Below are 72,089 nucleotides of genomic sequence, written 5' to 3' on the forward strand. Positions count from 1 at the left end.
ATATATATTTACATGTGTATATGTGTGTGTGTGTGTGTGTATCTATATTTCTATGTATATATGTATAGATCTATATGTATATATATGTATATGTATATGTATATATGTGTTGTATATATGTTTGTGTATATGTGTAGATATGTATGTATATATACATATAGAGACATGTATATATGTGTGTGCATATATACATATATATACATATGTATATATAGATATATACAAATATACATATACATACATATATATACATATAGATATATCGATATATACATATACATATATGTATATGTCTGTGTATGTAAATATATATATGTATGTATGTATATATACACACACATATATATACACATATACATATACATATATACATACATATGTATCTACATACGCACATTATTGCCTTGTTGTTGTGGAAAGTAAGGGAGACTCATTTTAACTTCATTGAAAGAGGGAGGCAGAAAAACCAAAGGAAAATGTATGCTTTTATGGGTGTCATTGTCTACAACTACTCGCTGATTTGGAACTATCTCTTCTTGGAAATGAAATTATTGCAACTTTTCCATATTGGTTGTTGTAAATATACCTCTCACACGTATGGATGCTTTGTGACGAGGTATAAGGACTGAATTGATTTCAGCTCATAAATCATGGATTAGACATTAAAAGTTTAAACCAATGGTGTTTTAAGCATGGGGTAGTACTGAGTTATTGATGAACTTGGTGAGAAGCAATTACTTTTTCAATTTTATAGGTGTACATCAACAGTGACAGAATGAAAAACAAAATAAAACTATCAAATGAGATGCATAGTGCCCATCCACAATGTATTTTGTAGTTTTCTCCATCAACAAATGAAAGAACCCAAATTTGATTTACTCATCTCTTTAAGTAAGCCTTTTTTTGTTGTTGAAAGTCTTAAAAGCCATCAAATTTTAATATAATTTTTGGTTGACAATCTGAAACTAACAAAAAAAAATTGCAAAATTATAAATGATTAATTTTGGACAGAGAGTGAGAAATAGATGGTGGATAGAAGAGGGGAGTAGGATAAGGATGAGAAAGAGAGATGGAGGGGAGAGGGAGGGAGAGATGTATCTTAGTCAAGATAGAGGAGGTGAGAAAGATGGAAATAGTGAGGGAGAAGGAGAGGGAGAGTGAGAGGGATAAATAGAGATGGAAATAAAGGATAACTAAAAGAGGGAAAGAGAGGCCATAAAATATATATGCAGAGAGCTCAAGACTTGGGAAGATCAAGAAAGAGGGGTCATGAGAGAGGGGTAAAGAAGGCAAAGGGGTAAATATATTCCCTTGAAAGTCCCATGGAACATCCCATGATTCACACTATTGAATCTCATTGGAGTACCTCATGACTTAGAATATATCATTAGAATATATCATGATTAACACTATTGAATCCCATTGCAGCTTGGTTGGAATATTTTGATTTCAAGTACTTAAATTAAATAGAACTTAAGCGAAAGCTAAAAATTTATAATAAAAAAACTCTAATAGAAATATCTTTTACTTATCAATAGATGAATTTAAGGGAATGAATAGTTCATATGACACAACACAAGGAAACTCCACAGCTAAGTGCAGTCAAGTTGGAGGAGACCTCTCAGGAAGTTCGGTGCTTCACATCTGTAAACATCACCTAGATATTCCATTCATTCTCATGAGAAATGAGTTTGTGTCAGTAAGTACTCATAAAACATAGATCAATAAATTTGACTAAAAAACTACACAAATCCTGATAACAATATCACTTAGAAATGACCAAAGCATTACATTAAGAAGTCAGCCCACATTCAAGTGTTGATATTGTGAAGGTCAACAGTCATCATTGTTCCCTCCAATAATCGAGTCTCTTGGTTTCCAAAGACTCTTCATTTGTAATATTATTGGAGCCCATTTATATGCTGCTCCTGCTCATTTTGTAAACAACTTTTTATTATTAATTCAATACTCTGCAGTTTGGACGTAGCCACTATTGTGGTGAACTAGGATAAATCTGGTGTTGTGTCTTTCTTCTTATTGCAACATTTAATTTCTTTGTTTAAATCCTTTCAATTGGTATCAGAGATCGAGGTGTACAGATTGGAAAATCAGTGTTGAATTTTTTGGAAAGATGGAGGATTTGAAAATAGAGAAATTTACAAGCAAGAATTATAGCCTGTGGAAAGTGCAGATCCGTTCCTTGTTGGTTAAGCAAGACTTGGCTCTTGCAATCAAAGGAAAGTCTAAGAAACTGTCTACAATGACTTATGAAGATTGGAAAAAGATGGATGACAAGGCGATGGCATCCATTTTTCTCTCACTAGTGAAAAATGTCTTGTTCAATGTCTCAAATGAAATGTCAACGAAAGAGGTTTGGGACAAACTTCAGAATATGTATCGAACGACATCGGCTGCAAACAAAATCTTCATTATGAAGAAACTCTACAAACTGAAAATGAAGGAAGGGATTGCAATGTCAAATCATATAAATGATTTGAACACCCTATTATGTCAAGAAAGCTCGGTTGGTATGACTCAAGATGACGAATCCAAAGCAATCATCTTGTTATGTCCTTTACCTGATAGTTGGGATCCTGTAGTTACAGCTGTAAGTACTTCAAGCTCTATGAAGTCAAAGCTGGCCTATGATGAAGTTGTTGCCACTTTATTAAGTGAAGACATGAGAAGGAGTAACAAAGACTCCTCATCCAGTGATGCTCTCGCTATGGTCAGCACTGAGAGAAGAGGAAGAAGCCATCATAGAGGAAATAATAATTACAATCAGCGAAGATCAAAGTCACCCAATCGTTCAAGGTCAAGAGGTAGGAATGGTGAATGCTGGTTTTGTGGTAAGCCTAGCCACACAAAGAGAAATTGTCTGACTTACAAGAAAGCACAAGAAAATGTGAGAAACATGGAAGAAAATACAGCCTATGAGAAAGATGAATGTGCTTTAGTTCTTTCTACAAGTGACACAAAATCAGATTCTTGGGTGATAGATTTTGGAGCTTCTTTCCATGCTATTTCATGTACGAATTGTTTCAAAAACTACCATGAAGGTCAATTTGGAGAGGTATTTCTTGGAGACAATAAATCCTGCGAAATAGTTGGCAAAGGTGACATTTTGTTACAGCTGGAAGATGGAGAGAAATGGTTGTTAAAAGATGTTCGCCATGTTCCCAAATTAAAGCAAAATCTGATTTCGGTCAGTCAGCTCTTTGCTCAATGATATTATCCATTCTTATATCCGGATACTTGGAAAGTTACCAAGGGTTCAAGAATAATTGCCAAGGGAAACAAAGTTGGCAATCTTTATCTCCTTGAGAAGCCTACTGAAATAGGGGCTGCTATGACAGTCATGGGCAGCGATGCAGCACTTTGGCATCAAGGATTAGGCCACATGAGCAAAAAGGGCCTTGAGATAATGCTCAAAAGGGATCAACTACCGGGTCTCCAATCAAAAAATTTGGAATTTTGTGAACATTTTCTTTACGGAAAACAAAAGCGTGTCAGCTTCTTGAAAGATGGATATGATCTCAAGGAGAAACCATTGGAACTTGTACACTCGGATGTCTTTGGTCTGGTTGAGGTAAGCTCTTTAACAGGTTCAAAATTTTTTGTTACATTCCTTGATGACTGTACTAGGAAAGTATGGATATACATGATGGCAAATAAATCTGAAGTTTTTTCTAAGTTTAAAGTTTTCAAAGCTCTTGTTGAAAACCAAAGGGGTCATAAGATTAAAAGTTTAAAAACGGATAATGGAGGTGAGTTTTGTTCGTTGGAGTTCGACAATTATTGTGTAGATAATGGTATTCGTAGGGTGAAAGTTGTACCCTACACCCCTCAAGAAAATGGGGCAGTGGAAAGACTCAATAGGACAATAATGGAGAAAGCTCGGTGTATGCTTTCTAATGCAGGATTGGGCAAAGAATTCTGGGCTGAGGCATGTAATACAACTGTATATCTCATTAATCGAAGTCCTTCTTCAAGGTTGAACTTCGGAATTCTAGAAGAGGAATGGCAAGGTAGAAGACTCTCTTATTCTCAGCTTAAAGTTTTTGGTTGTCAGGCTTTTGCACATGTGCCCAAAGAAAAAAGAAGCAAGCTGGATCCTAAATCCGAGCCTTGCATATTCGTTGGCTATGGAGAGAATCAGTTTGGCTTCAGGATTTGGGGCTTAACTGATAAGAAGATTATTAGAAGCAGAGACATTGTCTTCAATGAGAAAACATTTCTAGCATTAAATTCTTAGGAAATGTTTGAAAAAGAATTTGTGCCAATCGCTGCACAAAGGAATGTTGGATTGGATCCACAAACAGTTTCTAACACTATTTCATATAGTCCCACCTCTGTACTATTTCCAAATTTATCATCTTCTTCCACTCCTGGGAACACAGGACATGATGATAGTTCTACACAAGAGTTTTTTGATATCTCTTCTCATGACAGGAATTTGTCTCTCTATCACGATCAAGCTTGTGAAAGTTTTTCAAACCAAAGTACAAGGGATCCTCTTACTACAATGGGCTATCAATCAAAGGACTATAATGCTCATCCACAGATGTAGCGTGGGCAAATAGAACCATAGGACATCAATCTGGAGAATGAGAGTAATTTGCAGGCTGTGCCAATTGATATCCATGGCAATCCTGTCTATATACAAAGTACTCACAGTAAACATATGTCACTATATCCATTTGAGCACGGTGGAAACTCAAGCCACAATCTTGGCAATACATGTGGGCAATTTCAGAGTATAGGTCCAACTAATCCGCAGCCTGCACATAATCCGCAAGGGGCAAATGAAAACCAGGTTCAAATGCACCTAACAGAGGTGAATGTGTAGGGTGCAGAACTCCATCCGCAATGTGTTAGAGCTGTTTCACAGGGTTTGGTAATTGATTTGTAGGACATTAATGTGCAGGGTAATCATGGTGGGAGCACAGACCAACATCTTGGTAATTCACGGGAACAGCTTCATGCAGAGGAGACAGTTTCACGGCAATTTCATGACAGTCAAAGTCCCTTTCACCGTGTAGGTAATATGACAGGTAGAGGTAACATGTCTCCAAATCAACATAGTTTACATACCGGTTTTGAGGCACCCAATACAAATATATTACAGGGACATTTAGCATCGCAGGGAGAAGGCACACTTCAAAATAATCTTCAAGCATTTGATCAAACATACCCTCATGATATTGGAAACAAATCTCACAGTTCCAATACACAACAAAAACAATACATTGACAAAGTTGTTGAAAGATTTGGCATGGTTGAATCAAAAGTAACTCCTATTACTCTTACTGGTCACTTTCGATTAAGTTCTGAATTATGTCCTCAAACACAGGAAGAAAAAGAATTTATGGAGAAAATTTCATACAAATCAGCCATTGGTAGTATTATGTATGCTATGGTTTCTACTTGCCCCAACATTGCTCATGCGGTGGGAGTTGTGAGCAGGTTCATGAGAAATCCCGGAAAAGCTCATTGGGAAGCCGTCAAATGGATACTAAGGTATCTAAAAGGCACTTCAAATTATGTTTTATGTTTTGGCGGAAACAAAGTTCAGCTACAAGGTTACACTGATTCTGATCTTGCTGGAGACTTGGATAAACAAAGGTCTACCACTGGTTACACCTTCACATTTGTTGGAGCTGCGATCAGCTGGGCACCACAGTTGCAACATTCCATTGCTCTTTCTTTAGCTGAAGCTGAATACTTAGCTCTTTCCGAAGGTGCAAGGGAAATGATTTGGCTTTAGCGGTTACTTGGTGACTTGAAAGTTCATCAAAATGAATATAATCTATTTTGTGACAGCCGTAGTGCGATCTTCATGGCACATAATCAGTCATCCCAACATTGCTCCAAGCATGTTGATGCACATGCTCACTTTGTTCATCATGCAGTCGAAGAGGGCAAGCTGAATGTTGTCAAGATTGACACCAAGATCAATCCGGCTGATATATTCATGAAGGTTGTTGCCAAAGAGAAGTTTGAATGTGCTAGAACTTCTCTAGGACTTGTGAAGAAAAGATAGATCATTCTTTGAGCAGGGTATTGGGTGATCAGTTGCAGCATTGGTTGTCCTTCAGGTGCAAGTTTGTTGATATTGTGAAGGCCAACAGTCATCATTGTTCCCTCCAATAATCGAGTCTCTTGGTTTCCAAAGACTCTTCATTTGTAATATTATTGGAGCCCATTTATATGTTGCTCCTGCTCATTTTGTAAACAACTTTTTATTATTAATTCAATACTCTGCAGTCTGGATGTAGCCACTATTGTGGTGAACCAGGATAAATCTGGTGTTGTTTATTTCTTCTTATTGCGACATTTAATTTCTTCGTTTAAATCCTTTCATCAAGTACAAGTCCATAAAGATACTGCAACAATAGGGGTTGTTTTCCACCCAGTAATGAGGGCATCTCCATTGGCCTCAAGGCTATAGCATTCCGCATTAGGAAATTCCTTCTGCAACAATCTTGCCTGATACCAAGCTTGATAACTGAAGCTCATGTCCCTCAATCCCTTGTGCTTGAAGAAACGTCTCCACACGTCAATTTTAACATGTCTAACCCTCCTTTCCGACCCTTCACAGGCTATGATATTCCTGATCCTGATCCCACACAACATCTCTTCAAATTTGACCCTTCGAAGATCACGTCTATCGGGCATAATCACATCGAAGGAGTCAAAACAGGCGCTACAATGGAAGAGCAAATCAACGAACCGGTTGTCAAAAGAAGGAGCATTGCTCTCAGCCTCAACATCTATATTCACCATTATCTTCGGCCTCAATCTCTTTATAACATCCACAACTCTCTCCAGAAGTATCTTGTTATATAACAGCCTATGGAAAACCGTAGAAGCAACCACAGCAACAGCCTCCTCAGGTTTAACATTAAACATGGTTTCGTGAATCTCCTCCATACTTTTGCTCTGCACCATCCGGCAAGAAAACGGAATCTCCAAAGACTCAGCGATGTCATGAAGCCTTCTCCCGCTGTCTTTCAGTTCATCACCGTCCAATCCAATTGCTGTGATGCTCGGAAGCATTATTGGAAACGAACGTCGTCTGGCTGCTAGGCTTTCCATCAACCCCGACCATTTACACCCATCTCGAATATCCAAATCAATAACGTAAATCTTGCTCGAGTTTCCCACGTTGTCTATGATTGCCTGCACAGATGTCAATTGCGCTATTTGAACAGAGGGCATAACACTGTAATAAAACGCCGTCACCTGATTGAATTCGGTTTTTTCATAACCGTTGTTGAAAGTGTAGGCAAAACTGGGCGACGGCTTTAGAGGATTCCTCAAGTTCGATCGTTCCTGGCGTTGGATTCTCTCCTGCAGCGCCCCGGTGAAATAATAGCAGAGCCTCTTAATTGGGTTTCCCCACTGCGATGAGATGCTGCACAACTGCGTCAAAAGCCTCGCGGCTTGGTCGTAATTTGTGTTGCTTATGCACTCCGCAGAGAAGATGAGAAGATTAGCCAATTCTACTCCTCTCTGCTTCTCCGCTCCCAGAGCGGGACTGGCAAGCCAAGACTCCACCGTTGTGCCGTTAGGCGACCCCCGTACTTACTGCGTGGCCGCCAGTCTCACCATTTGTTCACACGACATGGAAACCTTTGTTGCTGTTTCATTCTGATTGGTCAGACTTGGACCACTAGAAACTGCAAAGCTCTGATCATCCATGGCTGCCTTTCCCTTTCAAAGATTTGCTGTATAAATCAATGAAATGTTGAACCATGTTTCCATGACGGCAGGATTCCGAGGAGGGATGTTCTCCAAATCCGTACAGATACAAAATTCCAATGCTTCGTTATAAACAACAACAATGACTAGATTGGGCCCAATTTGGAAATGGAAAGCTCTAGTTGTGATCATCCGCACAAGAAAAAATATAATAAAAAAAATTAATTTTATACTATCAAAACAGATCTTGTTTTATTTTACTTTATTTTGTAATCTTATGATGATTATTATATTATTGGATTTTATATATAGTATATTACAATAATTTAAAGTTTATTTTATTGTATATTCAATGATGACATTAGATTATTTAATGTGATTTTAATATAATATTTTCAAAATAAGACCATTAACTATTGAAAGAAATTTATATGAAAAAAGATGCATCATTATTTCTTGTACAACAAGTAAAATTGAAAATAATATATTGGTATGAAATATATATAAATGTTATTAGGAAGCAACATACTTTTTTACTTCTTTTCTTGATGGAGGGTTCAGACTTGCAAGGCAGCCTAGTGAGGCTTGAAGACTGTGAGCTACCAACCAGCGAAGGTCACCATTCACGTTTTAGGTACCCGATACGGACCCACACATCCCTAAAAACCTCTTTGGCTAAGAGCCAAGGACTGAGGAGCATCCACGCTACCGAATTCGCCCAGAGCACAATCCCGACCTCATCCCTTATGATGTCTATGGGCCTTGCACTTAGCAAGACTTGATCTCTGGTGGGCTCTTTATGAGCCATTCAACTTCACCAAAAGACCAAGGGCCCATTGACGGGAAGCAACATACTTTGACTAAATCATATAAACTTGATTTTATCCAAGGTGTCAATAGGCTCCCACTAAGGGGCTGGTATTGTAGGGTTACAATGGAGCCCAACTAAGGCACAAGGCCCATTGACCATAGAGGTATTTTCAAATCAAAACATCCAAGAAAATACTAAACATCCAAAATGATGATGTAGCATTTTGCGAAGCAAACGTCTTAGAAGTAATTTAAAAAGACAACTTCTTGGAAACTTTAAGGGTGATAACAAGAGTAGTAGGGGAAAAATCAAAAGCGAAAATGATTAAGAGAATTGACAACTAGGAATTGGGGTCCAAATATAAATGTAAGTTTTGTTCCTAAAGCTTTCTTGGTGCTACACTAGATTGTAAAGAAAGAAAAAGAGATGAAATGACCTATAAATTTTATTGTGGTTAGGGGCAAATTAATTTATGTGGAGGAATAATTTTAAAAGCTCAAGTGAAAAATAATAACTCCACTAGATTATGGGTTTTAGATTGGGTTAAATTACCTTAGTTTTGAATATAGGTGTTGCCCTCAAAGAATTCAAACACATTATGGAGAGAAAATTGAAAGAGTATATTCCACCCTCTTTGTCGATCTACAAATTGTCTCAATCAGTGTGATGCAATGCGAAAGAAGTGTGTATAAGATCTGAAAAGTATTATCCAATTAATGAGGAGAGAATTATTTTACAAATTTATAAAAATAGTTGTGTAGACTTCATTATAATAATAAAAGATAGAAATATTAAGTATACTTATCTATGATTGGTCAAACAAAATTTAAATAATACCTAGTTAAGTACTAATATATATAATAAAAAAGTCATGATTTTATAATTTTCTTACAATTCCAACAATAAAAAAGTTATTTTCTTTATCAATATCTTGTTTCTAAATCCTTATTGTTTTAATTTCTAAATCTTTTTTGTTAAATACTTTCTAAATCCTCATTGTTTTACACTTGGTCTACTTTTTTGTGAAAGCTCCTAGTCATTTATAGGATTTTAATGAGGTTCTATTAGATTTTTATTTCTTGTTTGAGTTGAGAGGCATAAATTATGTTGAGGTTCCTATAGGTAAAAACTAATTGGTGAGGCTAGACCCTAATCCCATTAATTTCTATTAATGTCCTCGGTGTTGCAGTTTTGACTTAATTCATTTTTAATGATATTCAACTTGTGCGCCTTAGGTATGGAATTGACTTCATCAACCTGAATATAAATGTCACCACAAATTTTTTCATGAGGAGGAACTTTATGAAAATGATTAGACTACATTATCTTGGTGTTAAATTATTGTTATTGTCCATCACTAGAAAAAAAGTATTTTGGATGCAGAAGAATTAAGTTTAAGCATTTTGTAATTTTCATCTCTTGGTAAAGAGTCAAGACCCTTATGGCTCAGTGTAATAGTAGAATTCTCATGGTTTCTTTCTATAGACTATTTTTTATTAAGAAAAAGAAGACTATATGTAAAAATATTAAGTTTGTTAAATCAATTTGAGTCCCTATTGCTACTTTGTATCCAAATTCTATTATTAATTTGGAAGTTTTTGATTAAGATGAAAAGGGGAAGGTCCTAAACCTAAATGATAGAATATCACATTACAACATAGAAGACATGACCAAGCTTCTGACCATTACAACTAAAAGCCACAAAAAGAGAGCACTAAGAAAAATTAGACAAAAATAATATTTTAGTATTATCCAATTTTTCTAATCATAACACTAAAATTACTATATTATCTAATACTATTTTCTTTCATCATTGAAAAAAAATAGAAAATTAACCATAAGGACAAATTTTAACTAGAGAAACCATAAACATATCACCATTAATGTCAAGTATAAAGAAAGATAAAATATCATTGAAATTAAAGCTAGTCTCCCAAACTTTTGAGAGATAATAGAGTTCTTTAAGCCAGTCTTTATTATTAGTGCCTTGTTTCTTCTTGTTAGTCTTAATTTTTGGTTGCAGATCCTTTAGACAACATAATTTCAAGAAATCAACACACAAATTTTTAACCTTAAAGAGATTATCCTCAACGCATGAGTAAGATTTTACGAAATCACCAAATGAATCATGTTCGACAAATTGAAATGGAAAATTGGGAAAATTGAACCATAAAGAGTTTGATTAGAAATGTTATAAAATGGTTCAAGAAAGGGACACTTCTCAAGAATCTTCTTTTTAGAATCAGTAGAGTCATATGTAATAGTAAAAAAATTCACTAGATCTATTACATGCATACAAATATCCACTTTCCAAGAAACTTGGATATATTTCTAAAATTTTGAAAGTTTCAGATGTTCGCCCCATATCTAAACAATACTACCTAATGCATCCAAATCCCTAGCTTTCTTATCCAGTGGTGAAGCCATAGAATCTATAAGAGGAACAAACAACCATTTTTACTATTCTTCCTTAGACACAAAAGCATCCTTAGAGTTTTACCAACCCCAACAATACAACTATTTTTCTTGCACATAGGTATAAAACAAACCTTTTTAAAAAAATCTTTTTAATTCTTATGGCTGCTAGATATGGAGTTTGACCCAAAAATATGAGTATCATCAACAAAAATAGAGGAAGGGTTGAAATGCTTATCTTATAGATTTATAAATAAAGTTGTGGATAACTTAGAATCATTAGTAGCTTTGAATTAATTTCCAAAAGATCCCTGAGTAGCTAGAGTGGTGAAGAAATGATTATAATCCAACATTACCTTTGTTTGAAGGAATTTGTGGCCCCAATGGAATTATATTGGGAATTTCTCTATCCTAAGCTATTTTTTTTTGAAAGAGACTGACCCTTCTAACTTTGTATATTAATTTTCCAAATATTCCAATGCTCAACATTTATGGAGAGAGAAGGTCAGGTAAATGGAGTAGATTTGGCCAATCTAGCCACATTTTTCTTAACGAAATCTACCCGTGTCAATTTAGGGGATGGAATAACCCCCATTTGGAATTGGTGGGCCACATTTCCATGAAATATTCTTCAGTGTGGGAAACTTGGATATGTATTCTACAAAGGTTGAATCTATACTAGACTTTATTGGGGAAGATAACAAAATTTTGAGTGATGTGGAAAGGTCATGAACCTGCTGTGGATAGGAACTTTTGGATGTTTATAACCCCTTGAGTATTGTGGAATTTGTGGAAGGAGAATAAAAATAGGGTGTTCAAGGATATTGCTTACATCATTGGCTGTAGATAAAAATCAAAGTTGTTGAGAATTTTCAAAGTAGCCTTTAGACGAAACTCATTTTTGAGGAGGGGGAATCAGAAGGAATTAGGGTTAACAAAAAAGAGCTAAACAAAGAGAAATATTATAATGCAAGATGGAACTGCCCACCTCAGGGATGACTCAAGATGAATTTTGATGGGGTAGACAAGGGGACCCAAGGGTTGTTGAATGTGGTGCAATTTTTAGAAATGAAAGTGGTAATTTAATTAAAGATATTACTATCCCTTGTGGGATCCATATGAACCATTTGGTTGAGGTGATAGGGTTACTCCAAGGGTTAATACTAGCAGAGAAATGTGGAAGTAAATGGTTACGAGATTCTAAGAACATTCTCAATTATATATCTAATAAGGTTATTCTTTCTAAAATTATTATTAATAATCTAGAGAAGGTCTATATTAGTCTCTTATATAGGGAGTCCAATGGGATCACTAACATGTTAGCTAGCATGAAAATTGTTAATGCCTCTTCCATATATTGGAATGATGACATGAAGGGATTCAAAAATCTAAAAGTGTTCATTAATATGTAAAGAACCTACTCAAATCTGACCTCAAAATGCTGATTTCAAATAGCCAACACTCTTGGCAAAATTACAATGACATACAATTATGGTGTTTTGCTGAAATAAAAATGCAAACCTACAGTTGTAAATTTAAAAAACTATGCAATAACCATGATCTCCTAATGCACTCTTATATAACACTAATGATTGAAATTTCACTGTCTCACTAACATTTTTTTTTTAACAATGCAAAATAAGTAGATTAAAGATTACTATACTGAGATGCAAATGTCTAGAGTAAACCTAGAAATGAAGAATGTTGCAAATCAAACCCTAATATTGCCAATAGATGAAAACTTTGATCACACAAATATCCCCAACAATTCATCCAATTGATACCACCACAATGTTTTGCTTTACAATAAAAGTAGAAAGTCTAAAGCAACTTCCTCAACTTCGCAATAATTCAAGTGATCTTTCACACCCTCAAAATTGCATACCAATTGAGAGTTTTTGGTCTGAATGGCCGATGGTGACTACTTGCAGAAACCCTAGGCTCCACAATGCACATCAACAAATATCAACAATAAATTTGGATGATAGACAATGAGCCCTCAATGCCTATTTATCCTTTTTCCCTTGATAGGTTGGCCTCCTTTTTAATTTTTTTCTCCACTTCTTCCAACAACCTCTAGAACATTATTTTATTAAATGACTTTATAAAATTTATCACTTTATTAAATTATTTAAATATAGAGTTACCTTGTAATATATATTTTTAATTTGATAAATTTATAAATAGTTAACTCGTCCAAAATGGGAACACTACATAATCATGACAAGACACTTAGTAAAGTTTTTGATACTACAAATCTTTCTAATTGTGAAAGATAGTTTAAGGGACATGATTTTTAATGATTGTGGCACTTTTGTAAGTGTGAAGCATAAGAATTGGAGATATTACAATGATTTGAGAGTGTTTTATATGCATCTAGTTTATCTTGGATATCTCTTGTGTGGTGTATATTATGATCATAGTGGTATTTTGCAAATGGGTATTTACAGTGCTAAAATCATGGGTGGTTCTTTGAAGATACATGAACCAATGAATTCTGATAAGTGGAGAAAGGAGTCAAAGGTTTGAGAGAAGCTTGAAAATGGTGGTCTAGTTCCATTTATGGAGAGAATGAAGGATTCAAAGCCTGAAGTTATGAATGAACTTTTTCATGGTTGGGAGGCAGGGACTTTGAAAATGGTGAGAAGATGTCTCAAGCTTAAAATAGATATTATGATGACTACCATTGGACTTAAAACTAAAGGTATTAATTTTTACCATAACAAAGATATCTCTAGAGAAGAACTTAAAATATTTCCTAAAAAAGAGGATGGAGTTTTAGTTAAAGAAAAAGGGAGGGGGGGTGTTATGTTATTTCATACATTTAAATCCTATGGAAAAAGATCCTTAATGTAGTAATTCAATATATAACTCTAGATGGTTGTTATGATAGAGCCTATAACTATCATTTCATCCTTTTGAACCATTTAGGTACAAAAAAAGAGTTTTTATTTTCTTTCTATTTTCTTTGTTCTTTGATTCACACAGTATCAAGGCTTATAGAGAGAAGTTGAACAAACCTATTATGCACTAAGGTTGATGATTTTAATATTGAGTATATGATGGAAAATGTGAAGAAATCCCTCTTGGGGACTATGATGATATATAAAGGAAAATATCCCTAAGAGTCATGCTAGCAACAAACATAAGGGAAAATATATGATTGTAGAACTAGGTGATGTTAGGGCTGAATTGATTAAAAGGAAGAAGCAAAATGTGAGTTACAAGGAAATGGAAACAAATTCAAAAGGAGAGAGTGAGGAGAAAGGGGAAATTTTGGAGATGGTGGAAGAAGGGGAGAGTGATTATTCTAGTGGATCAATGGAAAAAATGTACAAGCCTCTTGGTAATTTCCCTTCCCATGTTTTGATTCACTCATGGGATAAAAAAAGCCTTCTATAGAATGACAAGGTAGAGGAGGAAAAAGAAGTTAATGAAGATGAAAAAGTGGAGGAATATAATAAAAAGGCTCCCCATTTTGATGACTTTATTGAGACAATGGATCATGATGTGCACATTTCTCCAAATGTCTCAATCCAAAAAAAGGTGATTGATATTTTGATAGTTTGGATATGGATAACAATAAAAGACATTTTCCTATGACCAATATCATGGATATGAATGAGGTAAATGTTAGGTAGCTTGAAGATGATGTCAATTATTTAAGTGTTGAACCTCCTGTTGGCATTCTATAGAGTGTGAAGGTCATTTCTCTATAGTCTTTCTACATTGAAAAGCAGTCCCTCAATGTTGTAAAACTCATAACATCAACTATATAATCCTTAATGCTAAGATGAAAGAAATTCTCAAACAACTATAGGATGGTTCTGATAGAGACAAAATATGGGAGCCTAATGTAAAGGATAATTTTATTTAGACTCTAACTGAGAAAATTGAGGAATTTGAAAAGTCCATGAATGATATGACCAAAAGCTACTAGGGGTTAATAGAGGCCACTATTGAATACCTAAATAAACTTGTGGGTAACATGAATCAAAATGCAAATAATTTTTTGGTTCTCAACTTAGAGGACCCTAAGTATGTAGAGGGTTCCTCACAAAATATTAAAAAAACCAGAGTGAGCACTAGGAGATTAAAGGACAAGAGTATGGAGCCAAACAAGGAGGACATTGTTAGAATTAATGAGATAGAAATAAAAATTACATGTGAATATAATCAAAATTAGAAAATAATAAATCATACAAATAATTCACATGGTTCACCCAATCCTTGGGCTACGTCCACCAAACAATGAGTCCTATATTCTTATTATCCATTGATTACAACCTAATTATAATGTGTAATCCCTTATAGCTCAATACCACCCCAAGAAGCTACAATCTCATCATGCATTATGAAACTCCAAACCCTAGCCATTTTATACAAGATTTTTTCCTCTTACAAAATTAGGGCCAGAACAAGGTGACCAATAGAAGAAGAAAAATCTACTAACACATTTTACAATGGTAAATCATATTTGGCTTCAAGGGTTTTACCCCTCAACCAACCTTGTATCAAGGCAAGGAGTGCACTTGGGGTCATTGACCCAAAACCCTACAAGGGGTGTTTCCCCTTGACCACTAGACCATGGGGACCAAACCCCCGTAGTAAATTATAGGGGGAAATCATTCTGAATGAATTGGGTAAAACTTAACCTTTAAGTTTGATTAGGCTCCATATAACAGCCATCCCCCACTTGGAGACTTATTAAACTCCACAACAATAACATCAAGGTGGCCATCAACAAAATCAAGGAAATTAAGAAAGAGATTGTCATGGAACCAACATAATGTATATTGTCTAGGTTCTTTTTATTTTGTGGAGTCCTATCTTTTTGTTCTATTTCCAATGTTATTTTATTTTGTCAACTTTATTTAGGTGTCAGTTTTTTTACTCATTGTTACTATTTTGGGGGTGGTTGTTTCTCATGTAATTGTTCGTTGCTAGCACTTTAATGACTTTTATGTTGTATTAGCTTTTGGGGTTTCCTGTCAACTAGAAAAAACCTGTTTTAACCCTTAATCAAAAATATTTAAGAAAACTTCAATTATAATTTTGAAGTTATAATGCTATATAAGAAAAAAAATAAACTTTATATAATATTTTAAATCTAGAAGTAGTCAAATTATATGTGTGTGTGGGTATGTTCATTTATATGTATGTAAATGTGGTGTGTGATAATTTTGATTAAAATATAATGCAAGTCATTTACTTTAAAGTTTTAATGATTAATATTTATTTAATCTTCATGATACAAAATATTGTATATATAATAGACTAGAAATAAAGATTCCTCAATTGAGTTATTATATGTAATATTATTGTTGTAAATTTAACTTTTATTTAGAATTTGTGACATTAGAATCCTAATTACTAGGTGACCTTTCCTCTACACTACCCTAGTTTATCATTATTATGTAGTCTTGATTAAGTTTGAATTTTTTTCTATGCTAAGGATTTAGAGTACATATGCATCTTTAAGAACAATAGTAGAAATGGAAATACAAGCCGCCAAAGGAAAACTTAACACGCGTAGCTTTAAACATCATGAATATATTCAATAGAATGTCAAGTGTATACAAGAAAAGGTGCATATGATTCTAATCACTAAAATAGAAAAATCTCACATAGGTCATGAGCATAGTCAAGATACAAAGTTCTCTAATGATGAATACATGTATACATAAACATAAGAGATACAAGGTACCAAGCATTTCCTAATCTGAACATGCAGATGTTGACCACTTTTTCGTTGAATGCAACATCCTTCTAGTGTTATTTTTTATCAAAACCTACAAGGCTTGCAATAAGAGAAAATTGTTGAAAATAGATTAACACAAGTATGATAAATGTGTTTCAATCTTTTTTTTTTCACTAATGGCAAACCTACTACTTGTTTGTAAGACAATTACTTATATGATTTACGTATTATCATTTATTTGATTGATAAAGAGGATTTGATCTTGAATGAAATAACAATAGCACTAAGAGGAAAGGTTGAGTTATGATATGAAAAGGAGTACAAGAATTAGTTAAGACAATTATATTATAGTGCATTGATAATCTACTTAAGGTTGCAAAGGTTGGTTACACTGATAATGTTCAAAAGAACAAGTTAAACTTAGTTTGTCTACCAAGCTTAATATTCTACACAATAGGTGCCGAGAAAAGTTAGTATAAACAAAACAAAAAAATTAGTTGGAGCCAAGAAAAGTTAATTTTAGTCTATGTCGAGTGAAATAGTATAAGTTGAGTAAAGTTTAGTTAATGTTGAGCACCAGTAAACTTTAGTTTGTGCTAAGTGATTTGATAGAGGATGTTAAGCAATGTAGTATGCATCAAGTGTTAGAAGCCAATTAATTTCAAGTGTCAACATTATAAAAAAGATCAAGAATTCGATGAATTTGAACTGACAAGTTTAATTTCTTGGATTATGTGAACTGTGTGGAAGACAAGGTTGATGAGATGGTGGCACAAAATTCATGGTGAACCATGTGGAAAATAAGGTTGATGAGATGGGAGTAAAAAATTAATGGTGAACTGTTTTGAGGTGAATTCAAAGATGATAGAAGGAGAAGTTTCTAGAAGGGAATGAAGTGAAATAAGGGGTAGATTCATTGAATCCTACATAATCTAACTTAACCCTAAAATGGACAATGGAGGATGAATGACAAAAGATCGTATTTCTTCATTTATAGTGATGGTTATTTAGAAGAAAAGGTTGTCATGTGCGAGAACCTAAGGAAGACAAGGAATCTAGGGTATTGCTTCATTCAATGACTTAATTAAAGAGACTACATTAGCAAGAAAAACAAGAAGGCTTAAGGGTATGGATTCTTGAAGGGTGAACAAGCTATCAGAGCTGAAGCATACAAAAGCCAACCAGAATGGAGGACTGAAACAAAGATCTATAATCTGCAAGTGTGTTGTGAGTAATTATCAGATTAGGCCATACTATTACTTTCTAATCATTATATTAATCTATTGTAAATCCTTTGGATTGAGGTTGACCTAATAGTCCTTTTTAAATATTTTAATCAAGTGACATTCCATGTTAATGGTCAAAAGTCCTCTAACAAGGTTCACTAATAATAGGGTGATTGAAATCCTTTAACCAAGTCACATTTAACAGTGTGCATTGTAACCTTTAACAGGGTTGGCCTTTTGTAGGGCATCACTTTAGAAGAGTGAGAATAAGTAGCACGTTACTGGTGGTTTTTACTAAATTGGTTTTCCACATTAAATCATTGTGTCAAATGTTTTATCGAATCTATTATGTTTTGTGTTTACATTTCTACAAAGTTCATTTGACAATAACCTATAGGTTTAAGTGATTGTGTAATCTAATGGATGCATGTATGACAAAAATATTTTATAGATATGGATTCACTAAGCCTTGAAAAAGTATTATTTATACATTTGGACCTTGGAAAACTAAATCATCTCCCCCCAATTATTCTAAATAATTCTAATAATTGGTATTAGTGCCATCTACTTAAGAGAAATAGTTTGAAGGTGCTAGAAGGAAAAAAATCAAGATGCCAAAAAGAGAAGTACCAAAGCTTAATAGACACAACTTTCCTGCATGGAAAATTCTAATGAAGCTACACCTAGGAGTTCTTGGAGATCATGCACAATCTACCATATTTGTTGGGCATGTTGATCATGGTGGAGCCCTAATTATTGAAGATGTGAAAAAGAAGAAAGAACACAACCAGGCAATGTTGGAGATTAACTCTACCCTAATCTATCCTGAGTTTGATGATATCAAAGGTATTGATAGTGCAAAGAAAATGTGGGATGCTCTACACACTATCTATGGAAGTTACAAGAATCACTACTACATTTAACATCATTTTTCGACCAAAAATTTCGACCATCAACTAAATAAATTTAGGGTGGTTGAAATGTAAAGGCAAAAATTTCTTTTTTTTACATATAAGACCCGTGTTGGTCAAAATTTTGACCAACACAGGGCTTATAAATCCACAAAGTTAAAAAAACATTTGTCCTTTTACGTCTTTCTTGCGCTCGATTTCATTTCACATTTTTGGAGCATTTTTGCATGGTTTTTGGAGAGCCCAGTTTCATTTCAGATTTTCTCTACATTTTCGCATGGTTTTTGCAGAGCTTAGTTTCATTTAGGGCTGGTCTTCAAAGTGAATCAAACCAGACTTTGAAGGTTGCTAGAGAGAATCTGGTAAGTTGTTTTGTGATATATTGTTTTTTTGTTTTCAGTGACTAGAAGTGAGCATGGAAAAGAACTTACTCTGAGCACGTGGCTATATTCCGCTACAGTCAATAGAGTTTTTGAAATAGAACCTAGTATTGATCTTTTGGGATTTGGGAGTTAGTATTGTGTATTTTTGTTGCATCATTGCCACCACTTCTCCCATGGGAGGTCTTGACAAACTATTCCCTTGAATGCACACAAATGCCACCCTCACCAACACTTCTACTTGTTCCAGATTGACCTCACTACCTAGCCTTGGATCTAACATGCCCACAAAATTTCCAGCCACCATCTCGTTGAACAACCAGTCTAGATAATATTGCTTACTTGGGATTTCTATTGGATTGAAGGTTTTCCTTCCGTTGATGAGCTCCAACAACATTTGGCCATAGCTATACACATCCACTTTCCCATTGATGGGAAAATCGCTTATCCAATCTTGTGCCATATATCCCCTTGTTCCTCTTATAATAGTCAGATTGTTTCTTTGTTCCTATTATTTAACTAATCCCTCTTTCCACTCTATCACAATAAATAAATAAAAATTTCTTTTTTCACCTCGCACATGGCTAAAATAGTTGATAATATTAGTAGTTAAATATGCGTAAAGCCCCTTAAAATGTTCCAAGAATCAAAATATCTAAAGGCACTTGTTATTATAGTTCCATTATTCTCTCCACCAAGCCCAAGAATATAGCCAATCTAGATGCACACATCCCTTATTTACCTCATGGTTTCAACCACTTACTATGATTAGTAAGCTCATCCGAGCTATTCACAATTTAAAAACTTCAATCTCCACCTTTCATCTTCACCTTCATCCTACGAGGATCCTGTCAACCATCCTTCACAATGATCTCATCATTAGATCTTTACTATCCATTCTCCATCCCAAAATTCTATAAATTGAGTGACTCCCTCATCCATTCCAAGAATCCATCAAGTTTGAGCAAAGTATATGTTGTCAAATCAAGTCATGCTTAAGAAAATGAGCATCTACATATCAATTAGTCAAGGAGAATATCATTAAAAAATGGAGGCTTTGGTAACATTTGAGTCAATTTTTTGATGGTAATGTTGTTTTCACACTCTTTTGTTGAGCTCTATTTGGAGGTTTTGTTTTAGCTTGCACAAAAACTTGTTTTTTTTTTTAGTTTGATTCTATTGTATTCAAATCTTTTGACATTACACAAGTAATTGATAGATGGATAACACAAGGTTTTGAACCCAAGTGAGTTCCAAATGAAACATAATCATAGGTCTTGTTCATTAGGCCAATGGGTAATGGAATAGTTTACCTTGAATCTAAGGTTTGATTCACAATCGATGTTCAAGCCACTTTTGAATCAATCATCTTTATGTAACCAGATTTTAATTCCAACAACTATAAAACTAAATATTCCTAGAAGTCACAAAAAAATTGATTTCTATCACTTTTGCATGAACTCAGTTGGTAACTAATCTATGGCTTGCTTTGCTTTCACTTGAATCTTGTCTAGAATTGATCATGACATGAGTCCAAATTAATGCTCTCTCACAATTTTTATATACCATCAAATCAATTTTGGAGTCGAATGAATATGATATTGAAATGTGGATGATTGATTATGAAAAACAACAAGTTTCAATTTTTATATATGATATAAAAAATGAAGCTGAGATTTTATGATAAAAAAATTTAGTGAAATAAGTACCTTTCAATTTTAAATTCTAATCAAAAAAGTATCAGCACAAACTCATGATTCCATATTGAAAAGAAAAATGAAGCATGACATAAACTTATGATGCATATTAGGAAACAAAATAAACTTATGAAATATTCCATAAAATTAAAAGACCCAATGGCAGGGGAATGGTGTTGAATAACATGTGGATGGTGTCGAGTATTAGGCCAAATCGGTAGTGTTGGTGGATGGAGAGAATAAAAGTGGGAAAAGAAAGGAATATCAGTGATGAATTTATCTTTATCCTTCAATGTAACCCCTGATTCATCCCTTCCATCCGATGAATTTACAAATATAATAGCCAGACAATGCACAATTTTGATCCCATGCATTGAGAAAAAGAGGATGCTTTGTGCACAAGTGCTAGGTCAATGTGCACTAGCCATCAATCATGACGAGACTTGGATGGTTTTGTAGATTCCCAAAATAAAATCCATTTGGAATGAATTATAGTGTGGAGCTCAGTGCTTAACTCAATTTCATAGAAAAGAATCCAAAATCAATTATTTGTTAAGGTGTCTTCTTACCTAGAATTTTACCTCAAACAATTTAGTGAGTCCAACTTTTTAAGATGTCCAAGATTTCATTGGGAACCTAATTTAAAAAGTAATTCTAGGATAGATTTGAGGTAGGTACTAGTCTGCAAAAATAAGATATGTGTGGGGTAGACATTCCACCAAATAAAAATAGAATGAAAGATCAGTATAGTCTTTTTCAAACCTAATATTTAATGATTAAATATATCATGCTTATCAAAGAAACTTTTTGAAACTAGCAAACAAATTATGTCTGGTCATTTATTTTGTTAGAATACTGTAGCCACTTCTATTAGTAGATTAGATTTTATTTGATAAATTTGGTTCAGGTATACTTTTCACTTGATGAAATCAACCATTTTAGTTTTCAAGTGATATCATAATTTTAAAATAGCTAAAAAAAATGTACTGAACCATTCATTCAATTTTTCATCTTCCTATATAGGAATGCTAATTGTTTTTTAAATTTCTAGTTCATTGTACATATTTACACCATGTGCAATTCAATTTTTTGGCAAATTATAGTTTTATTAACTACTTATGATCCTAAATGAGTACAATTAAGCTTGCCCTATGGTCAAGCTTGTTGCATGTAAAACATTTGCCATTGAATTTCTATCCGTTGGTCTGATTTGTAGGCATCTCATTAGGTTTCTCAATCTGATATGCTCTAAAATTTGTTGTCTTAGAACATTCTCCTTGTTCATAATGCATCCTTGCTTATCTCCAACTAGTTTTTGCCTTTTTAGCTACTCATAAAGCTTTTCAATGCTCAATTTGAATTCATGCTTGAATTTCTTTGCTTTGGCATTGTCATCCCTTAAGACTTCATTCACATTCTCAAGTTCTTGCTCATTGTGCTTTGTTTCATTTAAATCAAGTTGTTTATGTCTGATGTGAGTGTTAAATTAGTGACATTCATCTAATTTCTCTTTTAAGGCCTTTTTAATTTTTTCTTGACTTTCTTGCCTCTCATTCAATTCCTTAGTCAAATTAGAATGTCAGTACTGATTTTGGATATACAAAACAAATGACAATCTATCAATGAATTTGAAGACTAGTGCCTTGTTTACTTGGGCAACTGAGTCTATTGTAATGTAGATTATTTAGGTACAACTTTTTAGGAAAATGCTATTTTTAACATCAACTATTTCGAAGTTATAGAACACAAGAGGTTAAAAAAAATATGCTATCCACTGAAACTCTAAAGAATTTTAACTTATTCAAATAGAAGATCAATCAGACAAGGATGAAGAAGCATACATGAATCTCTTAGTTACCTTGATTATTAGACACATTCTAATAAAAAAGGGAGGGAGGTCATTAAAAAAATATTTGTTGCATACAGAGACTTTCTTCTTACAGTGTACAGAGCATGTTGGTAGTGGCTTTTGTAGCTTTGGTGTTTTGATCTGGTGGGTGCTAAGGAGGAAGAGTCTACTAAAAATGTTTGGCCAAGGAAGTATCAATCCATACAGAACATGAAGGCAAGAAGATTGCAAAACAATGAGTTGTTGCAAGATGGCATCCTTGAAAAGGCTAGACTATGGATAATATGATGTGATTAATATCAAATAAGTAGGGGGATGTATTTTATTGAGAAGGGAAGGTGAACTTTTTGGATTGGGGAGAAAAGTAGGTGTTTCGGATATTCTTCAATCGTAAAAAATGAGTAAAAGTAGAAATTTGTCGGCAAAAAATTAATTTGATCTCTTATTCTACTGCAGTGAGAGGTTGTAACATTTATACCAATTTCATTTGTGGGATACACACTCTTGATAAGTTAGTTAGCCTTACGACTATGGTCGATGGGGAATGTTGACACATGCAACCTGAGCATGAGTTTGAATTTGGTATTTCCTTGGTGGTATTTACTTATTTTCCAAATAGAAGGTATCATCTCCATTTTGTTTGTTATGATAAGTTGTCACAGGTTTTTTGAATGAATTTATTTTCTTATGTGTATTTCTTCTCATAGAATGAACTTAGCCAAATGAAGCTGAACATGTGAATGCTTAATGACCTAGTTCAAGAATATTGTGTATATAGAGGCCTTCTACATTCTAGTATAATTTCTCCCTCATATAAGGTCACTTATGGATTCAAGAAAATGCAAGATGCATTTTCAAAGGGTGTCTTTTGTTAGTTTTGAGACACCAATAATTTTTGAAATAAATAATTTATCCTCAACAAGATATTACTTCAAATTGTCATAATCTGTGACTTTTGTTGATAGTTTTAGACATCTCTCTCACAAGTAGATCATTGAAGCTAATTATAGATGATACCAATCCAGATAATAAATGCTCAAAGGAATTTTCTACTATTAACATTAGGAGTGGATAAGAGTAGGTAGTTATTAAAACCATTTCAAATGATGTGGTGATGTATGAACTCCCATTAAATTTCTCACATAAGCATGATTAAGATGTTGAATTGAGATCTCCAATCGAACATGTTCATGGTAGTGAAGCTTGCAGCTCCAACAAGACTTGTCATACTGATAAATTAGGAGTACATCTAGAAAATCATCCTAGGTGGAAAGGTAGACATAATGAGAGTGAATCACAAGGGAATTTAATGGTGGATTCTACCAAACAAAGAGATCATAATCAACTTCTTTCTGGAATTAATAGTAAGACTCTTGATCATGTACATGTGAGAAAAAAAAGGATCAATTTTCCCTTAAGGAGATCATGTTTTCTTAGATACTTACCCTCAATTCTTTTTGATCTTTTATTTAGGGTATTTTGAATTACAATTATGCAGATAAATTTGAATTTGTATTGGAGATGCAAGAACTGGTAAATAAAGGCATATTTGTTAAGGTTGTTAAAAATATCAAGCAGTAGAATTCAAACTTCTTTGAGGAAAATCTTGTGTTTCTATTTCAACTAAAGAAAGTATTGAGATGTTCTCATTGATTATAATTTTTAGCATATTTGATATAAAAGGATGGTCAATTATTTCTATGTTCACAATCATGGCATTTTTAGACTAGTAGTGATGATATACAAGTTGAGTTTCTTAAACTTGTAAGAGATAGGGATTATATGGGGACTCTTAGAGTTTCATGATATGGGGACCGAGTAGGCCTGCACACCTCTCTCTGATTTGGAGAGATCTGTTAAAGACATTGAAGGGTTATTTGCTAAAATAGTTATGTTGACCCAGGCCTTTTCAAAGATTCAAAATATTTTATGACATTGCAATGCATAGATTGTTAGCTGGACATTTTTGTTCTGATTGTGTCAATTTATAGAAATAGAAATCAATATAGGGAATGGATTCAAAATTCTATACCCTATAAAGTAGTATTTCAGTGCATAAGTAATAGTTAATAGAACAATTTTGTAAAAGATAAATAAAATTTGTAGTGTGTGCTTGAAATTATCACATGTCTGTAACTCAAATTGTTGTCAATATAAGAGGGAAAATTCCTTTCAAAATTTTTAAGAGTTCAAAATGCAACCAACTTAGTATTAGTAACAATCTTGACTTATGTCTTGTCACATACGTTTCTACTACTCAGCCCCTTGTTCTAGCCCTAAAAGTCTAGATGTATAGTTGTACTGATGATGAACATTTATTGCCCCTAATTTTATTTTATAAGAAAAATTGTGTAGCAAATGGTAGTTAAGTCAGTCACAAGGATCACAATGCATGAATATGGAGTCGATTATTTAAGTCACATGGGTGTGAGTTCTTAGTTTCTTCATGGGAACTCAGCTCACCAACTGTGAGGCTCTGTTGTTATCTTTATTGCGTAATCATCACAACACCTTCTGACAGAGACACTAAATGCATCTTTAATTCACTTTTATAAATCTTTTTGATAACCCTACAAATGGATCAATTTACTCACCTATAACCAGTTTGGACCAAAGAGTAACTTAGAATGAATACCAAAAAAAGGACATTGATCAAAGATGCCTTGATTGGTAGTTAAGTTGTGCATATGTAACTCAGTTGTTATTGTATCTTTCTGCCCATTATATTATGTAGGTGTAGATGGAGCCTTGGAAGATTCTCTTTTTAGTATTTCCCCATTTTTCCTTAAGGGTAGTATTACTTGATCTTTCATCAACATTATCTTTCTCAATGCCCCCCACTTCTTAACAATATCTTTATCTTTTTACACACATACACATCTCCGTACATAAAAATTTAGAAGGAATCCCTCAGAAGGAACTGAACTCATGATACAACTTTGAAGAACTTTGATTGTGTACTTGAAGGTGAATGCATTAAAATCTTAGAAACAACTTAGTTTTAGCAATGAAAAGATAACAGAATCCATGAATGGTGAAGCTTGGGAATCTTATACAAGAAGAAAACTCCACAAATATCCTACACCACTCTAAGAGTGCAGCATTTTTCTAGATGGGTGTTGTATCTCAGTCTAATAAAAGGTCCATCTATCTCTACACACCCTTCTGCCATCTATCCTTACTGACATGTATCTTAGCAATGTTAGGCTATTGTCTTCTATGTTTTAGGGCTTGATATGATTGCCAGCATACATGCTCCCTGGAAGATGAGAATGTTGTTGATTTTAGGGGATCAAGGGAGAATTTTGAGATGCCAGACCAAACAATTCTTTACTCTATATTTGAGAAACTTATTTATTAAATATGTATCTGTCTAAACCATTCAAAACTTCAAAGCCACATCATACATGTGGATTGAGATGATTATAGGGGTTTGTATCCCTCAATTTCCCTAGAAAATATCTAACATCAATCTTTTGACTGGATTTCAGGAAAATTTCAATTTCTAGTTCACTGAATGACCTCTGACCATTTTCCAGCAAATCCTTTTGCATAAGAAGCTTGAAAATAATCACATGATCGATGATTTCCAAATAGTGCCAACATACTATGTGGAAAGGCCCTTTCTAGATCATATTTCAATGCAACAATTTATCAAATGATGGCACTTTGATCTTAGGCTCATGAGTTTTTGAGATTTACCCATCTTTTGAGCTCACATGTTCTTGATTGAAGATTGCATTAATATGTTTCAATATTTTACTCATCTTCATTAGTTGATGCATTAATTAGATTAGTCATTGCTATCAGGATTAGTCATGGCATGCTGCTGTTAGCACCTATGTAACTTTCAGCTTGTGACATCTCTTTGTGCCATTTTGCAAATAACTAAGATACATTCTCTATAAATCCACATTTTGCAAACATCCAAGCCTTCTAGAAATTATAGGATCATTTTAGTTACAATTGAAAACATTAATCAACAATTTCCATATGTGCAGATATAACCATTAACTACAACATGTCCAATTTATTTGCAGGTATATTTTCCTATGAAGAAAGACCACGCCTGACAATATGAACCCAAAACAAAATAATGAGACAATGGCTACATTGTGGGCTCAGTTTCAAAGAAAACCTAATAAATGTTATTTTCCTTGCAAAAAGTGTAAGGGCTTAAAGAATCGAAGAATTCTAATCACAATAGCCCAGATTCATTTTAGGCAATATGGTCATGTTGAAGGGGGCCACGATTTTTGTCCATTGCTGAATGTGGATTTCCTACTAGAGGAACATGGAGGTGTGAATATCCAAGCTGAGGATAACACTCCCATGGAAGAAGATGATAATGTGCCAAAGGACATGATTAAAGAAGATGGTATTGGGGCAAGTGATGAAGAGGCTCACAATGATGGTACTAGCGAATCTAATAATAATGATGAACATGGTCTTGATATACCTTTACTTGAGAAGGCACACGAGCCCTTAAAAGAATGCTCCCAAACAACTCTACTATCGGCTATAGTGTTGTTGGTGAACTTAAAGGTTATGAATAGTATATCCAATGTAGCAATGTCACGTATGCTAAGGTATGTCATTTTTGTCATCTTCAATGTTAGCATACAATTACTATTCATTATATTAACAATGCATATTTGTTGTTGTAGGTTGATTAGTGAGTTTTTGTTACCACCATCAAACATTTTGCCTCATTTGTATTGATAATTATCTAACATTATGGATCAGATTGGAATGAAGTATTGGACAATACATGCATGTCCCAATGATCACATTCTATACCATAAACAACATGAATTTGTAACAGAATGCCCTGATTGTCATGTTAGTAGATATCAGTCAAATCAAATAACAAAAAAAGTGTCTCACAAGGCTCTTCGATACACTCCCATTATTCCACGTCTTGAACGGTTATTCAAGTGTGCTAGCTTGGCACAATTTATGGATTACCATGCACACAATAGAAGTCAGGATGACATTATGGAAATGCCTGCCAATGGTTCTACATTTAAAGAGATAGAAGAGACATGGTCAAACTTTAAAGAAGAACCTCGTAATTTGAAACTTTCATTAGCAGCGGATGGTGTCAATCCATATGGAGACATGAGATCTGTTTACTCAATATGGCCTATTTTTGTTATTAACAATAACATTCCTCCTTAGATATTCATAAAGAGGGAGTACATAATGTTGTCAATGATTGTGCCAAATATTTTTTTATTTTATACTTATCTAAATTAATTTATAAATAGTGCATGAAAATGGTTATAATAATTACGTAATGTTTATGTTCATTCAATTGCTAGGTAAATACCAAGTTAAAGATATGAATGTGTATATTGAGCCCCTAATTGATGAGTTGTTGAAGTTATGGAATGACATCACTATGTATGACATCTCTAGACTGATAGGACATTGACAATTTCAATTCCATGCAATGCTTGTATGGACAATACATGATGCCCCTAGGCTAACTCATTTTTATGATATGTTATATTGTTAAGATCACATATTTTTGGTCTCTTATAGTGCTTACACATTACTATTGAATGCTTAAGTTGCGCATGATAATTGTACATGATCCAATTATACATGATGTTTTAGGTCTTCAAACAAAAGGAAAATTTGCATGTCCAGTTTGTGGTCCAAAGATGAAATGTCATCATTCAAGAAGTTTAGGAAAGCAAGTCTTTGATGAGTTTAGACACTTTCTCCACAATAATCATAGGTATCGAATTGCCGAAAAACATCTTTTCAATGGGAAAGATGAGACATCATTAAGGCCACGAAGAATGACACCTCATTTATGGAAGTTAGAATACAATCGACTAAATCGTCGAAGTAATGTCCAATTTGTCATCCGAAATTTACAATTTGTATTTTGATATTGTCTTATATTTACTAATGTTGTAATTGATGCTCATGAAGGTTGTCAAGGCATCAATGATCAACTTCCTAGAGGAATGAAAAGTTATCCTACTCAATTTAGTAGGTTACCATATTACAAGGATCTCCCAATCGCACATTTGTTTGATGCTATGCATATTGAAAAGAATGTAATAGAGACACTAAGGAAAATGTTGGATGGAAGGTGTGATAGAGAACAAATTGCTAAAATTTCTACTGACATTCATGAATCCAATCATGCACTAAAAGTTTTCATTGAATCAAATGGGAATGGAGACCGCATAAATGCAAGTGCCCTTCCTTGGTTATCAACGGAGCAACAAAGTGATGCATTAAAAGAAGTCATAAAAAAAAAACAAAATTTCCAACGAGATTTGCTGCAAATATAAGCACTCTTCTATCAAAGAAAGGTGATTTTGGGCTAGGGTTGAAAACACATGATTGGCATACCTTCCTAAAAGTAAGTCATGTTTTCTATTTACAGTATATTTGTAAGATTGAATGTAGTACCAATTGCATTATTTAATAATATATTGAAATGATCATTTTTTAATGATTGCAGTTCATCCTACCTCTATCCCTTCCACAAAAGTTTGACAATAGTATTAAACAAGTTATATATGATCTTGGAAAATACATGAGGTTAGAAGTGTTTTTTTCTTAGATCTGTAGCTTTTTATCTGAAATCTATTGTATAATTTTATTTAAAATCTCCTTTATGTGTTTTTGTGTGTTGAATCTCTTTTAGGTGGTTATCATCTAAATAAATTGATAAAAATATATAAAATATTGGAAGAGAAAAATTTTACATCTTATATGTGAAATGCAAAAGTGTTTACCTCCAACGTTTTTCAATGCTCAAGAACACTACCTCATACATCAAGTTGAGGAGATTGAATTATGTGGACCTATACAAGCTAGATCAATGTGGATGGTTGAGAGGCACTTGAAATTTATGAAGGGCTTGGTTCGACAAAGAGCACGTCCTAAGGGTTCTATGATAGAGGGATATATGATATGCCAGACCATGGTGTATATCAGTGAATATCTTCCAAAGTTTGCAGCAAGTATCCATGTAGATCGCATTTGGGATCTCTATTATAATGACAAATTCAAAGGGGAGTACCTGACAAGGAAAGGTAGATTGAGGAGGGTGAGAGGTAATTATAAGTTTTTTTTTGTAATTTAACAATTCTTATCCATCATCAATATATATAAGTTGTTTCTAACTGGTGTAATTGTCTTCTTTATAGTTGGTTGTGAGTGGGATGCACTACACTTGTATATTGCAAACAATATTGATTGGATGACAATATGAATTAAACAATCTCAAGGAAATGGTCGCTCATTAACATGGGATGGTGTTGCATCGTTGGTTAAAAAAGCTCATCGTAATGGAGATTCCAATGTTACACCAATGGTACTCGATCTAATATATGGCTTATGAGATACAAAGGTATGCATAAGATTACTAATCATGAGATATAAGTTTAATATCAACTCACAGATCAATGAGAAGATTCTTGACATGTTTGAATAATTGCAGGTCAAACACCACAAAGCTATGTACTACCATGACTATAAATTTTGCACAAAAAAGTTAGATGAAACCAAGAAAACGTGTGATTTCGAGATAAGTGTTGTCTTTGCAGTCACCAATATTTCATCTAGAATTGACATACATCCTCAACAATCTAAAAATTGATACTATGGAATTTTTAATAATATACTTGAGTGCAACTTTAATTCATTCAAAATAGTTCTATTTTTCATCAAATGGTTTAGGTTACGACTGAATTGAAATCATCCCAATAGGACTATTATTGAACAAGATAGTGGATTTACTATGATTAATACAAGGTCATTTGAGCCAGTCGGAGATGAGCCCTATGTTCTTCCAAGCCAATGCAAGCAAGTGTTTTACTTTGGTGTTCCACACAAACTAGGTTGGTCATTTGTTGTTAGACATGACCCAAGAGGAAGGTTGATAAAGTATAATGTGATCAAAGAAGAAGATATTGAAGAAGCACAAGAGGAAGTAAGTGATTATTAGGAATGACAGTTACCAAGTGATGAAGAAGAAGAAGATGGTGATGATTAAGTTTAATTTGGAAAAGTTTCAAAATACAAACATTTTATTGATCAGTATTACACACTATACTGTGTAGAAACTAATCAACTTTCCAATGGGTATATTACTATTTTTTGTTAGCGAATTGGTAAATGTTTCATTAATTATTGGTTCTTGTCAAATAGTGTGGCCAATATGTGGGTTGGCTTGTGGTTGTATGAGTGTGCCTATTTTATAAGTACATGTATTGCTATTCTCTTTTGAACAAATCAATATTTTCAAAATAGTGTGTTATTTTCTTTCTTTTAGTAACATGTCTCTATTGATAGTCCTTCATGGATGGAAGACACCGAATTCATATGTCATACTCTGATAGATAGTTTGGGATAGTTGAGCTTACTGTGTATGCATTAATCTCTATGTATATGTGAATATTTATTAATGCAAACCATACATAAAGAGTCTTTTCAGGCTGTCTTTGTGTGTAGCTATGCAACTTTACACATTTGGAATTCATGACATGAATGACAATCTTCATCCATATAATGCTATTTTAAAATTTAGGACTTTGTCTTGTATGTGTTGTGATATATAATTAATATTTGTCAAAATTGTAGGAAGAAGCTTGTACAAAGATTGTTTAATAAAAGTGCAAATGATGATCATGAAAGAAGCATATTGACAAAGCTGAAGCAACAGTGTGCTGGTCAGTTTACGTCTAAAATGGAGGGAATGGTATGCTGCATCATACATAAATAAAAAAACTCACTTTGATTCTTATCAATGAAGTTAATCTAATTGTAAATTATGTAAAAATCTCTATGCTTGTATGTAGGTCACAGATTTAACATTAGCAAAGGAGAACCAAGGGCATTTTGACGATTATTTTAATGAAAATTCTCAAGCACATCCTAGCATAGACTTGACTATGATAGTTTTGACAATTGGGTTTTGGCCAAGTTACAAATCATTTGATCTTAACCTGCCAGCCAAAATGGTACGCCCATTTTGTATACAATATGCCTTTTAAATTTGCCAATTTTTGAAGTAGTTTAACATTTTGACCTTTGCTACTTAATGTAGATAAGATGCGTAGAGGTGTTCAAGTAGTTCTATCAGACAAAGACAAAGTATAGAAAGCTTACATGGATATAATCTCTAGGTACTTGTAATATTAATGGGAAGATTTACCCTAAGCCTATGGAACTTGTTGTTACTACTTACCAAGTAATTGCATTTTTGGTTGATTACTGGCTGATAGTTAGATTCCTTGATTCATATAAAATGGCATTATAGGTCATTTTCTAGTGATCATTATTGCGAATTTCTTCTTCCAATTTCTGGTTAAGAATTAGTTGGGTAGGATAAGTTAAAGCAATGGTTAATGTCATTAATTGTTAATGACCATACATTGATAATTTGATTCATTTTCTACTTATGCTATCTGTTTAAAGGAAAACTAAAATTGATGTGTTATAGAAACCATAAATATGCAAAGTGAATACATCACATTTATCAGTGTCAGTTTCCTTGATATATCTAGAATTCACTTCTTTTTCCTTGTGTAACTTACTCTATGGTTATGATACGCAAGCATCAGCATTCTTGCTATTCAATGCATTTGAAAGGCTAAGTTACTCAGAAGTGAAGACTCAATTGAATTTGACCGATGAAGATATTGTCAAATTGCTACATTCTCTTTCATGTGTGAAACATAAAATTCTCAATAAAGAGCCAAATACAAAAATTGTGGCACAAACAGATGTCTTCAGAGTCAATTCAAAATTCACTAATAAGATGAGGAGAATCAAGGTATGAAATCTAATATAACAAATTGTAGACTATTTTGCATGTCTATTTTTAACAAAATTAATGCATGTGGAGATCACATGGGAATTGTTTTCTACCTGAATGCGGATTCCACTCCCACCAATGGATGAGAAAAAAAAGGTGATTGAGGATGTCGATAAAGATAGATGTTATGCAATTCTAATTAATAAATTATGAGTTAGCTGAAGATCAATGCTAATATGTTTTCTCATGAATCTTTTTCCAAGGTGTTGCTACTCTAACTCCTAGACTAATTTAACTTCATTTTAAAGTACTGGCATTTACTCCTAGACTGATTTAACTTCATTTTAAAGTACTGGCTCTGAATTTGTATTGATTAGATGTCATTTTAGAGTAGTAAAGTTTTAATATGGATAATATGGTAACAAAAGGTGATCAATGCCAATGGTAGTTACCTGGTGTTAAAGAAATCAAGAACATCTTAGAGGAGACTTGGAATATTGAATTGGCTATGTCATTTGTGGTTCTTCTGATAAGGTGTTAAATTGTTGATAGAAGAAACAAAATTACTTCGTCCTAGACAAATAGGTGTTGAAGCTCTGCTTCTTGTCCTCCAAATGATCAGAGCTTTTAATATGGATAATATAGTAATCAAAGTTGATTGAATGGTATTTACCTTGCATTTAAAAAACTGGCAATATTCGAATAGGAAAATCTGGAGCATCATGAAGGAGGCTTGGTCACATCCTGGATATCATTTTGAAATTTACCATACAACATTGTTTAAGAGCATCACTATGTTTGTTCATTAGTCACCCACTATTCCTTTCTCTGTTCACTCTTTACAGGAAATGAATTTGTGAATAGAGGGACATTTTTTGCTAAGTGAATACTAATAATGACGATGCTCAAACACATAACGTTGTTCAGAATTTACAAGTGTCTAGTTGTTATATCAAGAATAAGGAAATTATGACAAATTTGGGTTTGGAGCCTCAAGAGGAGAGCATTAATCAAGCTCCTCTTTGGTTCCATCTATAGCAGATGTGGAAACTTGACTAAGTGTCAAAAACTCAACTTGTTTAGACCTGAAGTGATATTTTTTTTACTCGACTCTTATTGACACTTATCCAACTTCATGGGCTTGCCCTAACTATTACCTTTGAGTTGAGATCAAGTTTAAACTAATTGATCTCGATTCTCAACTGAATATCTTTGTGTTGAGATCAAATTTGAACTAATTGATCTCAACTGAATACCTACCACCAGGGCCCCAACTTGCTCAAGATTTCCATCTAACAGCCCCTAAGACTTCAAAATGTTGCCAAGCTACAACTAAAACTAATAGAGTACACACTGCGAAAGCCAAAAGAGAGGGTCCTCATTTGTGTTGGGATGAAGGTGTGAAAAGGTCACAATGGTACCGAAGGAAAATTCCAATCAAAGAATAAAAAGTAAAAACTTACTATCTACTGGATGTGTACTCAAAGGCTTTTATTCTGTTTAGGAATGTTGTGTCACTGTTCACCCTATTGCAAGCAGGTGCACACGAGGATGAAATGAAAAGTTCCACCCATGAAAAATGATTATGCTGGTAAGGACAGTGAGGATAGTACCATGAAGCAACAATGGTTATGAAGGTGTGAAAAGGTCACAATGGCACTGAAGCAAAATTTCAATCAAAGAATAAAAAGTTAAAACTTAGCATCTACTAGATGTGTAATCCAAGGCTTTTATTCTGTTGAGGAATGTTGTGTCACTGTTCAATCTATTGCAAGCAGGTGCACACGAGGATGAAATGAAAAGTAAGTTCCACCCTTGAAAAATGATTATGCTGGTAAGGACAATGAGGATAGTGCCATGGACATTTATATGCAGCCTGAAAATGGTGTTATTGAAGGTTGGTTTTGCAAGCATTTAACTTGAGGAACACAAACAAGGTTTAGAGCTTAATGTACTTGTTTTATTAGCTCCAATGAAAATGGTTCTAATGATATTTCTAGTATTCATGTTCCCTCTTCATGAGAATGAGCTCACTTTGATGCTGGTTTATGATAACACATTACAAATGATTAGAGGAAATGACTATGTAATGAATCAAAATATGTACAGCTAAATGATATGGAAAAATATGAGTTTATTGTTTACTACTAAGTCTAAAAAGAGAGATTATAGACCTATTATCAGTCACAAATCAAACTGTAACAATTCAATCCATAGGTTTTAATGCCATATAATCAACATGTATAACATCCAGATGTTAGCTAGCTATTGTAGGCTTCTGTAGACCACTTTGGGACTAGTAAATGACCACTTTAAGGTATGATATGAAGTATGATCTACAACAGAAAGATTGATATTATCCTACACGGGTTTGATATGCAATTTCCAGCCATCATATTCAGTGCCATGAATCTAATATGCACTTCCAACCACTATATCCCTTTAGATATGGTAAGTTTGAATGACACCAAATTTTTCTTTGCTTCAAGCAACTTGGAGGGGTGACTTGGTGAGTTGACTTGACGAGCTGACATGGCGAGCGAACTTGGTGAGTAAACTTAAAGAGTCAACTTGGTGACGTGACTTGGTTAGCATACTTGAACAGTTAACTCGATGAGTCAACTTTGGGAATAGACCTAGCAAGTCGACATTATCAGTGACCTTAAAGAGGTGACTTGGTGGGGTGAATTGGCGAGCCTACATAGAGAGCCCCACTTGGTGAGATGAGATGGTGAGTCGACTTGGTGAGATGACTTGGAGAGCTAACTTCATGAGTAGACTTAAGGAGTCAACTCATTGAGGTGACTCAATGAGGTAACTTGATGAGTGAACTTAGAGTCAACTTGGCGAGCATATACTTGAACAATCGACTTGTTGACATGACTTGGTCGGGTGACTTGGCAAGACCACCTGGCGAGCTTACTTGAATAGTCAACTTGGTGAGCCAAACAAGTGAGCTGACTTGGTGAGTGGGCTTAGAGAAGAAACTCAGTGGGGCAACTTGGCAAGCACACATAACAAGCCAACTTGCTGAGGCAAGGTGGTAAAACCATTGGGTGAGCCGACTTGGTGAGCTAACTTAAAGAGTTGACTCGTTGAGGTGACTGGGTAGGGGTGACTTGGTGAGCTAACTTAGGGGGTAGACTTGGTGAGCAAACATAAAGAGTCAAATTGGTGAGCATACTTGAATTGTTAGCTTGGTGAGCTGACTAGGGGAGTCAGCTTGGTGAGTTGACATGGCAAGTCAACTTAAAGTGGCAATTTGGTGGGGCAAGTGGGGGTGACTTGGTGAGCTGACCTGGAGAGTTGGCCTAGTGGGCAGACTTGGTGAGCGAACTTAGAGAGTCAACTTGGTGAGTGTACTTCAATTGTCAGCTTGGCGAGCTGACTTGGGGAGCCAGCCTAAAAATCTAACATGGTGAGTGGGATTAAAGTGGAAACTTGGTGGGGCAAGTTGGCGAGCCAACTTAGCAAGGCCACTTAGAGATGTGACATGGTGAGCTAACTTGTTGAGCGAGCTCGATGAGCAGATCTAAAGATTGACCTTGATGAGGCACTTTGGTGGGGTGACTTGATAACCAAACTCAAAGAGTCAACTTGGCAAGCATATTTAAATAGTTGACTTGGTGGGGCAAGTTGGCGAGCCAACTTAGCGAGTCCAATCAATCAAGAGGAAATAGTTGAGAGCTTAGAGTGACACAATTTTCAGATGATCATATGAAATGAAATGAGTGTGTGAGTAGAAAGAAACTAGAAAGACATTGTGTATAGATGAAGGCATGAAATGGATGGTTTTGGAGCACTCAACACAGACACTCAACATTTAGTACATATCATCATTTGAGATCAAATGGGTGTATGGGATTATATGCATAGTGAATAATAAATGAGGGAATTGAACTCTCCCTAAGGCTCACAGTTGTTGAGGTCCACTTCAACAATGGCCCTTCCTGTGAAATTTCCTTCTAAAACCTTTCTAATGAGATAATTTGTTATGAGCTCTTCATCAGTGGGATGGAACCTGAATCCAGGAGGCAGTGATGCACAACTGCCTCCTGGATTCAGGTTCCATCCCACTGATGAAGAGCTCATAACAAATTATCTCATTAGAAAGGTTTTAGATGGCAATTTCATAGGAAGGGCCATTACTAAAGTGGACCTCAATAACTGTGAGCCTCAAAAAAAAATTTGACCAATGCCTAACAGTTTTCTACCAAGCATTGGTCAAAATTTTGACCAATGCTCAGTAGTTTTCTACCAAGCATTGGTCAAAATTTCAACCAATGCCCTACAGTTTTCTACCAAGCATTGGTCAAAATTTTGAACAATGCCCTGCAGTTTTCTACCAAGCATTGGTCGAAAGTTTGACCAATGAATGGAAAAAAATGTGCTAGCAATTTCAACAATTTTCGACCAATGTATTGGTCAAAATTTTGACCAACTAGTAGGATAGTCAAATTTTTGACCAATGTGTTGGTCAAATTTATTCAAAGTTTGGTCAAAAATTGGGTTGAAATTTTGACCAATAAAGGTCAAAAAAAGAGCCCAAATGTACTAGTGAATGTTCTAAGAGCCAAAGTTGAAAGTCTTTGAGGTATGTTTGATGATATGAGAATGCAAGAAGGTTAGAATATTGCTCAATATTTCTCTAGAGGATAAAAGATGTTGTTAATGCAATAAGAGGAGCTATTGGTACAATAGATAATGATATTATACTAAGAAAAGTATTGAGAACACTTTTTCTATCTATGCTATTAGAGTTTCTATAATACAAGAATTGAGATGTATGCCAAGGAATAATATAACTCTTGAAGGTTTGCTAGGTAGGCTCACTACTTTTGAGCTATTTAATTTTGATAATAAAAAAGCTACTGATGGTTAATATTCTTTCAAAGCTAAGTTGACATTGAAGGAACCTAATGAGAAGAAGAAGAAGACAAAATATGTGTCCAATGGAAATGATATAGATGAGGAAGATGTAGATCAAATTGAAGAACTACTGGCAAGGAGATTTCATAGAGGTAAAAGCAAGTTCAAAGGTTAGTTACCCATCATATGTTTCAATTGGAATGAGGTTGGTCATATTGCTACTAGATGTCTAGAGAAGAAGAATTACATAGGTGGTGACAAATACAAAAGTAGAAGAGATGAAGAAAAAAAAGACTACAAAGACAAAGGCAACAAATCTTGCTACATTACTAAAGAGGAAAAAATTTAAGAAGGATCTGAAAATCATGATGATGAAGTAGTGTAAATTGCAATGAAAGATGAATCTGATGAAGATGAGGCAACTGCACTAGTGTCTTTGTGTGAACAAGAATGACAGATAGATCATTGATGGTGGGTCCTCACATTGCATGACTAGAGATAGAAGAAAGTTCATTACCTTGAATTATTATGATGGAAATAGTGTAAGGTTTGATAATGATGCACCTTGTCTAATAAAAGGAAAAGGTTCTATCAAGCTCACAAAAAAGATTTTATGTGACAATGCTTACTATGGTGAAGGACTTAATTATAATTTTTTGAGTATGTCACAACTAAATAATTTGAGATGTAAGGTTGAGTTTGAAAATAATATTGCTAAGATATATGATACTAATGGAAAACTGATTAGAAAAGGTCATCAAACTAGAGGTAATCTATTCTACCTTGATATAGAGGATGCTACTTGTTTAATTGTAGAATTTGATGATGTGAGGCTATGGAACAAGATTTTATGTTATGTTAATTTTGATAATTTGGTTAGTATCAGTATCATGAAAAGAGTAAGAGGTTTGCCTAAGTTGAAGAATCTGATAATATAATTTGCAAACAATATTAGTTAGGCAAAATGACAAAGTCAAATTCTAAGAGTAAGACTCATACCTCTAAAGGAATATTAGAGATTGTTCATAGTAACTTGTGTGGACCAATTAAAGTGAAAAGCTACAAAGCAGATAAGTACATTATGTTTCTTATTGATGATTATTCTAGAATGATGATTGTTATGTTTTCAAAATAGAAATATGATACTTTCCAAATGTTTAAGTGGTACTTAGAAAAAGTTGAGAAGGAAACATGTAAAAGTCAGAAATGTTTAAGATCTAATAGAGGAGAAGAATTTACATTAAATAAGCTTGAGATGTTTTGTAATGATAGAGTAATCAAAAGATAGACATCTTCTCTTAAAACCCCTCCACAAAATGGAATTGTTGAAAGCAGGAGTAGATCTGCAATGGACAATGGTAGGATACTCATGATGGAGAAAAATATTGCTTTGAAATACTAGAGAGAAGCTGTAAGTTAAACTGTCTATACTTTGTACCATGTACAAGTCAAGAAAGCTACTCATTCAACACCTTTTGAACTATGGTATGGATACTCACCCAACCTAAAATATTTTAAGGTATTTGGAAGAAAATTCTATATTCTCAAAGATTTCAAGAATGGTAAACTAGATGCAAAAAGTGAAGAAGGTATATTTCTTGGTTACTCTACAAGAAGTAAATCTTACAATTGTTTAAATAATAACACTAAAAAGGTTGTGAAAAGTGCACATGTGAAATTTGATGAATATACAGAAGTATATGAGGTTGAACTTATAAAGGAACTAGAAGAATATAAATCATTTGTATACTTTTATGAAGGTATGTTCGCTAATGAAGATGTTATAAATCAAGTTGCAGTGACTGTCGAGTCACATACAATGAATTTTAAGTTGCATTTAGGAACTTCAAGCTACATTCAAGTACTAAGTTAAAGAATGAACTAGAGGCACATTCTAATTTTGAAATTAGTGTATATGAAAGAGATGTTAAATTACCTAATAAAGAGGTACACAATGATTTATAAGTTGAGGGACCAAATGTAGAAGTCAGAGCTAAACCAATATTTTCTAAGTATGTTAAGGGACATCACCCTGCTATACAAATTATTAGAAATAAAGATGCTAGACCAATGACAATGAACAAGTTGAGAAATAATATATGTTTGTTGAGCATGCAAGAATCCAAAATAGTGAAAGATTCCTTACACGATGTGGACTAGAGAAAAGCCATGGAAGAAGAGATTGAACAAATTGAGAAAAATAAGGCATGGACTCTAGTTCCTAGACTAGAAGACAAAAATGTGATTGGTACCAAGTGGATATATAGAAACAAGTTAGATGAAAATGGTGAAGTCATTGGGAACAACGAAAGATTAGTTTGTAAAGGATATGAATAGGAAGAACGGATTGACTATGGAGAAACATTGTCCCCTATTGCAAGACTGGAAGGAGTAAGAACTCTACTTGCTTACTTTGCACACAAAGGTTTTAAGGTTTATCAAATGGATGTTAGCATATTAGAGGAAGAGGTTTGTACAGAACAACTAGAAGGATTTGTTGATGTTGACAACAAAAACATGGTATGTACACTACACAAAGCTCTATATGGTTTGAAGCAAGCACCAAGACCATGGTATAAAAAGCTTCATAATTATCTTGTAAAGATTGGGTTTCGACGGATTGATGATAGTAACAATCTATACTTGAAGAGAGCAAAAGGAAAAGGTATTTTGTTATCTAAATTTTTTCTTGATGATGTCATATTTGGAGGTCAAGATACTTTATATAATGCTTTTGAAAATAAAATGAAGAAATAATTTGAGATGTTTGTGTTTGGAGAGATCAATTACTTTGTGGGTGGGCAGTAATTGGAACTTGATAGTAACTAGAACTTGGTAGTAACTGGAATTTGGCAGTAACTGGTAGAATGAACCAAAATGAGCAAGATTACAAGGTAAATCAAGATGCTCTTGCATCATATTTTGAAGAGGTAAAGGAAGCTACTTCTACAACAACTAAACATATCAATCCAAATTTCTCTAAGGATTTTATCTTATATGCTTTTGGGAGCATAGGTGTTATCTCTATGATATTGATGTAGAAGAATGATGATGATTAGGAGCAACCAATAGCCTTCTATAGCCAGAACTTAGATGGGTATGAATAGAGGCAACCCTTCTTTGAAATATATGTTTTGGCTATTATAAGAAGTTTGAAAAAGTTCATACATTTAGTTTCACATAATATAATTCATCGTATAGTTGTACGCCCCAATATTAAATATTTTCTATTAAACAAGGTTCTTAACCATAAGAGGGTTGTTTGGATCAAAAATTCATGGAGCATGATTCAAATAAAGATTACTAAGTTGATAAGAGGCAAGGGCTTGTGTGATTATCTAGTTGGATAGTCAAGTGACAATGAACAAGAAGAGTTAAATATTGTCATGATCAATGGTGACACAAAATAGAATAATGAGGCAAAAAATGTGTCAAGTTGGATAGTAGAAATGAACCATTATATCATCACTGGTGAGTGCCCCTAAGGTTTAAACAATGAAAAAAGGGTACTACCATTTGCAAGAAATTCCATTTGTAGTTAGAGATGATGTTTTGTATAGAAAGGGCTATCATGGAGTACTACTAAGATGTGGAGAACTAAACCAGAATAACAATCTTTTGGAGGAATGTCATGATGGAGAAGTTGCTAGACACTTTTAACCTATAAATACAACCCTTAAGATCATGAGAGTTAGATACTTCTGTCCAAATCTCTACAAGGATGAATTCAAGTTGGTAAGGAACTGCCCAAAATATGCTTTATTTACTGATAATAAGAGGTTGGTATCCTTTCCCCTCCATCCTATCTAGGTTAAAAAAAACTATTTCTCAAGTGGGGATTGGATTTTATAGGTGCTATTAATTCCCCTTCTAGTTATGGTCATAAATGAACTTTAATAGCTACAAATTGTTTTAATAAATGGATAAAAGTTGTCTTGAAAGATTTTAATGGGAGTTTAGTCCTAAACTTCTATCATGATATTGTTGCTAGAGTTGGTGTCTAAGATTCTATTATTAGTCATCGCCTTGCATAAGGTAGGGAACTAATGTTTTTTCTGGTGCAACATCATTAATTTTGCTTGAGACAAGTTATCTTTTTGAAAGGTTTAAATAAGAAAAAAAATTTGATATCATATTCCTAATTTTCTATTGTTCTTGTAGATTTTTCCTAGGGGTAATTTTATATTTTAACTGTGAAAAATAAGCAAAAAAAGATGTTGATAAGATAATATTAATCATGACAATAGCTCACATGTTAATTGTATAGCAGTCCTTGTCAGAAGGTATAGGCTAGAGTGATTATGAAAATTAACCAAATTTACAATCATTGCAAACCAGGCATTTGAAGTAGTCTTCAAGAAGAGCGGAGAGTTTAGAAGTCATTTATTTGAATCAAATCTAGAGAAAAATGTAAGTTACAATTTCAAGTTCTTCTTTTCAAAGGATATTTGGGATATTTGGTTGTTGTTGAAGGTGTGAGATTGCCTATCTAATAGATTGTAGATAGTTTGGCCAAGGCTTCATTTTTTACATTTTATTTTATGTCTTAAATATTTATATCTATTATTAACTTTTACTACAAACAAAATTTCCTAAGATTTTATGGCCAAAATCTGGTAAGGTTTCGTAGGTGATATCCTTCTCTTGACCCAATTTTTATGGAAGTGGTTGAGCAAAACTACATTGTCTCATATTAATTACTACCAAATATCTATCTAATTTTCCATAATTTCCTCTATGATTCTTGTCACATCTGCCGTAAAACCCACATCATGTTCTGTACTCAAAATCTTCAAAACATTCTACACAAACTTCTCTTAAGATATTCCAATAGGATCTAGTAACCCTAATAGAAGGTCGAAGCCTAAAATAGTTTACCTAAGGGCATCTACTATAAATCTAGTCAAAATTAAATTAAAAAATTTGGTTGAGTCACATCATGACATTGTCAATCTTTGTCAGACTATGCATCATGGGCTTTTTACATGAAACTACTTCACAAAGGTCTGTAAAATATGGTTATAAAAAATGTTTAGATTGAATATATGTCAAAAGTGGCAATTTGTTTTTTAATAATGTTCATGATACAATTTGAAAATGATAATGCACAAGTAGGCATGATAAATTTTCAGATGTGTTTGGCAGATACATTTTCTTGATTACAAAAACAAGACCGGTCTCCATAACTGATACCTCTAAGTCCGAGTCAACCAACATCTGTAAAGGCTCATGAATGTTCCATATATCAATTTTTTGAGTGTTTTACTATTGATTTCTATGACTTGTTGAAATTTTTAGAAATGACCTTGTCATTGATGGAAGAATATATTTAGAAATGTAGGATTATGATTCCCATATATAGAAAATGTAAAATTATAGAGAAGGCCCTAAATTGATGGAAAAACCCAAAGTAGAAAAAAAATATTATTTTTGACCTCTATAAAACATGCCAAAATAACCTTCTTCTGATTATTGAACTCTTTTATTTCTATTGAAACATATGAAATGGATTTCTGGAAAAAAAAATCATGGAGAGCTTGACTGGTGACTCTTTAATTGTTACTGAAATGCCCTTGTTATTGATGGTAGAATATAGGTGGAAATGTATCACTGTGATTGAAGTAGCTATTCCTATCTGTAACATCTACTTGTCATTACCAGTTATAGCCAAATCTGAAATTAAAGGCATGTCAATTGTTTGATTAAATCTCTCAAGCTTTGAAAAATAAGGTCTCTATCACCATGATTTGAAGCATTGCCCCAAAAACCTTAGCACTGGGTGTTACATAATAATCGATGTTGAAAGTGACATCTACTCATAGCTAATAGTAAAAAATAATAAGGCAGTTACAAATTCCTTCATAATTGAAGACCTTACTAGAAACTACCACTAGAAAAAAAAAAAAAAAAGTCGTGGTTAATGTGCCACTGAGCATGGTAGGCAGATTAGAAACCATTGAATTATATAGGAAATAAAATTGTTAATTCATGTGATTTTTCCAACTCAATGCGTCAAAGTTTTAACAAATATGTTCACAAACTGACATCTTTTGGTATTGTTAATCTATCTAAGATGATATATCAAGTCCATGAATGTTGTGCAATCCAGTTCTCCAAATATGTCTAGCTATTTGATGCAGCCACAAAGGTAACCACAACTAATCCTATGCTTGAAAACTTTTCTAAAACCAAATTTATATATGCTTTTTTGGTGCATATCAATTGATACATGTTACTAACAAAATTGGAAATTTGCAGGTCTTGCACTAAAGAAAAATGAATTTTCTTTGACCAATGCAAAAACCATCAGTGACAAGCATAAGATTCCTACATTTTGATTTTACAAATCAATGTTTTAGATATATAAACCAAAGCAAAATAGATTTTATATGTGCATGTCTATGCTTATATTCGTGATGGAAACAATAATCATGTTTTTTCCCTATTGCTCTTCACTTCCTCTTATATTAGATACCATCTATCAGCAATAACTGCTTACAGTTTTCAGTTTCCAAAATTTGAGGATACAATATTTGAATGTTTTCTGCTATGTGAATGGAATCTTAATTTTTTTTTTTAAAATTTTATTATCCCTCCCATTTAAAAATTACACAAACAAAATAGACTACACTAAAAACTATGAATTTCATGTTAACAACCATTCCTATTTACTCCCTGTGACCCAACCTATACTTAATTGTAAAGACAAACTATGATCTCAGACAAAAGACAGGGACTGAAGCTCCATTAGAGCTATTATTTCTAAAGTACAAACAAATCTTGATAACAATATCACTTAGAAATGACCAAACCATTACATTAAGAAGTCAGCCCACATTCAAGTACAAGTCCATAAAGATACTGTGACAATAGGGGTTGTTTTCCACCCTGTAATGAGGGCATCTCCATTGGCCTCAAGGCTATAGCATTCCACGTTAGGAAATCCCTTCAGCAACAATCTTGCCTGATACCAAGCTTGATAACTGAAGCTCATCTCAATCAATCCACTGTGCTTGAAGAAACACCTCCAAACATCAATCTTAACATTTCTAACCCTCCTTTCTGACCCTTTACAGGCTATGATATTCATGATCCTGCTTCCACACATCATTTCTTCAAACTTGACCCTTCAAAGATCATGTCTATTGGGCATAATCACATCGAAGGAGTCCAAATAAGCGCTGCAATGGAAGAGAAAATCAACGAACCAGTTGTCAAACGAAGGAGCATTGCTATCATGTTGGCGGTAGTGGTTAGTTATTAACTTTTGTCATTACTAGCAGACAGCCAGCCCACGTCCAGCTCAACTCTGCCGTCTAGCACTGTCCACATTAAATCACATAGCAGACACTCTGTCGTTCTAGCCACCCACATTTTTTAATATATGTAATATTATATTTAATGTAGTTTAACATGTGTAAAATATGTTGTGTGTAGAGAGTTCTCATACCCTCTATAAATAGAGGTCTTATGTAATGCATTTGCGCAAGGCAGTAAGGCAATAAAATCAGTAATTATCTCTATGTATTTGTCTCTCTTTGCCTTCAAATTGGTATCAGAGCATGAAGAGCTGGGCCTAGGAGCAAAAGAATTATGTGTTGATATATATAACTGCTGTAGCAGTGAATGGAGCTTCTAATGTTTTCTTGATTGTAGATCATTATCAGCTTCTAAAGTTGGAGACTAGTGGCTGCCAAGATTGAGAGAAGAAAAGATCCCAGTTTAATGTTTGAAGAAGGTATGAGCTGATTTCTTGGAGTGAAGTCTAATGTTTAAAAAAAAAATTGTTAAAAGGTGAAAATAAGCATTATAATGTTGTTTGTTTAAGCTATATGTCATTGGCTTAGACTTGTTTGGTGGATTTGCTTTGTAAAGCAAAGTTTAAAATTGTAAGGTGTAGTTGTAACTGTGTATTAATATGGCTTCAGGAAGTAGTATAGCTCAACCACAAATTCCAATATTTTCTGGTAAAAATTATGAATTTTGGGCTATAAAAATGGAGACACTATTTTGTTCTCAAGGCATATGGGATCTTATTGAAAAGGGTTTTATTGAACCACAAGATGAGTCTACATTAACACAAGATGAAAAGGATAAATTACAAGATAACAGAAAAAAGGATGCTAAAGCGTTGTTTCTAATTCACCAATCTTTAGATGAATCAATTTTTCCTAAAGTTTGTGCTGCTAAAAAGTCTAAAATTGCATGGGATATTTTAGAAACAGCATATCAAGGGACATCAAAAGTTAAGATTGCTAAATTGCAAACTTTAAGGCGTGATTTTGAAAATTTGAGTATGAAAGATTCAGACTCAGTTGATCAGTTTCTAAATCAAGTAATGAATGTGGTTAATCAAATTAGATCATATGGTGATGATTTGACAGATCAAAAAGTTGTTGAAAAGATACTTCGTTGTTTGCCTAGAAAATTTGATGCCATTGTTGTTGCCATTGAAGAATCTAAAGATTTGACAATACTATCTATTGATGAATTGATGGGCTCACTTTTATCTCATGAATCAAGAATGAACAGAAATAACAATTCTTCTTTGGAGAATGCATTTAGATCGCAGGTATCTTTTGGCAGAGGAAGAGGAAGATTAAACTACAGAGGAAGAGGAAGAGGTAGAAGCATACATGGACGTGGAAGTCCAAATCAAGAAGAGAGAACAAATCAATCCATTCAGAGTTCTAATAGAGGACATGGCAGAAGTTCATTCCAACACCCATCATCAAGGTTTGATAAATCTCGAATTCAATGTCATTATTGTAAGAGATTTGGTCATATTGCAAGTGAATGTAGAAAGAAACAAGAGGATATTGAAAAGAATGGTGCTAATTACTCAGATGTATCTAATAACAATTCAGGATGTTTATTTATAACTTGTAATGTTGCTCAAGAAAGCTCTAGTGATATATGGTTCCTAGATAGTGGATGTAGTAACCATATGACTGGAAATAAAGATTTGTTTGCTAGCTTGGATGATTCTGTAAAATCTGAAGTAAAGCTAGGAAATGATAGTAAAGTCTTTGTAATGGGAAAAGGTGTTATAAATGTCTTGACAAAAAATGGAGGAAAAAGATATATTCCTGATGTGTATTTTGTGCCTGGATTAAAACACAATCTCATGAGTGTTGGTCAACTAGTACAAAAAGGTTACAAAGTTTCTTTTGATAATGATGTTTGCACAATCTTGGATAGAAATCCTAGTGGCAAGTTAATTGCAAGGGTCAACATGACACAAAATCGAATGTTCCCCCTTGAGATTCATTCCATTCAAGGAGGAAAAGAAGTTAGTTTCAAGACAGTATACTCAGATCAGTCGTGGCTATGGCATTTGAGGTATGGTCATCTTCATTTTGATTCTTTAAGCTTATTACAAAAGAAGAATATGGTGAAAGGATTGTCTCAAATATTGAAACCACCAAGTTCATGTGAAAGTTGTATTTTGGCAAAACAACATAGAGAAAGCTTCCTAGTAGGAGGTTCATATAGAGCAAGAGCAACATTGGAATTAGTTCACACTGATATATGTGGACCTATGCAAACCCCATCTTTAGGAGGAAGTATATATTTCTTAACATTTATTGATGATTTTAGTAGGAAGATTTGGATATACTTTCTCAAACAAAAAGTGAAGCTTTTGAAAAGTTCAAGGAGTTCAAAGATTTTGTTGAAAAGCAAAGTGGTCACTACATCAAGGTATTGCAATCTGATAGAGGTGGTGAATTCAGTTCTAATGATTTTTTAGAATTTTACAGATTTCATGGAATTAAGAAGCAGTTTACCACAAGGTACACACCACAACAAAATGGTGTAGCAGAAAGGAAGAATAGAACCATAATGGAAATGGCAAGGAGTATGTTGAAGGCCAAAACTCTATATAATGAGTTTTGGGCAGAAGCAGTAGCATGTGTTGTATACATTTTGAACAGGAGTCCTACAAAGAGTGTTAAGAACACAATTCCACAAGAAGCATGGAATGGTAAGAAACATACAGTATCCCATTTTAGAGTTTTTGGCTATGTTTCTTATTCATTAGTTCCATCTGAATTGAGAAAGAAATTGGATGATAAAAGTGAAAAATGCATCTTTATTGGCTATAGTGAAGAATCAAAGGCTTATAGATTGTATAATCCCATTTCAAAGAAATTGATCATTAGCAGGGATGTTAAATTTGAAGAAGAAGATTCATGGCATGAAAATGATAACAAACAAGTCACAAGAGGAGCACCAATATTACAAGGTGATAATGAATTAAAGGAACAAGGGACTCAATCAACACCCAATACTCCACCAAAGAACTTTGTGCAAGGTGCCTCACCTCCAAGTTCAAATGTAAGTGATAAATTTGATTCAACATTCTCAACACCAGGTTACAAAGGTAAGAAGACAAGAAGCTTAAAAGAAATATATGATCAAGAAGAAGAGAATGTAGATATTTACTCAAATTTTGCTTTATTTTCTTGTGATCCATTGTATTTTGATGAAGCAATTAAAGAAGATAAATGGATCAAGGCAATGGATGAAGAAATTGACTCTATTGAAAGAAATAACACATGGGAATTAATGGATTTACCTAAAGGAAAAGAATGTATAGGAGTCAAATGGGTTTACAAAACTAAATTTGATGAAAAAGGTGAAATTGTTAAGCACAAGGCAAGACTAGTTGCTAAAGGTTTTTCACAACAATATGGAGTTGATTATAATGAAATATTTGCTCCAGTTGCTAGACTTGACATAGTTAGAACTATTTTAGCAATAGCAGCACAAAATGATTGGAAAGTGTATCAAATGGATGTAAAATCAGCTTTTTTGAATGGTTTTCTTGATGAAGAGGTATATATTAAACAACCACCTGGTTATGAGGTTAGTGGGCATGAAAACAAGGTATATAAACTAAACAAGGCACTTTATGGTTTGAAACAAGCTCCTAGGGCTTGGTGTAAGAGGATTGATTCATACATGATAAGTAATCAATTCAATAGAAGTAACAATGAGCCCACATTATATGTTAAGACTAATAAGGAAGGTCAGATTTTGATTGTATGCTGGTATGTTGATGACTTAATATTCACTGGAAATCTATCAGTAGACATGTTCAAGTCAGAAATGATGAAAGAATTTGAAATGACAGATTTGGGGTTGATGAGATATTTCTTAGGTATTGAAGTTATTCAATGTGACAAAGGTATCTTCATTTGTCAATCAAAGTATATAAAGGATGTTTTAAAGAGATTTAAAATGATGAATTCCAATCCAGTGTCAACTCCAGTTGCAATAGGAACAAAACTTAGCAAGGAAGAAAAGGGCTCAAATGTTGATCCAACTATGTTTAAAAGACTTGTTGGAAGTTTAATGTATATGACAGCTACAAGGCCAGACATCATGTATAGTGTCAGTTTAATCTCAAGGTTTATGGAATCACCACAAAATTCTCATTGGCAAGTTGGAAAAATGATATTGAGATATATTGCAGGAACAATGGGATATGGAATTCTATATTCCAAAGCTAACAATTTTGGTTTGATTGGTTATACAGACAGTGATTTTGCAGGTAGCATTGATGACAGGAAGAGCACTTCTGGATATATCTTTCACCTTGGATCAGGAGCTGTATCATGGGCATCAAAGAAGCAACCTATAGTGACAATCTCATCAGTTGAAGCCGAATATGTAACTGCCACTTCCACAGCATGTCAAGCAGTATGGATGCGTTGAATTTTGTTCGATCTTCACCATCATCAGGAGGAACCAACGCCAATTCTTTGTGATAACAAATCAACAATAGCATTATCTAAAAATCATGTATTTCATAAGAGGAGCAAACATATTGATACAAGGTACCACTTCATCAGAGAATTGGTCAATAATGGAGAAATCCACCTTGAGTTCTGCAAATCTGAAGATCAATTGGCAGATATATTCACTAAGCCATTACCAAAGAATAACTTTGAATATCTGCGAGAGAAATTGGGTATTACTGATGCAAAATTTGTTAATGACAAAAATTAAGGGGGAGTGTTGGCGGTAGTGGTTAGTTATTAACTTTTGTCATTACTAGTAGACAGCCAGCCCACGTCCAGCCCAACTCTGTCGTCCAGCACCGTCCACATTAAATCACATAGCAGACACTCTGCCGTTCCAGCCACCCACGTTTTTTAATATATGTAATATTATATTTAATGTAGTTTAACATGTGTAAAATATGTTGTGTGTAGAGAGTTCTCATACCCTCTATAAATAGAGGTCTTATGTAATGCATTTGTGCAAGGCAGTAAGACAATAAAATCTGTTATTATCTCTGTGTATTTGTCTCTCTTTGCCTTCATATCAGCCTCAATTCCTATATTCACCATTATCCTCGGCCTCAATCTCTTGTTATACAACAGCCTATGGAAAACCATAGAAGCAACCACAGCAACAGCCTCCTCAGGTTTAACATTGAACATGCTTTCGTGCATCTCCTCCATCCTTTTGATCTGCACCATCCGATACGAAAATGGAATCTCCAAAGACTCAGCGATGTCATGAAGCCTTCTCTCGCTGTCTTTCAGTTCATCACCGTCCAATCCAATTGCTGTGATCCTCAGAAGCATTATTGGAAACGAACGTCGTCTGGCTGCTAGGCTTTCCATCAACGCCGACCATTTACACCCATTTCGAATATCCAAAACAATAACATGAATCTTGCTCGAGTTTCCCACGTTGTCTATGATTGCCTGCACAGATGTCAATTGCGCTATTTGAACAAAGGGCATAACATTATTATAATACGCCATCACCTGATTGAGTTCAGTTTTGTTATAACCGTTGTTGAAAGTGTATGGGAAATTGGGCATTGGCTTTAGAGGATTCCTTAAGTTTGATCATTCCTGGCGTTGGATTCTCTCCTGCAGCGCCCCGGTGAAATGATAGCAGAGCCTCTCAATTGGGTTTCCCCACTGCAAAGAGATGCTGCACAGCTGCGTCAAAAGCCTCGCGGCTTGGTCATAACTGGTGTTGCTTATGCACTCCGCTGAGAAGACGAGAAGATTAGCCAATTCTACTCCTTTCTGCTCCTCCGCTCCCAGAGCGGGACTGGCAAGCCAAGACTCCACCGTTCTGCCCCGTACGTACTGCGTGGCCGCCAGTCTCACCATTTCTTCATACGACATGGAAACCTTGACCGCCTTTGTTGCCGTTTCATTTGATGGCAATGGGAATTCATTCCTCTGATTGGTCAGACTTGGTCCAGAAACTGGAAAGCTCTGATCAGGCATGGCTGTCTTTCCGTGATATTGTTTCAAGTCTATATTCAGTCTTGGTAAGATGTTGTATACATAGTGAAATGTTTAACCATGTTTCCATGACGGCAGGATTGCCATGAGGGATGTTCTCCAAACCCGTACAGATACTAAACTCCAATACTTCGTTAAAAACAACGGCTAGATTGGGCCCAATTTGGAAATGTAAAGCTCTCGTTGTGATCGTCCACACAAGAAAATTTGATAATAAAAGAAAGATTAATTTTATACTTGGTGACCACAAGAAGTTGGGTTGCAATTTCACGGAAGTCAAATCCGTAGAATTGTACTTCTCAGAAATAGATAAAAATTGGCTACCCATTTTTAAAATTAAGCTTCGGGCACTTGACCCTAATTTCAAAAATCGGGTACCCGATATTCAAAAGCGGATCGGGTGCCCGAGGTGCTCAAATATCGGGTGCCTGATTACTTTTAAAAATTGGATACCCGATTTGGAAGACTTTATTTAACCCCATTTTTTGTGCATTTTTGAAGTCATTTTCATGACTTCAAAAACGAGAGCCCGATTAGAGACGCATACGGGAGCCCGATTTTCAATCCTACCGACCACCCCCTTGCTGCTAGTTTTCGATATACCAGGTATTTTAATATGTTTTGTACTATTTTACTTTTTTTTTTCAATTTTCAATTTAATATGTATGTTAATTTATTTATTTTTCATTTTTAATATACGTAAAATTGTAAATTTACATTGTTAATGAGTAGATGTTTAAATTTTTGTATTTATTAATTAAAATATAGTTTCGTAAATGTTTATTTAAAAAATTATTATTTTAGATGTTTCAAAATGTATTTTAATTTATGTATTTATTACAATGTTGAATGATTAGATTATATGTAAATTCATTGTTTAAACATGTAATTTTACAAATAAATATAACCTCGACCTAGAACCATATAACCTCGACCTTGTTTTAACTATAACCTCGACCTAAATTCATTATTTAAACTATAATCTCAACCTAACCATATAGTTATGTACAATAAAACTCTAAACATATATAACTGAGTACTTAATCACATAACAGCCCGCCAAGGGATCCAAACAAAAAACTTCTAGTATTTAAAATGATTTTACTTAAATTGTATTATACTTTGTTTCATGGATCGAAAATGGATGATGCAAACTATTTTATAAATGTATATTCTTTCAGCCTTTCATACCCTATGACATGTACAATGGATGATTGTGCATTTCGAATTAATTTGTCAAGTGGCATTCGGAACAAATGGATATAAATTACTTAAATGGATTGAACTGAAGTAGTTAATATTCTTTCATGTGGATGTGTTATTTATTTTACTTTTAGTACTTATAATTATTTTAAAATGAAATGTAAATGTGCTCATTAAGAAATGCAATCTCTTATGATTTTTATAAATGTAAATTATTGTATGTATGTTATTGCTTGCTTAGTAAAACTTTTGATTAGTTCTTTGGATCCCTTGGCTAGGCGTCATTTAGGATTAACTATAATGTCAATTTGTATTGAATTTAACTCTAATCATAACCCTTACTATTATCTTAACCTTAATCTTAATTTGCTAAAACCTACACCAGGTAATATATAAATAATTAAATAACTTTCCTATCTTACCTTGAGTACTAGTTTTATAAATGTCAAACCTTAAAATTGTAACCTTATTTATGATTTAAACTAAATTATCCTAGAGGAGCATCATATCTACATCTACATGTCATGTACATGTGAATCTAAAAACATTTGTACATATCTAATTACATCATTATTGCATAGGAAGGATTTAAAATTTTCATTATATATATTATCCATGCATATCATATCAAAAGAATCATATAGAGATATGTCATTTATGACATGTCCATCATAGATAATCAAGAAGGGTACATAGGTAAATTTATATATATTTAACACTATATATTATAAGAAAAGAAAAACACCATATATAGGTGCATCTCATGTACATAAACTTAAAAAAATTACCATGACACATGTAATGAGACCAAATAATATTTGTAAGATTCATCACATATAAGTTATCAACATGTATAGGGGTGATATAATCAAAATATCAAAAAATGAGTGATACCGAAGCATTATATCTTAATATTTAACACTAAAATAAACTAACTCCCAAGTTCACCCTAAACCAAATTGAATATATCAAACTAAATTGAAAGGTAACCCTGGCCCTTAACTAATTAATATTATACTTATAAACCAAATTGAATTAAACCATGATTATAAACCTAATTATATATCCCAACTTAACAGTAGAAACCTTGAATTTAACCTTAAATCCTTTCCCCAACCATTAACCAAATTGAACCGTTACCCTAAGATTGAACCAAGTTAAATGTTGACCTTAAGACTAAACCAGATCACCCTAAACTAGAACTCAATAATATATTCAACACTTTAAAACAAAATTCAAACCTAACTTTTTTGAATTAATGTTGGTTTTTAATCTAAAAGCTCTAACTATAATTGTATATCTAAAACCAAATTTAGCACTTTAAAACTTAATTCAATTTATTAACTCTTGTCTTAATTGAAACCTAAGCATGTAAACCTAATCAAATAGTACAAACCAAATTGAACCCTAATCCTAAAACTAATTAAATATTGATATCAAGGTCTCAAACTGATACATAATAAAAAAAAATTAGAAGAGACTTGAACGAATTAGGCATCTAATTAAGTAACCCTCCCTCACCATCAAGAGGTGGAGGTGTCCACATCAATGCCAGTAGGAGCCCAGACTACACCCTTGGATGCCTAAGAATATATCTAAAGAAGTGAATAACTTGTCTTTCCACTAGATGCCTAAACCTTTATATCATAAGTGAGTATTCATCATGTAATATCTAATTAGGAGGGTATTGAAGTACTCTAACACCCCAATCCCTAACTAGATAATTATGTTAGGGTGGACTAATTTCTATTTATCTTGGGTTGGAAGTGCTTAAAAGTTTTTTTTGGAGACTGGAGATTCCCCTATTTGTTTCCTATTTTCCTGTATGGGTAGCCTAAATGTTTATTGCCTTTGCAGAATGGAAGGCCACATAACAAAATATTGCCTTATTCTATAAAAACAAATACCCACCCCCTAGTGATATATAGTAAGATCTTTTTCCTAATTTTACTATCAATTTTTTGGTTAGAAGATGATGATAGTTCAAAATTATTTAGAAGATAGGGATAAAATGAGAACCATCATTCCTAGAATGAAGATGCATTTTTCCTTGATAAACTCATTTCTATCATAAATCAGCTCCTCCATCCAAAATATTAGTAATGAAAAATCCCTACGTCAAGTAATCAATGGAGGGCTCATAAAATTGATCAAGTGATCAATGGAGGGGTCATAAAATCCCTAGGTCAAGTAATCAATGGAGGGTTCATAAAATTGATCCCCAAGGGGAGATAAGAGTCTCATTAAAAATTAGAGACAGGACACTCCTAAATACATATCATACAAAATTATTGCCAAGGTCTTAGCCTCTAGACTAGAAGATATCATACCCAAGATCATTAACCCTACACAAAAGTGTTTTGTTAAGGATATTTATGCATATTGGAGAACTTGATAACCTATTGGAAGACTCTGGATTGGGAAACATTTCCAGGATAGAGTGTAGGCATGCTCAAGTAATTAATTATGAAAATGTTTACAAAAGGGTGGAATGGAGTTTCACTATGATGATGTTACAAGCCCAGGATTCCATCCAATATAATGTCAAATGGTGTCCTCTCTTATAATTGGTGTCAGGGTTTTAGTAAAGAAATTAATGGGGTTTGATCATAATTTTTAGGACTCTCTAAATCAATTATGAAAGGGTGTCCTCTTGCATCCTCTTTATTTTGTATTGTTGTTGACTCATTACATTATCTCCTTAGAGATAACCAGTTGTCTCTAAAAGTTAGAGGATCTACTCTCCAAATAATTAATAAGTATCTAACACATAGTTTGTTGATAATATTTGTATTCCTTTTAAGCTAGAAGAGTGCAACACGAGTCATTTAATGATCAAATTGGACCTCTTTTCTTTGTATCGGGTAGTAAGATTTATGTCTCTACATCTATCTTATTGGGGCTAAATATTGAGTCCCCTACCTTGTGTAGTAAATATGGTATTGGATGGAGATTTTATAATTAAGTGGTTAGGTACCTAGGAATTCCATTTGTAGTAAACCCTAACATATAAATGAAATGTGTCTTTATATGAACAAGAAAATCTTTGGAAAACTCAACAACTGAAACTCTAATTATCTCAATTTGGTTGGTAGAATTCAAGTATGATAAATGATTCTCTCCTCATATTGGGTGTAAGTTTCTTTTCTTCCTTCTCATTTTATTTAAATCAGTTTGGTCTTCTATATAAATCTATTAGGAACATTTTGTGGTCACATGGAAAAGGAAATATGAAGAATCGTGCTACCAGGAGTAGTTCACATAAAGAAAGGAGATTAGTAAGTTGGAATGAAAACTTTAAGAGAGTTCAAGGGATTACTCTTGCAATAAAATGGATAGCCAAAGCTTCATAAGGTAATGAATTATGGATTATGATTAGAATTAGGATTATTATATGGTTAGGGATAAGGTTCACATGTATTAGTTCATTACCTGACATGATCTGCACTTATAGTTTGCATTAAAAAGCGAATAATATTTAGGATTCAAACTACAATCATAAATATTTTTTAATTAAATCATAATTCTATCTCTAAACTTTCATTCTAATTGTAACCTTAACTCTCATCCTAATGCCATCTATTATATATCCTATAAACAATAGGATCATAATAAATATAAGGATACCTAAATATAATTCTAACTAAAACCATAATCTTAGGTAAGTTTCCTAACATTAAAGGACCATAATAATTATAATAATCTTAAGCTTAGCCATCATGAAAACCGTTAACATAACAAAATTGTAAACCATAACCTTGTCATAATCCTAACTTTTTTTCATCCTGAGATGAACATATAATCCATAATGAGCTCATACAATCCCCTAGTGTCACAAAATAAGTTTACATGAAAGCAAAATTATCTTGGTGGTTCTTGTTTTAAGAAAAGAAACCTTGAACTAACCTAGATATATTTTTTTGGACTATTATTTTAAGATTAGACTTAAAAATTTGGTATTTAATGTTTAATTTGACTTAAGTGTTTAACTTTATTTATTTAATTGATATGATTTTAATAAAGATATGTGCATTTATATAGATCTAGTTGGTAAATTTTAGATTTAAATTTAATTAAATAGTAATTTTGTCATGTTTTATGTTTTATGTTGTTTAAACATATATGCAGATTATATTTGATGGACCCATCGCCACCCCATCCCCTTCCCATACCCCTACCTCCGCCACCTCCATCTCCACCTCCACCTCCACCTCCACCAACCACCGTAGATTAGCTCCAAGAGACCATGAGGCATAACCTCAAGGACCTCATGCGTGATATAGAGTCTATCCAACATGAGAGGCACCCTCGCCCCCCCTCACCTACTACGTCTTGTAGATAGCATGCAAGGCATAATTGACTCCATCCATCATTTTGATTCAGACATTGATTCATTTAGATCATGGAGGGAAAGCATGGATGCCTTCTACTCTGATGGCTTATCATACAGAGAGGTTTATAACATGCATATAGGTAAAGGGAATTCAAAACATTATTTTGTAAACCCAAAGATGGGTGAAACAATTAGTGATAAGAAGCCTCACATTTCCATTAAGTGGTGTACACATCCACGTATAGTAGCACATTTTTGGGAGCAGTGGTGTATGGTATTTCACCATCCACCACACGCTAACCATGAGTTGCCCATGTACTTCCTTAGGAATTTATGGGCTGAGTTTGAGTTGGGTTTGAAACCCAACTATTTTGATATGAAAGCATTTCAGGGGATTGGTAGAGGGATGCCTTAGGATAGGCCTGGGGCAAAATTGAGTGATAGAATGAGAAACCATAGGTGAGCTGAGCCCCTTGTACCTCTTCTTGCACCTATTGTGCCTACTCCTCACCATCATCAAGCAGTTTCATCTACTTTTACCCATTTGAGTGCCCTTCCGGGCAATTTAGTACAACAGTGGATGCAGGCAGTACATGCTCCTCCACTTGGACATGTTTGTACTAGTTATGGAGGCATATGCACAGGCCCCCAAAGCGATCCTAGTGCAATACATGATGGCCATTATGATGAGGGTGTAGATTTTGATGATGATGTATACGTTGCCCGTGGTGATGGTAGTGACGAGATAGACGTGTCATCATTTTTTGACCTCATGCAGCAAGGAGAACCTGGAGCGAGTCAAGAGAAGCAAGTAAAATTTTAGTTTTAATTTTAATATAAAGTACACATAATTATTTACTTTCTACATATATGTGTAATTGTATTAACTATATTAATTTGTCCTTTTGAAATAACAGAGGATGGATGATATTGTTTCTCCTAGGAGGCAATATAGTTTTTTTTCGAGACCTACAGACATTAGTGTCCTTTATACAGTATGCACTTTGAATTACACTATAAAAATGTACATTCAAATTCAAATTTAATAACATGTGCTCATATGTTCTTGTTATCTGATTTTGTAGGGATTTTTTGCATCTACACAGATTGATGTTAGTACAAGTCCTACTTCAGTTACCACTGAGGCACATCCTCAAATACATGTGGTATGAAATTTTGACTGAAGACAAATAATTTGTATTATTTTTATGTATGTATATTATTATTAACTTATAATCTAAACAATTTTGACCCACATGTATATATAGTTTATGTGTTTTGATTTTACGAAAAAAAGCCATAACATACTCATCCATACAAGCCTCGGTATACTCTATTTTCGACTCCATCTTATGATTATAGTGCTAGCATACTTGTAGACACATCTATGACATTGGCTACATCTTAGGTATGATATATATATTATATATACATGTTAAATTTATAGTGTATAAAAAATATAGTGTAAAAATTATGTACTTTGTAATTATTCATGTATATTTAATTTTGACTAAACATTTATGTATCCATAATTTTAGGACTATGTCACCACGACTGTTGCTAAGAGCATAGGACTTAGCTAGATGGAGATATCTACATCGTCATTTGAGGTTAGTATTGTGATTTATGTACATAATGTATAGTTCATTATGCTCTAAAATCAAATTTAAAAATTGTATGTATTGTAAATTACAAGACTTCACCACTACTGCATTTGGTAGTTTTGAGAGTGCGCCTCCTCCCATTATTGAGGGACACCCAACTATTGTGGTATTTATTTTATTATATAGTGAATATTTAACTTAATTACAAGCTATATTTTGAGACCCATTTCAATTAAGCATGTACCTGATGAGATGTGTCTCATGTTACACAAGGTGATCAATCTACCTCACAGGGTGTCCGACATGACGAGATGACTCATATTACACATGATGATCCATCTGAGTCCTCTTCATGTGGAGAAAAGAGGACATTCAATCAGATAGATTAGGTCTTGTTGGCACCTATAGATTGTGTTTTTATGATGTATATATATTATTTATGATGTATACACTTTGTGTTAGAATAGTTAAAACTGTATGTTAGACGATGTATTTTTTCACTTCATAGATCATGTTATGATGTATGTTAGACCATGTACTATTTTTTTACTTCTTATCATGCTTGTGTATGTAGTATATATTATTATGTTTCACCATGTTCTAAGTATATTCAAGCATTTTTCTTTATTCTGACATATTTTATTCATGAACATATGACACATTTTGTAAGTATATATGCAAGATGAACAATAATTTGAACTATCTATAGAGCATTATTGGATAAATATCACTGTTACCACATTTTTCCCCCCACCACATTTCAAATTTTGAAGTGCCTGCCCTCCCAAACGGTCCCTCCCTCCAGTTTAAATAATATTCAAAATCGCCCAGGAAATATAAAAAAAATTAAATATTTCTAACCTTGCAATATTTCTTAAGTGCCCTAAGTCTATTTTCTCTTACTCGCATGTTCCCCATCGTCCGATCCACGCAAATCAATGGTTAGGCACTATGTCGCTATCGAGATTTCCAACGCAATTCTCCATAGTGACATGGCGCCCTTATGATGCGTGGCGTGGTGTGTCCACGGGACAGAGACCACTGTTAAGACGACGGGCCAGAAGATGACGTGTATCACCGGAGGGCGCCATGTCGCTAACAGGAAATGGGCCCTTATCTCCGATAGCGACATAGCGCCCGACCGGGAGGTGTGACAGCAAGCAAGTCTACGACGGGCTAGTTTTACGGCAGGAAGAGGTCAGGCAGCTGGGAAGTTTAGAAATGCTAGTGGGGTGCCATGGCGCCATTGGAAAACTCACGAGTTTTCCGTTGGCGACATAGCGCCCAAACAAAAAATAGACCATGACGGACTCTTAGGCTTGGTGGGACCGTAGGACGAGACAGATGGGTTGAGCTATCTAACGTTGTGGCCTCATGATTGGTCAGGGTGGTACCTCATCTACCACTGTGGCATTTCAGAATATGCCACGTTTGCATCAAGTCTAGGATGGCAGTTGGGCGCTATCTCGCTATGGGAAGGTTGCCTCAATTTTCCCATAACGACATAGAGCCTTAGTACCACGTCCAAGGTCAGTGGGGCCAAGTGTTATGGAATTTTCCAGAATGGTGCTACGTCAAGCCAATGAAGGACTGCCACATATGCCAGGTGTATTGACATGGAGGGCGGAAGCATGAGGTACGACGAGTCCTCATGATTGTCAGATTTGGTCGCATCAATGGATGGTGCCATCACGCTATGGCGAAGATGTGCGGATTTTAACATAGCGACATGGCGACCATCCGCCACGTGGATCGACAGGACAGGGTTTCACCAAGGATTGCCAGGTGTCATTTAGGGTCTGGTCGCAGGTTGCAGAGTACGGCAGGTCAGAGGTTTCGTGGCGGCGGGCAGACAGGTTCACGGCCCGGAGGTTTCAAAAACACGACAAGGCGCTATGGAGCCAAAGGAAAACCAATGCATTTTTTGATGGCGACATAGCGCCCAAACGGAAAGTTCACTGTGGCGGGGAAGAATCAGGCAGATGGGTCCCGTCGGTACTCTGCAACGCAATTTGTTAGCTCAGCGTCAAGATAGCGAATCAAATGGGGCCACATTCCATGCTGCCGGTGTAGTTAGATTTAAGTAGCCAACAGACCAACAAGGAGATGCCACGTGCCAGCTGGCCCGACAATTTAATAAAGAAGGTGGGTCACGGGAGGTCAAGTTTTTGTGACTGTCAGATTGGAAATGGATCGGCGACAGGTGCCATCTCGCCATGGCGAAGCTGCAGGGTTTTTTGCATAACGACTCGACGCCCTTTCCCCACGTGTCGGTAGGGTCAAGTCTTGCCAGGATGCATCGTTGAGGTGGTGCCAAGTGGAATGGGCCCAGTCATAGATTGAAAAGTTTGCGGCAGGTCAGAAGTATCACGACGGGCAGACTGCGTAGTCGAAAAGGTGTATCGACGGCAGTTAGTTTTACGGTGAATCAGGAACAGCCACGTGTGCTGGATCAGAATGTAGACATGAGGTGGCACCAGATCTCAGTTTGACCAACATAGCCAAATGACGAGTCTTCACGATCGTCAGATCCGCAGGGATCTACGGCTGGCGCTATCTCACCATCGAGAACTGCCCGAGAGTTAACGTTGGTGACATAACACCCAGGCGCCACGTGTCTTGGTGGAACCATGTTTCATGCAGCTGGCGCAGTAAGGATTAAGCGATCATCAGACCAATAGAGAAGTGCCACATGTGCCGCGGGCCCAGTGACTTACAAGGGAAGGGAGTTGCAGAATGACGAGTATCCATGATCGTTGGATCAAGGTCGATCGACAGTAGGTGCCATCGCACTATGGCGAAGATGTGCAAGTGTTATGTTGGCGACACAGCGCCTTGTAGATACGTGTCCTGTCGGTGTAGTCGAGGATGGCGGTTGGCGGTTAGTGTAACCGTCATAGTCATGATAGTATTCAAGATGGCGCAGTTAGTCCAATGAAGGGTGGTCAACCGCGGGAGGACCTCCAGGTGGTAAAATAAAGAAATGCAATTGGCCCGCGTGGCCTAGTTGACGCATAAGGAGCCTAGTTGACCTTTTGACTCCGACAGATTCATGAACCAAAAAGCGAAGATAATTGATTTTGTCGTGCGATCTGATCTCCATGATCAATCTCGACCTACCAGAGTAAATGTAAAACACAGAATAACACTCCATCCATCCAGTCGATCCATCTACCATGTCAGGGAATGTTGTGGCATCGTTCCTATCTTCTCCAGGCTCTTTCTCAGAGGGATATCAGATTTCTTGGTATGCAGACCATGTTCAATCAGATCTTTGATTGGATTCTCAGGATGGAAAGTTAATGCCAGTAGGTGAGAAGTGAATGTAATGCAGAAATCTTCAGTTATGCCTAATCTATAAAGGCAATTTGGTGACTTGTTCTTAGGGTCGACTCTTCCTGATTTTCTCTGCTGCTGCTTGCAGATTTGCGGTGTAAAATCCCTTTGTCTCTGAGCTAGATAAACATCCTGTATCATCTCTTTCAACCATCAACGCGTAGGTGTATCATTTTGCCTCTCATTGATGCATTGTTGAGATCAGTAGTCTGCATACTGTATCTATCTTTGGCCTATTGAATAATATACAAGTGAAATCTTCTATTTCCTGGTGTTATTCAGTTAGTCTCTTGATCTGTATGTGGCTGCTGGTTGATATAAGTCTAAATGAATGTATGACCTTGAATGTTACCCTAGTTCCGTAGTGCATATATGGGCAGGAAAATGAGTCTGAACACTCTGTTTTGGTGCATCACCGCCTTAGATTAGACTAGGTAGATTTTATTTAATGCTCTCTTTCTCCCTTTCCCTTCTAAGAATAGATAGGTCCGCCCTGACAGTAAGAGGAAGCCGGCCTTCTCTAGAGACTCAACCTCGCAGTTCAAGTCCCACAGCTTGGAGGTTGTTTCTATGTTTCACTAGGTTGTCCTCACGCATAGGCCTTGGACAAGGGTGAAAACCTAAGTGACAACAGTTTTTGGCATGCCCGGTGGGACACACATCAGAAGATTTCGGGTCTACTGGTGTCAAGAAGAAAGAATTCTAGAGGTAAATGCTGAAGAAGTAGTGCTGGCTTCAGTTTTCAAGCCTTCAAGAGGCTGATTCTTCAAGTACTTAGCGACTCTGAACATCAAAAAGTCTGGTTCCAGACCAAGTTTGTAGTGATTCATGCCCAGGACTGAAACAAGTGTGTCTTCTAGAGGTAAATTTCAATATCAAGAGCTTTCTCTTTCAAATCTCAGGAGAAGAAGGACTAGAACTTCATTATCACCAGTTAGGGGTAGAATAACAGTTGATATACCTGTAAGATCTGTATCTACTCCCCCTACTATTCGAACTCAGCCTAGATTGCCATCAACACTCATCAATAGAACACTTGTTTATATGGCACAGCCAAGAGTTCATGCTTTTGCCACCTTTAATGATGGAAGTCCTCTGTTGTTAGCCCAAAGACATGATATACCAGTATCTGCACTAAAAAGTATACCTGATTTTACTGGTGAAACTTTTATTTCCCCTTTAGAGCATATCCAAGAGGTAGCGAATGTCTGCAATATTCATGGTATTACAGAAGATGATGTTGCCATCAGACTTCTAGCCTCATCTTTAAAAGGAAAAGCATTACAGTGGTATAGAGGCTTAGCTCATGGTTCCATAACTGATTGGGATGGACTAGGAGTAGGATTATGCAAACATTTTGAGGATAAGAGTGACCATTTGTCACTACTAGAGCAGCTGACTACAATAAAAAGAGCCCCCCATGAATGTATGACTGATTTTAATTACAGATTCCAAAAGGCATGGGATAGAATACCTACTAAAGTGAAACCTACCCCTGGTAACGCCTTCTTGCATTACCTTAGAGCTTTCAATAGTGTCATTGCCACCACAATCCAAACTATGGGAGGAGATACATTACCGAATGCTTATGAGACAGCTATAAAAGCTGAGAATATCCTAATACAAGGTGGAAAGTTGGCTCCAAGGCCTCCTATGCCTTTCTTTCCTGATGTTCCCAACCACCAACCAGTAATAGCCCCTCTTCCTACAATTTCTACGTCACAAGTCCTTACTCCAGTTCCCCAAGCTTCCACATCCTCAAACGGAATAGAGGAACTCAAGGAAATGCTCCAAGGTCTAGTGCTGAATACAGATAAAAGAGAGAGGACTCTGGATAAAAAATTGCAAGAGCAAGGGAAGGAGTTGAAGGACCAAGGGAAGAGATTAGAGGATAGTTTTTCTCTAATACAAAAAATGAGTAACAAGGTGGTGGCCTTAGAAAGGCAGCAAGCCCAAAGTGGCAAGTCCCCCCAATTACAACATCAGGCTCTAAGTGGTGGTAGCCCTCCTAATCATTGGAATAGCTCTTTTGATCAGAATAGGAAAAATAGTCATGCTGCTGCTTCAAGCTCAAATCAGAGTAGAGTTTTATTTCCTCAAAATAACTTAGCCCAAGATCAAGACTTCTGTCCTTCATGTAACTATTCTTATACCTACTGCCTATGTCAGAAAGCAGAATCTTATTTGGCCCTAACTGTCCAGAAGTCCACAATAAAGCAATCACACAAGGAAGATCATCCCAAGGAGGCCTCATATGTTCAGAGGCAGGGTGATTGCTCTTTTATGAATCACCAGATGGAGGAGCATTGTAATGTAAACCAAGATTTCGTTGCTCATAACACAAGAAGCATGAGGAGAGCTATGGAACATACTGCCCCCCTTTCTCCTGAGCAGGCCTCAACTTTGAGTGTTATACCTCATACACAAAAAGCAAATGAGCAGAGAAACACTTCACAACAGCAAAGGCAAGGTCCAAGAAAGGAGGATGCAAGTGATCCCTATGTTGCTTCATCTCGGCCTCTCATGGGTACAGCTCCCAAAGTTTCTGCCAAAATTCCTAATGCACCCTTGAGTGTGGTAGAGCAAATGAAGAAAACCAATGTAAGCATTTCCATGTGGGATGCAGTTGCCACCATACCAATGTAGAAAAGGATGCTGCAGCCAGAATTGGAAAAGATTGAGCCCAAAGATCAGTCATCTACCATGGAGGGTGACACTAGTTTAGTACAACCATCAAGTGACGTGGAGACAAATAAAAAGGTTAGACCTCCTCAATTCTATGTTTCTTTGATTATAGGGGGCAAGTTAGTCCATAATTGCATGATAGATTCAGGGGCTAGCAGCTCAGTAATGCCTAGGTGTGTCGCTGATGCTTTAGGAATGAAATATGAGCCCATTATTAGGGATGTGTTACAACTAGATGGGAGTACTGTCAAAACCGTAGGCATCCTTAGGAATGTGGAAATGGCCCTACATGCATGCCCTGGTTGTACTGTGATTCAAGACATATCTGTTGCTGAAGTCAAGCCCTATTTTGCCATCTGTCTTTCAAGAGACTTCACTGCCCAAATAGGTGGATTCATATCTGCTGATTGGTCTTATATGTCATTTAAGACCAGATATGGGGCCAATGCTTCAATTAGAGCAGAACCTCAAGCCCTTCATCACACTAAACCCTACACCCCCAACTTCATTAATATGAATTGCCATATTTTGGAGATGGATGAAAATGACATAGTAAATGAGCCTTCCACCTCCATAGTAGAGATTCATGATTTCTTCTTAGATGAGTGGGAAAATACATGTCAGTTTGAGCCTATGTTGGAAACTCTTGAGACAGGCCTTAGTACATATTGCATAATAGAGAAGGAGGCTCAAGTTCCTGATCTTGTTGGAGCTAATGATGACATAAGTGGAATATGGAGTATGTACTTTGATGGCTGAAGGAATAGAAATGGATCAGGGGCCAGTGTTATGTTGATCTCCCCTGCACAAATAAGATACTACTTCTCTTTTAGGCTCCAATTCAGTTGTACCAATAATGTGGCCGAGTATGAATTTTTGATCCAAGGTCTCCTACTTGCCCAAAAGAGGGGAATTCAAGCCTTGAAAGTATATGGAGACAGTGAGTTGGTAGTGAACCAAGTGAGAAATCAGAATATCACCAAAAATGGCCTGCTCAAGTCTTACAAACAAAGAGTTTGGGATTTGCTTGAGGGTTTCCAAGCATTTAATATCCAAAGCATTCCTAGGAAAGAAAACAAATATGCTGATAGACTTGCAGTAGTGGGTGCATCTTATGATGTGCCAGGGAATCTTGAGGAAGAGAGGAAGCAACAAATAAGGGTGGTAATAAGGCTTGCTATTCCTGATACTAATACTCATTGGCAGGTGTTTGAGTCTGATGAGCAGATTGTGAGTTTCTTGCAGAATGAAGCAAAATTTTCAAAAAGAAATCAGTCAAGACTACAAGATCAGTATGGTGATCAGATCATTCACCTCAGTTCCAACAAGTTTCCCAAGGGTCTCATTACCTTGGAGAGTGTCTTTAATCCTGATGATCAGACAAGGGGCAAAGGAATAAATCTAGCTGCAGAAAAGGATGATCATGCTCCAGTTACTATTGCTGATGGAAAATCTCTTAACATGGGGAAGGTATGTTCTGAGGTTGAGCAAGAGAATTTCATTCATCTATGTCAAGAATTTAATGATGTGTTTTCTTGGTCATATGATGACTTAAAGGGGTTTGACCCTAGTTTGTTTCAGCATACCATAGATTTAGTTGATAGGATCAAACCAGTAAGGCAAAAATAGAGGCCAGTGAATCCCAAGATTGAACCCTTAATGAGGAAGGAACTATCCAAGTTGATTGAAGCTAACATAATTTTTCCTATCAAACACTCATCATGGGTGGCTAACCTTGTCCTTGTAAGGAAGAAGAATGGAGAAATCAGATTGTGTGTGGACTTTAGGGATCTTAATCAGGCTTCCCTTAAGGATCACCATCCTCTCCCTTCTATGGAGCAAATTCTGTCCAAGGTCAGTGGGTCAAGGAGGTTCTCTTTTCTTGATGGATTTTCTGGTTATAACCAAGTGTTGGTTAAAGAATCTAATAGATATAAGACAACATTTACTACTAAATGGGGCACCTATGCTTATTGCAAGATGCCATTCGGACTAACAAATGCAGGTGCCACATTCCAAAAGGCAATGGAGGTAGCTTTCAAAAGATTAATCGAAAAGTTTGTCTTAGTATACCTTGATGATATAACTGTATATTCCAAGAATGTAAAAGATCACCTTGATCATTTGAGACAGGTATTTCTAAGATGTAGAGAGTTTGGGGTTTCCCTCAACCCAGCCAAGTGTGTCTTTGCTACAAGCCAAGGAAAATTACTGGGACACATTGTATCTAAGGATGGGTTGACCATTGATCCAAAAAGAACAAAAGCAATACTTGCCCTTCCTCTCCCTAAACACAAGAAAGGGCTGCAAAATTTCCTTGGTAGGATAAATTTTGTAAGAAGGTTTATTCCTAATCTTGCCATCAATGTGAAACCCCTCACAGCCATGCTTAAGAAAGATATGGTCTTCTCATGGACCAAGGAGGGGAAGGAGATTTTTGAAGAAATTAAGGCAGCCATAGCCTCAGCCCCCACTCTCATGAACCCAAATTTTGAGAAAGATTTCATCCTCTACACTTTAGGTGGTGAGTCAAGTGTTTCTGCTGTCTTAACTCAGACAAATGACAAGAATGAGGAGCAGCCCATAGCCTTCTTTAGTGAAGGGCTCAAGGAATATGAAGATAAGTATAGATTTTTTGAGAAGCAAGCCCTTGCACTCATTAGAGCCTTGAAGAAATTTAGACACCTCTTATCCTACAATAGGATCCATTTGTTGGTGCCGCATGCGATTGTAAAAGACTTCTTATTAAGCAAGGACATCAGTGAAAAGAGAGCTGGATGGATCACTAGGGTAATGGAATATGATGTTGATATTCAAATTACCAAGTTGGTAAGAGGGAGAGGATTATGCAAAGAAATGTTATCAGGTCAGGATTCAGATGAAGGGACTACTATGGTAATTGCAGAGCAGCAGGAGGAAAGAAATGTTAATGCCCCAAGGAGCTGGATGGATGACATGAGGAACTTTTTATCAGGGAATGGATACCCTTAGGGATTGGACAGAGCTAAAAGAAGACAATATAGACTGCAATCCATTCCCTATGTTGTGATTGATGATATCCTATTTAGGAGGGATTATAATGGGACCCTGTTGAGATGTATTGAAGAAGATTAGGTTGAGAGGATGATTAAAGAATTTCATGATGGCCCTGATGGTGGCCACTTCTCTACAAGAACAACCGCCATGAAGATCATGAGGGCTGGATATTACTGGCCATCTCTGTTCCATGATTGTTATAGGTATGTGAGAAAATGTGAGAAATGTGTCTTTTTCTCAGGTAAACAAAGACTTGCAGGTCTTCCTCTTCACCCCATTCAGGTGGATCAGCCCTTCACCCAGTGGGGGTTGGATTTCATAGGCCCCATTAATCCTCCATCTAGTGCAGGTCATAAATGGATCTTGGCTGCTATCGATTATTTCACTAGGTGGACAGAGGCAGTTGCCTTGAAGGATGCTGCAGAGCCATCAGTTGTTGAATTCCTTGATGGAATTGTGTCTAGGTTTGGAGGTCCTTCTACTATCATCTCAGATAATGCCAAATCTTTTGTTGGAACCTAGATTTGTGCATGGGAAATGAGTCACAATATCTATCTGAGCACATCATCGAATTACTACCCGCAAGGCAATGGTTTAGCTGAATCTTCCAACAAAAATCTGATCAGAATCATAAGGAGAACGATAGAAGACAGTCAGAGGGTTTGGCATAAAAAATTAAGGACTGCTCTGTAGGCTGATAGGATAACACCCAAGAGATCTATTGGGAATTCACCTTTTGTGCTGGTATATGGTAGGGAGGCCAGACTTCCAATCTCATTGTAATTCCCATCCTTGGAGTTGGCTCATCAGTTGGAATTGGTTGAAAACAGTTCCATGTCAGTGAGAATGGCAGAGTTGATTGAACTAGAAGAAAAGAGAAACAAAGCTATGCAAACCCTGGAGATACACTAGTAGCAGATGAAGAAGAGTTTTGATAAGAAGGCAAGGGCCAGAATCTTTAGAGAGGGAGATTTAGTTCTCAAGTGGGACTCAAACAGAGAAAAACCAGGAAGGCACTCCAAATTTGATCCACTATGGAGTGGCCCTTATCTGATCTCCAGCTACAAATAGGCTAATGCGTTCCAGCTAAGCAGGCCAAATGGTGAAATTCTGCCCATTCCAGTCAATGGGATCTATTTGAAGCCCTGTTTCTGAAAATTTTTGAGTCCATGTACATAAGTAGTTTAGTTTCTTTCTGTTGTTCCTGCTTTCCAAGAAGTGCACGTGCACAGGTTTCTCTCTATGAGTAGCCAAGTTTCAAAAAATTTAGGTTGCAGAGGAGGAAGTTTTTGTTTTTTGGCTCCAGTTGCAGGGTTTCATGTTTTGACCTCTCACAGGCAGTGGTTAGGGTTTTACAGTTCACTAGACCCATTTTTTGACTCCATAGCCCAATGGATACATAAGGCCACTGATCTGATGGATAGCAGGCTTGCATCCCCTGTGAGTCGCCAGAATGTTACCACATTTTGCCCCCCGCTACATTTCAAATTTCGAAGTGCCTGCCCTCCCAAACGGTCCCTCCCTCCAGTTTAAATAATATTCAAAATCGCCCAGGAAATATTAAAAAAAAATTAAATATTTCTAACCTTGCAATATTTCATAAGTTCCCTAAGTCTATTTTCTCTTACCCGCATGTTCCCCATCGTCCGATCCATGCAATTCAATGGTTAGGCGCTATGTCGCTATCAAGATTTCCAACGCAATTCTCCATAGCGACATGGCGCCCTTATGACGTGTGGTGTGGTGGGTCTGCGGGATAGAGACCAGTGTTAAGACGACGGGCCAGAAGATGACGTGTATCACCGGAGGGCGCCATGTTGCTAACGAGAAATGGGCCCTTATCGTCGATAGCGACATAGCGCCCGGCCGGGAGGTGTGACGGCAAGCAAGTTTATGACGGGCCAGTATTGCGGCAAGAAGAGGTCAGGCAGCTGGGAAGTTTAGAAATGCTGGTGGGGCGCCATGGTGCCATCGAAAAACTCACGAGTTTTTCGTTGATGACATAGCGCCCAAACGGAAAATAGACCATGACGGACTCTTAGGCTTGGTGGGACCATAGGACGGGATAGGTGGGATGACCTATCTAATGTTGTGGCCTCGTGATTAGTCAGGGTGGTACCTCATCTACCACTATGGCATTTCACAATATGCCACGTTTGCATCAAGTCTAGGATGGCAGTTGGGCACTATCTCACTATGGGAAGGTTGCCTCGATTTTCCAATAGCGACATAGTGCCTTAGTACCATGTCCAAGGTCAGTGGGGCCAAGTGTTATGGAATTCGCCAGAATGGTGCTATGTCGGGCCAATGAAGGACTGCCACATATGCCAGGTGTATCAACATGGAGGGCGAAAGCATGAGGTACGACGAGTCCTCACGATCGTCGGATTTGGTTGCATCAACGGATGGCGCCATCTCGCTATGGCGAAGATGTGCGGATTTTATCATAGTGACATGGCGACCATCCACCACGTGGATCGACAAGATCAGGTCTCACAAATGATTTCCAGGTGTCATTCAGGGTCCGGTCCCAGGTTGCAGAGTACGGCAAGTCAGAGGTTTTGTGGCAACGGGCAGTAAGGTTCACGGCCCGGAGGTTTCAAAAAAATGGCGAGGCGCTATGGCGCCAACGGAAAACCAATGCATTTTCGGATGGCTACATAGCGCCCAAACAGAAAGTTCACCGTGGCGAGGAAGAATCAAGCAGATGGGTCCCGTCGATACTCTGCAATGCAATTTGTCAACCCGGCGTCAAGATAGTGAATCAAATGGGACCACATTCCATGCTGCCGGTGCAGTTAGATTTAAGTAGCCAATAGACCAACAAGGAGACGCCATGTGCAAGCGGGCCCGACAATTTAATAAAGAAGGTGGGTCGTGGGAAGTCAAGTTTTTGTGACCGTCAGATTGGAAATGGATCGGCAGCAGGCGCCATCTCGCCATGGCAAAGCTACAGGGTTTTTTGCATAGCGACTCGGCACCCTTTCGCCATGTGTCAGTAGGGCCAAGTCTCGCCAGGATGCATCGTTGAGGTGGTGCCAAGTGGAATGGGCCCAGTCGCAGATTGAAAAGTTTGCGGTAGGTCGGAAGTCTCACGATGGGCAGACTGCGTCGTCGAAAAGGTGTACCGACGGTTGTTAGTTTTACGGTGAATCAGGAACAGCCACGTGTGCTGGATCAGAATGTAGACATGAGGTGGCACCAGATCTCAGTTCGACCAACATAGCCAAATGCTGAGTCTTCATGATCGTCAGATCCGCAGGGATCTACGGCTGGCGCTATCTCGCCATCGAGAACTGCCCGAGAGTTAATGTTGGCGACATAGCGCCTAGGCACCACGTGTCTTGGTGGAACCATGTTTCATGCAGCTGGCACAGTAAGGATTAAGTGATCATCGGACCAATAGAGAAGTGCCACATGTGCCACAGGCCCAGTGACTTACAAGGGAAGGGAGTTGCAGAATGACGAGTCATCATGATCATTGGATTGAGGCCGATCGACGGTAGGTGCCATCGCGCTATGGCAAAGATGTGCAAGGGTTATGTTGGCAACACAGTGCCTTGTTGACACGTGTCCTATCGGCACAGTCGAGGATGGCAGTTGGCAGTTAGTGTAACCGTCACAGTCATGATAGTATTCAAGATGGCACAGTTAGTCCAATGAAGGGTGGTCAACCACGGGAGGACCTCCAGGTGGTAAAATAAAGAAATGCAATTGGCTCGCGCGGCCTAGTTGACGCATAGGGAGCCTGGTTGACCTTTTGACTCCGATGGATTCATGAACCAAAAAACGAAGATAATCGATTTTGTCGTGCGATCTGATCTCCATGATCAATCTTGACCTACCAGAGTAAATGTAAAACATAGAATAACACTCCATCCATCCGGTTGATCCATCTACCATGTCAGGGAATGTTGTGGTGCCATTCCTGTCTTCTCCAAGCTCTTTCTCAGAGGGATATCTGATTTCTTGGTATGCAGGCCATGTTCAATCAGATCTTTGATTGGATTCTCAGGATGGAAAGTTAATGCCAGTAGGTGAGAAGTGAATGTAATGCAAAAATCTTCAGTTATGCCTAATCTATAAAGGCAATTTGGTGAATTGTTCTTAGGGTCGACTCTTCCTGATTTTCTCTGCTGCTACTTGCAGACTTGCGGTGTAAAATCTCTTTGCCTCTAAGCTAGATAAACATCCTGTATCATCTCTTTCAGCCATCAACGCGTAGGTGTATCGTTTTGCCTCTCGTTGATGCATTGTTGAGATCAGTAGTCTGCATACTGTATCTATCTTTGGCCTATTGAATAATATACAAGTGAAATCTTCTATTTCCTGGTGTTATTCAGTTAGTCTCCTGATCTGCATGTGGCTACTGGTTGATATAAGTCTGAATGAATGTATGACCTTGAATGTTACCCTAGTTCCATAGTGCATATATGGGCAGGAAAATGAGTCTGAACACTGTGTTTTGGTGCATCACTACCTTAGATTAGACTAGGTAGATTTTCTTTAATGCTCTCTTTCTCCCTTTCCTTTCTGAGAATAGATAGGTGCGCCCTGATAGTAAGAGGAAGTCGGCCTTCTCCAGAGACTCAACCTTGCAATTCAAGTCCCACAGCTTGGAGGTTGTTTCCATGTTTCACTAGGTTGTCCTCACGCATAGGCCTTGGACAAGGGTGCAAACCTAAGTGACAACAATCACATCAAATTTATGCATTGAGATTCATACAAATAAAATTGACCTACTAGATTAAAAAATGTATTGATAACGTACCTAACAATGTATCATAAGTGATCTTAATGTGTTGTTTTGTAATGTAAGACTCATTATCACCTAATAAGACCTATAATATGGTAGTAAACATATGAATACCTATCATAACCTATAATAGACATAATGACCTATTAGGACTCCCATGTCCCCTTAAAAAAAACATGTATGGATAACGTACCTATCAATGTATCATAAGTGATCTTAATGTGTTGTTTGGTAATGTAAGACTCGGTATCACCTAATAATACCTATTATGTGCTAGTAAACATATTAAGACTTATTAAAATGTATAGAAATTATTATGACCTATTAGGACTCCCATGTCCCCTTAAGACACACATTTATGGATAACGTACCTAACAATGCATCATAAGTGGTCTTAAGGTGATTTTTGGTAATGTAAGATATAATCAATACAATGAATACAATGAGTAATGATCTTTAAATTATCATGTGCAAGTGACTTGTTTTTAATATTACAATCAATA

General features: G+C 35.7%; 1 protein-coding gene across 1 annotated transcript; it reads right to left on the reverse strand.

Moving 5' to 3' along the window:
* Positions 1-6,363: 6,363 nt before the first annotated feature.
* Positions 6,364-50,135, reverse strand: LOC149553143 (DELLA protein RGL1-like). The gene is made up of 3 exons (XM_089790294.1): positions 49,680-50,135; positions 7,592-7,716; positions 6,364-7,540 (listed from the first exon to the last, which is right to left on the reverse strand). The coding sequence occupies exons 1-3, from the start codon at positions 50,133-50,135 to the stop codon at positions 6,364-6,366; spliced, it is 1,758 nt and encodes a 585-aa protein (XP_089646420.1).
* Between the last annotated feature and the right edge of the window lie 21,954 nt (positions 50,136-72,089).

This window comes from Cupressus sempervirens, chromosome 6, assembly GCF_028749045.1.
Source record: "Cupressus sempervirens isolate cs-2001-9-10 chromosome 6, ASM2874904v1, whole genome shotgun sequence".
NCBI lineage: Eukaryota > Viridiplantae > Streptophyta > Pinopsida > Cupressales > Cupressaceae > Cupressus > Cupressus sempervirens.

Excerpts from the sequence above, each read along its gene's own strand:
- LOC149553143 (XM_089790294.1), bottom strand. The coding sequence starts at position 50,135 with ATGGCGTATTATAATAATGTTATGCCCTTTGTTCAAATAGCGCAATTG. Across the intron at positions 7,717-49,679 it reads GAATTGAGGCTGATATGAAG|GGAAAGGCAGCCATGGATGA; the intron begins GCAAAGAGAGAC and ends AATCTTTGAAAG. Across the intron at positions 7,541-7,591 it reads GTGAGACTGGCGGCCACGCA|TCCCGCTCTGGGAGCGGAGA; the intron begins GTAAGTACGGGG and ends TTGGCTTGCCAG.